Source organism: Catharus ustulatus, chromosome 6 (assembly GCF_009819885.2).
Source record: "Catharus ustulatus isolate bCatUst1 chromosome 6, bCatUst1.pri.v2, whole genome shotgun sequence".
In the NCBI taxonomy this organism is placed as follows: domain Eukaryota; kingdom Metazoa; phylum Chordata; class Aves; order Passeriformes; family Turdidae; genus Catharus; species Catharus ustulatus.
In genome coordinates this window covers 44041745-44102692 of record NC_046226.1, presented here as the reverse complement: position 1 = coordinate 44102692, position 60948 = coordinate 44041745, and the positions used below count along the sequence as shown (strand labels likewise).

The 60948-nt window shown below is 39.1% G+C and overlaps 2 protein-coding genes across 5 annotated transcripts; one reads left to right on the top strand and one right to left on the bottom strand.

Annotated features, from left to right (window-relative positions):
* Positions 1–404: 404 nt before the first annotated feature.
* Positions 405–3666, bottom strand: RAG2 (recombination activating 2). Its single transcript, XM_033062495.1, has 2 exons — positions 3623–3666; positions 405–2707 (listed from the first exon to the last, which is right to left on the bottom strand). The coding sequence occupies exon 2, from the start codon at positions 2698–2700 to the stop codon at positions 1093–1095; it is 1608 nt and encodes a 535-aa protein (XP_032918386.1). The 5' UTR covers positions 2701–2707; positions 3623–3666; the 3' UTR covers positions 405–1092.
* On the top strand, positions 3012–41497 carry LOC116997574 (intraflagellar transport associated protein). Of its 4 annotated transcripts, XM_033062498.2 has the most exons (8): positions 3017–3119; positions 13509–13594; positions 13809–13964; positions 25334–25491; positions 27019–27090; positions 28034–28082; positions 34240–34370; positions 40875–41497. In XM_033062498.2, exons 3-8 carry the CDS (start codon positions 13856–13858, stop codon positions 41034–41036), a joined length of 681 nt encoding a protein of 226 aa, XP_032918389.1. In that variant the 5' UTR covers positions 3017–3119; positions 13509–13594; positions 13809–13855; the 3' UTR covers positions 41037–41497. The 4 variants fall into 4 exon arrangements, with proteins under 4 accessions (XP_032918388.1, XP_032918389.1, XP_032918390.1 ...); XM_033062497.2 differs by lacking the exon at positions 13509–13594 and having other exon boundaries at positions 3012–3119; XM_033062499.2 differs by lacking the exons at positions 3017–3119; positions 13509–13594 and adding an exon at positions 3367–3485.
* Positions 41498–60948: the final 19451 nt, after the last annotated feature.

Below are 60948 nucleotides of genomic sequence, written 5' to 3'. Positions count from 1 at the left end.
TCACAATGCTCCACTGGCTCAATGAATCACTCTGAGCTACAGTTTGCACTTCTAAGCTTTCACACTCTACACAGTCACCCTGGGAAAGCAGACAAAGAAAAGGGTAGTGGAGGACCTGGAGTAAACGATAAAAGTCCTGTTCATCAGAAGGAGTTTCTTCTGAAGTCAACAGGAGCTCACAGCATGGGGTGGCTATGAAGCTAGACCTCTTACCCAACCTCACATGGACCTGCCAAGCATACATGCTGTCTGTAAACTTTAGGATTTACAATATTTTATTTACCCGTGAATACATGAACAAAACACAGTCAATTTGATTATAAATTTTATTGCCTTTACAAATTTTTTAAAAATACAAACACAAAGCAGTTGATGATCACAGCAGTTTTAAAAAAAGTAATTTAATTTTTACTGTGAGATTATATTCCACAACTGTAGCCAAACCTGACACATAATCATTCCATAACTCTCAAAATAATAAAAAAAAAATCCAGAATTAAATGCTCCATATGTAAGCTTTCCATAATTGAAGTCCCTGAAGAAAACTGACCCTCAGTAGCTGAATATTTCATTATTTCTGACACAAGGGACTTAAACCACTACTTTTGTTTAAAACCAGAGTAATTAGTCTCATTTTATTTCATTACACCAACATAAAACTGGAGTAATGCAGCTATAAATTAGGTCAAATATTTCTGGAACTACCAAGATAAAAAACTAAAATGGGCAATATAATGTTCTCAATGCACAGATGGTAACAGCACTGACTACATGGGATAATGTCTTATCCTACCAGCAGTTCCATTAAACTTACTGGGAGTAAGTTATAGCATAAAATTCAGCACACAATTTACCAGTGTCTGGCTGTGTGTTTGCACAGTGCCCTCTAGGGTGGGGCTCCTGTCTGGGTATTACAAGAATACACATAAAGAGACAGAAAAAATTAACGTGCTTTGAAATTTAACAAAAACATTGAGATAACTGACATAAGAAAATCTCTTCAAGCTCCAATAGCCCACTTTGCTTCAACCATTGTTGCCTTTGCCTGTGATTTCATTTCCTCCCAGGTGAATACAAATCAGCAGTGCAAATCTACTCAAACAGTCTCCGAAGAAAGGACTTTTTCGCTGATGTTGGTAACTTCATGGCTTTCTTTTTGCGCAATGGTTTCATGGGTGGTTTTTTCAGGCACAACATCTTTTGGGGAGTTTGTAGCCCTTTATTAAGGTCAACGTGCTTGTTGCAGAAGTACTTGACATTTGCTTCTGAGAGATGTAGAAGCATGGTCTCTGAGAGATCCATGCACTGCGCGTGCACCCAGTGGCCAGCCCCACTGGAACACAGGATCATTGCAGGCTTGTTGAGCTCTGTCGAATAGAAAGGGACCCAGGTGTTAATGTCAATATTGCAACTGGCACAGCAGGTGATCCAGTAGCCTGTTTCTGATTCATCTTCTTCATCATCTTCATTGTAAGTATCAGCATCGTCAGCATCAAAGCTGTTGGCTTCAGCACTAAAGCAAAACTCCTCCGAATCTTCAAATGGAGTGGAGTCTCCAGGGTCTTCACTTGATGTCTGACTGCAAATTTGAGTCATCAATTCTTCTGCCTTATCCTCTTCTGCTCCTTTGCATCTCAAAATGTAGAAGTAGTTTGCATCTGGGCTTATTTGTTTGTTGGTCCCTGGAATGCCTAGCAAAATAGACCCTTTACCCATATCACAGCCAAACCATGTTCTGCAGTGTTTGATATCTGGTGTCCACTCTGGGCCCACACTTTCAACAATCTCTATCTTACTGTCTTCCAGAACTATGGTGTTACACGCCAGCCGTTTCTGGCTGTCTGAGTGGTAGCCACCCACAAGGACAAACTCAGTGTCACTGATCTGGGTCACTATAGCACTTGACACTGATATCCCTCCTGGCAGGACAGTGCAGGTCACAGCCGGGCTGCCCAGGGGCAGATCAATTTTTAGCTTGTACAGGTTGGGGGACCTGGTGTTATTTTGAAGTGAGTGGCCTCCCAGGATGTAGATTGTATCATCTCTGGCAATTGAAACGTGGAAAGAAAGCCCATCTTGAAGCTCTGGAAGTATGTATGATGTACAGCAACCAAACTCAAAATCAATGAGAAACACAGATGGCAAACAGTCAACTACACTGTTCCATTTTTCAGTGGTTCTTTGTGCAAGAGGAGTGTATGACCTCCCTCCAAACAGAACACTCATGCTTTTTCCCCGGCTATGAACTACATTAATTGTATGCCCATATCTAGCTTCAGGGACATCTCCACCCAGGTCTTTCTCAATGCATTGGAATGTTGTTTTCTTGCTAGTTTTGTTTACCAGACTCATAAAGTAAATCTTGTCAGAAAGGTCATTGTTAGGTGTTTTACCACCATGGATGATGTACTGGTACTCATCAGCCCTGGCATCGCTTCCGAGTGTGCAGAGAGCAGGGTAGCGGAGAGGGGGCAGGTAACACGAGTCTTTAGAGAAGAAGACAGGTTTCATTTTGAGCTCATTCTGCTTTATATCGAGGAGGAAAACACCAGTGGGGCAGGATCTCTTTGGCCATCCTTTCTGACCAAAAAAGAAAACATGGTCATCAAAATTCAGGAGAGAGAAACCGGGCTGAAGCAAGGATGAGTTACTGACAGTGGATACCATCTGCAGCGACATTTTGTCTGTCGACTGTGCCATACCGTGGCTGAGAAAATAAAAAACAAAAAGCAACAAAAATGAAACAAACAGATCAAACATGCATTTGATACTATCACAATTATTTAACAGAACTTGAATAAATCCTAGAGAAGTTATGCAGCAGCTCACTCTCTGAAACCCACAAAGACTCGCTTTTCTGCGTCTCAAGATATGGCTACAGCGTGAATCATGCCATGGTTTGCACCATTTCCGCGGTGTTCGGGGCATCTTGAGCAGACACGGCAGGCGGCACAGGGAGCCCGGCGCTGGAGCGGCCTCCCGGGGCGGGCGCGGCCGCTCGCACGGAGCGGGCCCGCGGGCTGCTGGGGCCCGTAGTCCCCGTGGGTGCCCGGCCCGGCCCCGCTTGGCTTGTCCCGGCCGGGGGAATCGGCACCGGCGGGCTCCGAGAGCCGGCGGCGGTGAGTGCGGCCGCGGGCCGGGCCGGTCCGCTGGCGGCGGGGTCGGCGCGGAGGGAGCAGCGCCGGAGATGCCACAAGCCGGGATTTCCTGCCCGCGGATGCCGGCTGGAGCCTGCCGGCTGCCGCAGCCCGGGCCCCGAGTGCGGGAGACCGCAGGCCATGGCTGTCCCAGGGCCCGCGGGCGGGACGGGCGTGCGCGGACCCTTCCCACTGCGCCTTTTGTGTACAGGGAAAACGTCAGGGATTGCCGCGTCTGGGAGCAGGAGGTGCCGCTGCCTGTGCGGCCCTGCAGCGGCCCGGGGGCTCGGGTGAGCCTCACCCTTGTGCTGAGCAGCCCGGTCGGCATCTCGGGCTTGGCAGTGCCAGGTGCTCGAATCCTTTGTCTTTAGTCTCCGCGCTTTGCTCATGCTTTCATGAGTAGGTTTCAAGGGGTCTCTTTCACTCTTATAAACCTGTTTGTTTGGAGACCGAAAGGAGTTTATGTAACGAGCCTGGATACTGACTGTGGAAGGGCTTTGGAGAGCACAGACACCAGGGAGGGAGTAACAGGCTGATACATTGACAGTGTGCTTTGGTGACAGCAGACTTGTGCCCTTTAGTAAATGTCCAAGTTCTCTGCCCCAGCCTTTGCAAATGCAGTTCCTTTTTTAAAAAAATCTTTTAGGATTAATATTTTCCTTGTTGCTGCATTTCATTTCGCTGCAACAACAAAAACAAGACACATAGGGTTTTTTTTTTTAAGGAAGGATTGGTGTCTTCTAGTTATGTGACATCAAAACCCAGGGGGATCTGAACAACATCGTGTAGAGGAAGAGTTGCTGTACAAACATGGGAACTGATGACACTGACTACATCAATTGCCATGTTGTACAATATTGCTGCACTGCCTGCCTGCAAACTGCTGCTAAAATAGGGACCTGCCGTGGAATGCTTTTCAAAGGTGAAATGTTTTCAGGCCAGAGCACACAGACAGGGGAGGCATAGCCATTACTGAGTGTTTGAAAAAACAATCCATGGAATGGCTGTCTTATGTTGTGGAATCATCCAAAGTCGAGTTGAGTTCTGTTCACTGTGTAGCCTAATGCCTCTGCCCTAAAGGTGGTAGTTTTTTCTACATTTAGATTTCTTTTTAGAAGCACTGCACTGTGGGTGAAGTTCGGTTATAAGTTAATTAAATTAGTGAACCCTTTTCTGAGCATGTCGGTGTGCACAGCAGGTTTTGTCCTTATTATGCATGAAGAAAGACTTATGAAGTTATTTACCTTCAGGTGATATGCTAAACAGGAATCTGCTGCTTGTTTCTTACAAGCATTCAAAAATGGTATCATCAGAGAGCTTGCACTAAGGTTTACTTGATTAGATGTCATTTGTCTGTTCTTTCATATTGTCTGGTTACTTAGCTTATTTGGTTCAGAAAATTAAAATGTCTTCCATACTGAAGATGCTGTAAGAAAATTTCAGTTCTATATGAGAAAATTAGAATTTTTTATCTTGTACCACTCCTGTTCTACGTTTGACTGGTTTATATTTGAAGTCTAATGAGAATATTGAAAGTGGCAAATAATTTAATTGACTTATTGATATGCATCTCATATTTTTATATAAGATTTGTATATTTTTACATATACTTAAAGAATCTCCAAACAGGGAAATTATTAGTGTCCACAATGTCACAAACTATTTCCCAAATATTGAGCAGTATTCAGTTCTCTTCAGAACTATCTGAAGAATCTGCAGATACAGAGTGGAGAAAAGATCAGTGAAAATTATTTGATCGATAGACACACAGAACATACTGGTTAAGAACACTGAAATACATTCCTCGTCATCTTGTAATATTTCTTGAAATTTACATAAGCAAACAGTACAGTATGTAATGGAGGGAATATTTCTCTGAGATTTTTGGACAGAATGAGCTCCTTAGGCACTGTCTGGAAGTGCTTTGGCTTTCTGTGTATTTTCATGCTAATTGCAGTGTGTCAATACAGTGTGGTTGCTCTTTGACTATGCTGACCTCCAACTCTAACCTTCCAATACCGCTGGTTCCTTTGGGCCATGGCTCATCTAACCCTGAACAGCTTTGGGGAACCCAAAAGAGCTAACCTTATAAGCAAAGAGTTTAAAGTACTGTTTGTGGTTTTATGCTCAAAACTGGAGGTGGATTGGCATTACAGCTAGTACAGAGGGAAGCAGACAAACGCCTTTGTTGTGGTGCAACACAAGATACTGGGGAAGAGACGCTACAAGGAGTAAAGACAAATAAGAAGAGAAGGGGGGAGTTACATAAACAATTACCAGTTATGATGACTGGAGCCATGCTTCATCATATTTTGTGTTTTTATAAAAGGTTAAGCTGTAAGGATTATACAAATGAGAATCCAAGCCCCCTATCTGGGAAGCAGTAGAGACCTGAGCTAGAAGCTTAGCTAACAGAAAGCAGAAAACTAATATTCTCCCTATGTTTATTTAAAAATCAAACAGCAAGTTTTTCAGGTAAGAGTTGTTTATATGGCAAGAAGAGATTATAAGGAATTCAGATTTAGATAGATGGATTGGGAGATACATTTATAGAAGGATCAAATGAAGAGGGAAGTTCTTTTTAAAAAGTACTAGCTAATGTAATTTGAAATGTGCTTACTATGGAAATAGATGTACATGTTTGGTGTATCATTTCAGAAACCATATTTGGTGTTCACAGGGAAATACAGGATGAACATCTTCTAGAGACAAGGAACACTGAGTGACAAGTAGCACTGAGTGACCTAAACAGCACTGACATTCCATATACCTTTGGAAAGTCTTCCTTGTCTTCTAGCTTCTCCTGTGGAAGCAAGTCTCCCATTGTTTTGTGTCCTAGATCCTAGTAAATCTAGGGTTTATGAAGTATCACTAGATGACAGTGTGTAGGCACTGAGTCACTCCCAAACTGTTTGTAGTACTTATTGTCCTCTTTGACCCTATGCAGAAATGGTTTGTTCACCTATGTGCTTTGCCTGTTACCTAATTAGGCAACAAAAACATTCTAATCAGGAGAACAATGACTAATCAGTGCTGCTGTTTAGTGTGACATCTCATATTTTTCAACATTGAAAGTATATTTGCAATAATTTCACAGTAATTTGAAAGCTGCAAAATAATGAATGACAAATGAGTTGATCTTATGAACTGTAGCAAACACAAAGAACCTTTTTTCATTTATACAAAAATAAGATATTTGAGCTGTGCTGATTGGACACCGAGACAATGGCATGCAGGATAACATGGAGTCTCAGCTGGTAAACACCCATTGCTGACCATTAATTAGTTTGCATTTATTTTGGCATGGACACAGATGTCTATTATAGAATTAAATTGATTTTGCAGTATTGTGGGGTTTTTTTCCTGACAGACCTGTTTTTTCATTTACAAAATGGAAAAGCATACCGCTGAAAAGCAAGTGCTGTTTCCAAATTCTCTACAATCAAAGTCATATCCTGACACACAGAGAAGTTTGAAGTCCTCCCTAAAGAAGTTTAAGGAGGGAATTTTTTATACAGTATTTCTCATAATATTTGCTAAGTGTATCAACCAAGTTTGTTTTGGGCAAAACAGTAATTTAGACGTACCTGGCTGACAGCAGTTTTTTTGCGTCCTCCGTAATCTTTCTGTGTAATTGGGATTCAGATGTGAGCAATGTGAGGAATCTTCTGTGACAGCACAGAGGGCTCGTGGCATGGAGAGACAGCCGGATGGAGGGGATTCTATCTGCTTAATTTGCAGATGTGCTCCTGAGAACTCGATCTACTGTGGCTAACTGTCTGTGACTGGCTTTTTTTTCTCCTTTCCTCTCTTGTCTTCAGATGGCACAACAAGAAACCCACCAGCCTCCAGAAGCTTTAACTCTTTGCTGTGGAACAAGCTCTGAGTGACAGCAGGTGCCTCTTAGGTTGTAAATATCTACAGCAATCTGCAGCATAAGCTTCTTTATGGTTGAATTTTTTTTACACTGTTAAACCTTTCGACCTTGTGATCATCAGAATTTTTTGCTGCGATTTTAAAATGCAATTTAAAATAAATTTTGAGTTAAAAATAATTTTAATAGGTAGTAAAAGAAAACAGCTCTTGCTGATTGGCATACTACTTTCACCAGGAGTGCTTTGCTTCAAGTGGGCAATGACACTGAAACAGCAAAGGAAATGACAAATGCATGCAGTTCACTGAATGAGGGCTGACTAAAAAAGTCCAACTCAAAGTCCACTGAAGTAATTAGAAATGTCTTTTTTTTCTCCTTCAGTGGCCTTCTGATCAGACCTTGAAAGACTAATAAAACTGCACCCTTCTGTGGCATTTTTCATCAGTTTCACAGTGCTTTTCTCCAACAACAAATAATGAGACGCTGGGAAATCCACTGGGAACATATCCTTTCAACAACTAGCAGTGCTGGGGCACAGAGGATAAGCCACTTGCATAGCACAGCACAACAAATAAACAGAAAAACCTGGAAAACAATTTACTCTTCATAGCTCCCTGCTTTTGTTTTCCTGGCCCTACTTCACCCACTCCTGAGTTACAACATCTGCTACACAGTATTTTAGAAATATCACAACTCCCATTTGAAACCGCTGTGAGAATAGAAATAGAAGGAACTTGAAATGGAATTTGATTAGTACAGCAAAGCAAACACACCAAATGTTTGCAAAAATTGTCTTGAGACATTGAATAACTGTAATGCAGATAGGTTGTGGTGATGTTTCTCATCTGAAATACAGCACTGCTAAGGCACTGTGCCCTGTAGCATCCATATGGGCTTTTTCTAGTGAAACAAAGATAAAAGGAAACTGTAGTGCAGAGTTGAATGCTGAAGAACTTCCCCCAAATATAAGGGCATTCAGATCACATTTATTTGTATTTTCAGTAAGGCCTAGATAATACTTGACAGCTTCTTATCTAAGTGTTTGATGTTTTCTGACCCTTGTTTGTGTCTGTGGTCAATGATCTACCAGCAAAAAAAACCAAACCCCACAAATATTAAAGTGAAAAATCCAGTCTCCCAGTTGTGTCACATTACTATTTTACATTCATTTTAGACCCTTTATACCAGTTGACATGCCTTATCTTTAGAAATTCTTTTTCCAATTACTGTGGTTGAGAAGATGGAGAAATTAAAATTTTTTGGCAACAGCATGTCATTTTTGGATGAGGACATGGCCTGTCCAAGCTGGTCTCTAACTGTCAGTGATAAAGTGCTTTGGAGAAGCTGCAGCAGACAGCTTCAGAATAATGTATTGATATGGTAGGGAAAATACGTTCAAAGCTGTCCTGGTCATAGCAAGAAGATCTTGGATTTCCATCCAGAATTTAACTGGCAGAGAACCCATGTGAAAAGGAATAAATAGACTTTTCCTTCACAAGTTCTGTTTCAATAACATTGACAGAGGTAGTATGTTTTCAGCAGATTGCTCACTGTTACAGAAATGCTTTCTTTCACTTGATTTTCTTCTTCTGCAATTAATTTCTTAAAATAATATATCGTTTGCATCTTCTTCATCCCAAATCATTCCAAATTGCATTGAGATCTTTCCAGGCTTTTCAGCATATTTTCTGCCAGTAAAACACAGTCATCTCTGAGCTGAAATGTAGCTGGCTTCCTGTGGGTTGCAGTAATGCACTCCAGCTCAGCAGGGAAAGGGAAGGCTGCCTTACTCATTTGTGTAGGTTTTGCCAGCCAGAATGCAAATATGCTGGATATTTAGCCAGGACCCACGGGCTGAAACCTGTAAAAAAGGGCGCAGGGAGTCCAGCATCCTACAGTCTTCAATTTTCTGTCTCATCTAAAACTGACAGTAAACAGTATTTAACTTGTGAGGGAGAGGGCTTTATTTGGAGGGCTTATCTAAAATATCTGATTGAATCCAGCTGTGCTTTGACTGTCAGATCCTGGACAATTGCATTCCAGGGGGCAGTGGCTGCTGCAGCTTGGACAAAATGTTACCCTTGCCAGGTTGTCTTTAAAGGGAGCAGTACTCTTGAAGCCATTGGAAATTCATTTGAAAAAAATTTCTGCTCAGGTATGGGACTGGCATAATAGCACTGAAATCCAACAGGATCAATATGCTTGCTTGCAATTAAAGCCCTGGGATGTATCCATACGAGCCAGGCATGAGAGGCACATGTTTTTGTCCATCTAAAGGTCAGCTCTCGGGCTCAGTAATGCACTCAGGCAAGCAGATGTAGCTCCCATCCACACGAATTGCTGATGCATTAAGTGTGTGCCCTGAAGGCCTCCTGCTGAAGGCAATGGCAAACATCCAGTTCATTTTAACAGGATTAGCTGTTGTAGATCACATTGAATTGCGACATGTTGGAAGGAACCTCATCTGAAAGTTTTTGTCCTTTGTAACTTCAATTTTTTTTCTCCAGCTGGGTTGACCTGCACCTGCTTGTGGCCAGAGCTCGGTTCCTTTGTGTTCACTCCTGGAGCTCTGCCTCGCTGCAGGTGGTGGTAGCAGGGAGGAGGAGGGAGGAAAGTAGGGCAGGACAGTAGAGCAGGGAGGGCTTTCTTCTGCAGCTGTAGATTTACAGATGTCTAGACCAGAAGGAGGCAGTTCTCTGCCTTCAGGAAAATGGGTAGCTGCTTGACTCAAATATTTTATGTCTTTCTCGAGCAGGAATTCCCAGAATCACCTGGCCTACTTCTAAAGCACCATCCTGGGATGTTTGCTAAGCCAGCAGCCATGGTCCACAGCTAAGAGCAAGCATTTGTTAAGGCCAGGCTCGAGTTCCAGCCTTGCCTGCCTGTTTGCACCATGGGGTGATGATGTGCACTGCAGGCTCAGCTCAGCGCTGTGGGTGCAGGAGTGCCCTGCTGACATCTGCTTCTGCAGCTTGGAGGGGCCACAGCTTTCCAGGCCATTTGTGAGGCTGCTTCTGATGAGACTGTGCTTTCATGGTTGCATAAGCAGCTATGATAGGCTGCCAGAAGGGCAATCCTGCATCCTTCCCTTGCTCACACTGCACGTTTCCACTGTCCCCTTGTACAGCAGTCACGATCGGACAGCTGAAAGGCAGATTGGAAAATATATCTTTAAAACAGGATATATGCATTTGCTCTGTTTACTCTCAGGTTTTGTATTGGTAGTTTATTTTGTCTGCCCAAGAGATGGACTGGAGTGGTAAACCAGGAGGTGAAGAGGGAGTGAAAGTGGTGGTGGCCTTTTTGGGAGCAGCCAGAGAGAGCCTAGAGAGACTTAACTTGATTCTGAGTGCACTTGTCTGGTAAAATATCATTGTTTTGCAAAGCTACTACCTCATTCTTCATTACTGTAACAATTTTGTTAAAGATGTAGTTACTGTTATAGCTGTATAGGGAAAAAAGTTGGGGCATTGTTCAGTGGTAACAGAGTATAAGATTTAAAAATAGCGTATTTATGTTCAATCTGATTTTTGAAGACATAGTTTATAAAATCTCAATAACAGGTGTACCTAGTGGATATTTTCCATGAACCTATGGGTGAACTATAAAAAAAAATAAAAATTATTAATCAGCCTTTTAAAAAAATTTAGAATTACTTGTATGAGAGCAAATCCATATTGTGAAAACCTGAACCTATGCCAGAAATGCTAATGAATTTTTTTTCCCTGAAAAATTAAATTACATAAGATTCTATTGAGTTTGTTTTTTACTTCTCTTTCCTTTAAAAATATAATAATCTTGATTTTTCTTTCATTGCCTCCATTGTAGTTTAAAGAAACATAAAGCGCTTAAAAATGCAGCATAAACCAGGAAGTTTATATTCCACCACATTTTGTGTTTAGAATTAATGACTGTATAATTGAAATCATGCTAATACTTACTTGACCTGCCTCTGTGATTCAGTGCAGAGATTTCTGATTTGTCTTAAACTGCTCCGAAGAAGACTGTGTTTTGAGAAATAAAATTGACTTTGCACGATCTGCTGATGATCAGCAAGGCTTAATGAGTGATCACCTCAAGAAACCTCATTTAAGTCATTTGGATGGATGAGCAGGAGTGAAATGCAAGAAGAAAACATAGTTGCTGCTTGAATGCATCACTTACTGATATTTGACTCTAAAAGTATCCAAAGCCAGCACAAGGAAAGGATCAGATTCCGTTGCTTTACTTTCCTTGACACTTCCAAGTTAGTTTGATTCCTCTGGGGAAAAAAGAAGATAAGTTTTTGATTTTAGTAATATCTATTCTTTAACAGAACAGTGCAGTAATTTCATTCCTAGAAGTGCCATTATACCAATTTTATAAATTGTGGAGTATTCCAATCCATTATTGTGTATTTTTTCATTTTTTCAGGATAGTTTAAAGATTTCATTGCTTGCGGCTGTGAATTGAGTGATTGCTGAAGCCTTTTACTTATGTTTTACTTATGTAGAATCTACTGGTTAGCTCCTTAGCAAAGGTGAGAGTCTCCTGGTCAGCCTGCTTTCAGCAGTTGACCTCATGAAGCTTTTCAGTTACTGACACAGTGCGATGATCATTTAAGAGAGACTCTGGAATAAAGTAGGTGGGAAGCAGCAGAAAACAAAGTGGAATGAAAATGGAAAATACCAAAGCCTTGATGGGTTGAGATAAATTTTTGAACACCATTCTTTTCCCATCCGTCCTAACCATACGTTCAGTTTCAGGGATAGTAGATATTCCCCACATACCATCTTCTGCACTTGCTTTTATTTAGGGCCATGCTACAGCACCAGGCACTTCTTGAAAATGATTGAAAACAGGGAACAGGTAGTTCTGGCTGCCAGTCTCTCCTCTCTGTTGTCTGAGACAGAGGCTGTTTTTCTGACAGAACTTAGGCTTTCATTAGGACCTAGCTGGTTTTTCCTCTCCTTGAGGAGATGATTCTGTAGACCACAATAACAGCTGTGCAAGGGAATATGTGAAGTGAAGTTTCCCAAATTCTGGAGGAGGTAGAAGCTGCACAGCAGAGTAAGAATTGATACATGTGGTTTTGGTACCACCTGGTGTAGGTACTGAATCTCAGGCTGGTGATATGGTTGCTGTAGGGCATGGCTTTCACAGAGAAAGCTGACTGTCATGCAGCTGGTTAAGGGTATGACTATGCTCCCAAATTTCTGGTTTCCTAGAGCATTTTAGAGTGAATTAATCTAAGATTTGCTGTCAGGCCTCCTCTAACCTGTTCTTAAATCATTTAAATCCTTGGTGACTCATTTTTTTAGTCTGTTATTGGGTATAGTACTTGTTTGCTCTTCCTTTTGAGAATGTTTTTAAGTTCATTTCATTAGTGTAACAGAGTTGGAGATCCTAGACACCAGACTTCAAAGAAAAACAAAAAGTTATTAATTTTTTCTTGATTAGGTATATATATGTATGTATTTACAATAGCCTTACAAATCACAGCACTATTTCAAGTAATGATTTTAATAACTTAAGGAATAGAAGGCACTGCTTACCTCTCAAAGCTCTGTAATATGAGTGAGTGCTATTCTGCTTGGTCAGTCCACAGAGAGATTTTTGTAAAACATTAGAAAACTTAAACTTTAGATCGTGTGAGTGTGCATGTATTTTGATATCTTCAGAACATTAGTCTTCCTTGAAAGCAGGCAATGCAACAAAATTAGAGTTTTTTGATGGAAGTCATGATTCTTTTTCTTTCTGGTCTCCAAACAATTCTTTTTCGATCTCATTTAACTTCAGTATCAGGTTGGCAGCCTTTCCTTAGTATCACTGAAGTTTTGCTGAAGAATTAAGCTTTCATTCCCAAAATCCACTTCTTAGTATTGTGGTAAATCAAGAGAGGAAACAGAGGACCACATGCAAATCAAGCACTTAAGTGTATAATGTGTTCTTGCATTTTGATCAGATTCATGTGTGCAAACCGATTCTATAAGTGTGGACCTATGTGTATAAAAAATAAGTAATATGGGTAAGTGTTTAGCTTCATGCAGCTGTTAACATGCATTTACACAGATTTTATGAGTTAGGGGCAAGGTTAACTTCAGCAGGCTTTAGCACGGGCTGTTCAGGATCACTACTACCTGGAGAGTCTGGTTAAGTGATGAAGGTGGGCTGCAGAGCTGTTGCTGTGTGACTGGAAAGTGGAGTTTCCTTCCTTCAGCTCTCAGCATTTGTTCCTTTCTCAAGAGTGGTCCTCACATTCCTGCGTGGCTGTCCAGCTCCAGCATGCTCTCCCTGTCCTGTGTGCTGCCTCACACACACACACACACACACACACACACACACACACACACACATCATTGTGATTTAACGTGTGGTCCAAAATCTGAGTTTGTGGCTTTGATGGTGCAGTGAGAGGTGCACCTGGGGATGATGGATTCAGTCCAAAATTTGAATGTACAGATGTGTCCTGGTTGTTAAATACAACATGCTGATGGGGGCTGTCTCTGTTTCTGCAGGAAGGCAGGGGCTGAAGGACTGAACAACTTAAGGGAATGAGCAACACCAAAAGAAGCTGGCACTTCTGTAGCCCATATTACTCAAGGTCATAAATTTCAAGCATAAATTATCACAATTTCTCCATTTGTACTTAAAATTTCTATGTCCATGTGAATTTTGGGAGAGATGTTGACTAATTAGTCTTCACAAAGAGAGAAGAAAAATTTTATTTTCTAGTGCCCATCTATGTGAACTAGGGATTTTTCTGTTGATTTGTTTTCTGCCTGCAGGTATACATAACTCTTTTCTTTCTATTGCAGAGGCAGCCTACAAAAACAGATGTAGCTGTTCAACTCTCAAGGTGTGGATGATCATGGGAGAACAACTGTTTAAGAACAGCATCCTTGATCAATTTATTAATAGCCATGAGCAGTCATATGAAGAGTTTCTAAATACATTCACATATCTTTCGAAAGGTATGTAATTTCCCAAATCTCCTGTTAGATACCACAGTCAGAAGGAAAGGTAAAAAGAGAAGCAGTGGTATTTAGTGTCCTTGTGCTACTCACCTGCTTTATGACTTTAGGCAAAGCATTGTGGTGCTTTAGTTTTTCCACTTGGCAGTGGGAACCCTAAGGACAGCTTTGCACAGATTGGTTCCCAGGCTGCTGTGTCCCTCCCTACAGGTGGTTAGCCATTTATGCTTGCTTTAGGGAGGCAGGAGGAACATGCACTGTTTGGAAGGTAGATATTTCCTAAGTACATCTTATATTGTTTTGCTTGAGAAGTCTCCATAAAAGAAGAGCCTAAGGAAAGTACTTAATAGTGTGAGATTGCCTGAGATTAGGAGTGTGCAATTTGGGTACTTTTACACATCTGCTAGCATTAGCCCACTGTGCTGTGCCTATGTGTGTGCCTTCTACAAAGTGACTGCCTTCTATGATGAAACAACTACCTGGAGGGATGCAGATATTGTCTAAATTGATTTCAGCAAGGCTTTCAACGCTGTCCTTCACAACATCCTTGTAGGCAAACTCTGGAAGTGTGAGCTGGGTTAATGGACAGTGAGGTGGGATGAGAGCTGGCTGAGTGTCAGATCCCAGAGGGTCACGATCAGTGGCACAGGGTCTGGTTGGAGCCCCCAGGGTTCAATACTGGGCCCAGTCCTGTTTACCAAATTCATCAATGACTTGGAGAAAGGGGCAGAGGCTCCTCAGCAGTTCCCTGCAGACACAAAGCTGGGGGGAGTGGCCCACACCCCAGAGGCTGTGCAGCCCTTCAGAAGGGTCTCAACAGGTTGGAGAGATGGGCAGAGAGGGACCGTGTGAAATTCAACACAAGTGCAGGGTCCTGCTCCTGGGGAGGAACAACCCCTGCACCAGCACAGGCTGGGGGCTGAGCTCCTGGAAAGCAGCTCTGTGGAGAAGGACCTGGGGGTGCTGGTGGCAAACAAGCTGTCCATGACCAGCAGTGGGCAGGAAGGGGATCCTGGGGGGCATTAGGAACAGCATTGCCAGCAGGTCATGGGAGGAGATCCTGCCCCTCTACTCAGCCCTGGTGAGGCACATCTGGAGTTCTGTGTCCAGTTCTGGACTCTTTAGGACAAGAGAGACTTGGAGATCCTGGAGCAGGTCCAGCAGAGGGCTACAGAGATTATTAAGGAACTGGAGCATCTCACTTATGAGGAAAGGCTGAGGCAGCTTGGCCTGTTCAGCCTCGAGAAGAGACAGAGAGGACCTTATCAATGTCTGTAAGTGTGAGACAGGAGGGTGTCAGAGGATGGAGCCAGGCCTTTCTCAGTGGTGCCAAGCAATACGACAAGAGACAATGGGCAGAAACTGATGCACAGAAGTTCCACTTGATGGTGAGAAAGAACTACTTTACTCTACAGGCGACTGAGCACTGGAACAGATTGCCCAGAGAGGGTGTGGGGTCTCCCTCAATGGAGATACTCAAGATCTCCTGTGCCATGTTCTCTAGGGTGATCCTGCTTTAGCAGGGAGATTGGACCTGGTGACCCACAGTGGTTGATTCCAACCTGACCCATCCTGTGCCAAGCTAGCAGTAACTTGTGTGAAGGTACAGCAGATAGATGATTAGGCTGAAAAGATCTCATGCTCTGCAGATGAAATAAAAAGTAGAGCTTAACCTTGAGCTGAGCGTTGCTGAATTACAGAATTCCAATTCTATAGCTCAGGTTCTCATTTTTTAACCATGTTCAGGCAGGTGCCATAAAAATAAGCACAAGCAACATACTACTCACAATTCTGTTGGCAAGTGCTTTGCACTAAAAGTGATGTCCTCATATTATTGCAGAAGAACTGTATTTTTCAATTACAGCATGTGGCATGCCCCATTGATTGGTACTCAGAAGTCTGTGCTGTCCTTATCCTTCAGGCAGAACTAAGTGTCAGTCACAAGCATTGAGCAGAAAACCAGTGGGGGAGTTGAAGCTGCCACAGAAATAATCTTGTGGCAACTCTCTGTCTCTCCTCCCTATAAAATATAGAAGAGAAAGGAGCCACTGGGGGATGAGATAAGAGGATTGAAAATCCGGTTCTGGTGTTCTTATGTATGATTGATACACTGGGGATAGCTCCTATCCTCGAAGCGTGCTGCATATCATGATGCTACTTGCAAAAAGCCTCAGCGTGTATTTCAGTCACTTTCACTGTCACTGAAGGCATTTGCCACTAAAATCGTATAAAAGGTAGAGCTTCACCTGAATCAAATGGTTAGAGATGCAGGTTGTTTTCCTCCCACTTTCATTTTCCTTTAAAAGTACCCAACAAGCTGGTTTCATTATAAACTAATGACCTGGAAAAATTCTACTTAAAGCATAAACATACATTGTCATGTGATAGATTTTTGTCTATCACAACACTGGAAACAGGAAACACACAAAACTGATTGGATCCCATTGATTTCACAGAGTAACGTATTTACAGAAGGTGATTTTCACTTGTGCATGAATTTGTACTAGGTGTGCAGTTGGCAATAAAAGGATATTTTCAGCTGAAGTTTCTACATTTTTCTTGAAAGCATTTCATAAGAATCTGATACCCTAGTGATTTTTAACTTTTTCTTCAAATGTTTAATTTACACACAGTGAAGCTGTAAAGAATGTACCTGGAGTAGAAAGACCCAAGCATTTGGCTGTTCTGACCTAGCTAAAAGGAACCTTTTGAGGCTATAAATAGCCTGGAGTGATTCCCTGTGAACACATTAGGACCTTCTGCTGAGAGTGTAGTTTCTTTCTTATAAATGTGGGAAACAGGATTAATGAATTTTTACATTTTTACATTGCATTGCATTACCTTACATTTACATTACAATTTTACATTTCAATTTACCCTTTTAAGAATTGCTAATATCCTAATCAAGAAAATCACATATTTAGAATGTTTTAGTGTATCTGAATGTGTGATATTGCCTTTGACTACTTCTATTCTTCCTTGTGCTGTTTGAAAAGATACTCTTTGTTCGCATAGAACAAGATCTGGAGTCAAGTCCTTCTAAATTCTGTGTAATTGTTTTCATGATGTATATTTTGTTTAACTAACACAGAGACATGTTGTAACTCAGTTGAACCATAAAATTACATCTTTGGTATGGGATTTTAGTACTCCTAAAAATCCCAGTGATTCTGTTTTTTAAAATGTGCTTAGTGCAGTGAGAAAATGAGAGTTCATAGACTAATTGACAAGTAAATCCTGTAGTAAGACTATTACTTCACATCTGCAGATCTGATGGAAAAGGAATAAACATAGATAAATATATTTTTAAAACTCTAACCTCACCATTTGAAACATACTGCTCCAACAGAACATGGGCTGTAGAGCTTAAATAAATAATATTTTTAAATTATGGGAGTATACTTCCTTCAGAAGAGGAAAATTTTTAAAACCTTTTTCATTGATTCTGTAATGGGTGGGCATTTGAGGGCTAGGTTAAGATTCTTGCTAAGTCTCTTTATTTTTCCTATTTAGACCATACACAGTGAGTTTTTTGTCATAGGGATAATATTAGCAAGATGAATAAATAGGTGGTAGGGCTGGTGAACCCATGGGAATGTAATTAGAGCACAATCCAGGAAGATGAAATCTTTCATACTCAGTGTAAAGCTTTGCAGTTGAAGGAGCCTCAGAAGAGCTGAATTTACAAAGGAGTGGATGATACAGATTTCTGTAGATGTGGTCAATGAGTTGTATGTTGAGAACTACACAATTCCTAGAAAAACTTAGGACAAAATCTCGTGGATATCCATCCAACCCTGCTTTTGAAAAAATTGCCACAGAGGACAAAAACCTCTTTCAGATCTTAGGAAGAGTGCTTGAAATCTAGTGCAGAGCTATGATGCTCAGAATCAGAAGGCAGCATCTGCTCATTTTTTAAAACTCAGAGGAAGAATGGGAAATTCACTGGAGCATAAAATACCTCATTTGACCTTGTACAAAAAATGCAGAAAAAAAGCCCCAAATGGTCCAAAGTTCAAAAATTTTCATCTAGATTTTAAATTACTCATCTCCCACTTCTAAAAATATGGGATTAGGGATCATTCAGCTGCATAGGAAAATGCTGCCATGAATAAAATTCTTACCCAAATCCACGTTAAGATTTGCATTTTTTTTCATGGTTCTGGGTATCTGACTGTCAGGATTAAATGAATTCCATTCCTGCTGTTAATTTTGCTCTATTTCATACACCTCCCACTGCCTGACAGTGTGTCAAAGTCCAGGGACCTTGATTAGGGCCATCTAAGGAAGCCACAGCTTGGATTGAAACTTCATAGCCTCAGTGCTGTTGTTTTGGTGCTTCTGTGCTGAGCAGACTGTCAAGTGGGGGAAGTTTGGAAGTGACTGATCACTCCTGTGCTTACAGGTGGCATGCAAGAGCCCTATTCTGTGTTGTGCTCAGATTAACTTAATTCCCCTGTGAAAGCTGGGCAAGGTATTCAGTTCACAGTCCATTTGACTTTAGCTGTCTGCTTCCTTTTTACAGTAACCACATTTAGGAAAAACAACTTTAAACTTCCTCTATAAGTGTCAGTGAAGGCACTTTGCAAACATCAGTCTTCACAGCAGAAAGCATAGCAGAGAACTATATTAGTGACAGTAAATGCACTTTTATTTTAAAAATGGACCAGTAGGACAATGCTAACCCCAAGAGAAATTTCAGCCTATGAGTAGATTTGCCAATAAAAGCAACTAGACAGTTCAGTAAAACTAATTAAATTAATCTGTCACCCCCAGGGAACTTAAACAGGGCATGAAATAGGGAAACAGCATCAATTCTGAGCTTTTTATTGATGTGTTGTGCTGGATCATTTGATAGAATTGGTTGGGAGACAAAATTCGCAATTTTCTATTGATCATAAATTCAGTAGCTATCTCTGTGTAGCCTTTATTCAATATAGTATAAAATCAAATACCGTACAGAGCCCCTAAATGTTTAAAAAAATCCCAGACACAGAGATGCCAACTTAATAGATTATTTTTGAAATAATAATAACTGATCTGTTCTATGGATATTTGTTGTCCTGGTATTTGCTCTGCAAGATAGTTCATCTCAATTGTATAGACAGAAAAAAACAGGCCCAAAGAAGGGAAATTACTTGTGCATTTGCACAGTAGCTCAGTGGCAGCACCAGATAAGTACAGAGGCACTCAGACTCCTGGAAGCTTGAACAGCCCTTGAACAGTAGTGCTTCCCTAACAGCAATTTTTTGTTCTCTTCTGTGATGCCTTTATTACTGAACAATTTCTGAGGAGTATTTCAGATAAAAAAAATCTCCTGCATAACTGAGATTTTCTAGAACATAGAAAGGGAAATATTTAGTAAATTTGCTGTGGATACTTTGGTAGAGGTTCTATCCTACAGTGGCATATTGGCAGTGATTGAATTCTAGCAATATAAAATGCAGTAACACAGAGTGAGCTCTTCTGTACCTCATCACCTTGTCTAGAAAGGCACTAAATGCAGCTGTTGGCTTAGTTTAATGTATTGCAGTGAGCTGAGGAAGCCCTCTTTTCATATATGGGAATGACACAAAGCAAATAATGTCAGAGATCGGAGCTGTGTCTAGGTGATTCAACAGAACAGAACAATCAGAAACAGAAATGGAGTGACCTCACTTCCAATTCAGTGCTGAACACTTTGTAGACTTGGCTGGTTTTCACTGTTCAGTATAAAATTAAATAGAAATGCCTAATTTCAAGAAAGTAGGTATTTGTCTTAAAAAAAAAAATAAATAAAAAAGGCTTTTAGGGATGCCTTAATGTTGTGATTATAATGTCCAAATTACAGCATTTTCAAAACTCTTGGGCTTTATGACATTTTATTTTGTTCCCACCTGCTGTCATCTTTTTAATATTACTTGTTAAGAAAGGAATACTTTGTATGAAGATGTCAGATGCTTTTAATTATATACAATTTGCTTGTTTCTTACAGCACTTACCTACTCACCTATTAGAGCTGAATTCTTCTAGGATGCAAGCACAAAGAAAGTCTTCAAGATTGATTCTGCCCTGATTTATTAGTACATCACATGTTCTTTTAAAGTGCTCCCAACATATGAATTTAATGTAGTTTCCTTGTGCTGTGGAGAACTTCAAGGAAATTTGTGGTTTCTTTCACTGTGAAAAAAATCCCCAAAATAATAAACCAAGTATTTAAGACCCAAACTCAGAAAGAAGTCTGGAGTTCTTGTACATCTGTTGAAAGAAACAGGATTTTGCTTGTACAAGCTACTGAAGTGATGCAGTGCAAGTTTGCCTTGTTATTTAACTGATAGCATTAGTATTCAAATGGAGAAAGTATCCAGCAACAACACTGCTGAGCTGTGAAAGAATCATATGAATTTTTAAATGATCGGATGGGGTGAATTAGGAGTAAACAGGAAATACTGCCCCTTTTCTAACATTGAGACTATCAAAAGCACAACAGAGACACAGATGCTGATACAGATAAACACTACATAGAATCAGAACACACAGGTTCCATTAAGCATGAAGGGAGAGATACCGATACAATAAAAAAACAGCTAAACTTTTAAAAATTAGGAGCTCAGTTAGTTTGAGAGAAGTATTGCTGTACATTAAGCTAGAGCAGATCTGTAAGAGTGGCTGAAATATACTTGAGAATAGCAGTCGTTCATCTTTCCCCTGAAGGAGCCCATAAAAAAGTCCTTTCCTGACTTATTTTTAAACATACTACAGTAAGTATCCAAAAATGGCAGGCAAAAGTAACCACTGGGACTTCAGAGTTCACCCTTTTAGGTTAGAATTAGTCCCACTGAAATTACTTGTCCCGGTCCATGGAATATGTATTTATCCTAGCTGAGGAGACAATAAGTGGAATTTCCTTAATAATAAAAGTGGAATTTCCTTAAGAAATGGGTAAATGTGAATTAAAAAATCAAGCCCATATTACTGATTATAGTAAAACAAACTTTTTGGTAGGGGAAAAGAAAAAGCTAAACAATACTTTGTGCTGATGATTTGTCTTTTAATCAGGATAAGATCAAAGACATTAGGGGAAAAGACTGCACCAGCTGAATTTTTTGTGTAACAAATATTGTTACACACTAAGGTAAATGTTTTAGGCAAGTTATTTCCTGTAAAGAAGTTCTGCTTGCTCGCTACTACTGTGAGATTGCTGCTATCAAAATTAGTTCAGATTTTGATGGACTAAGATTGGAATGGACCTTAGAGGAATTCAGAAAATTAATGGGGTACAAAGTTCAAATGCTGAGTGTGGGCAGATATGGTACAGTATCTGGGAAACATCCACTGCCTTTTTGGGTGGCTAAGCCTTTAGACTCTTGAAACAGAAGTACATGATGAAGTTTAGGTGCCTGAATTACACCTGAATTGCTCCTAATTTTGGACAGGCGTATAGGACTCTAATACTGCAGGTACATACTGTATGGGATAGTTGGACTTCTTGTGTTGAAAAGTCAGACTAACTGCATTGATTTACAGCAATTTATACATAAAACCACATGGAAACAGAAAAGTATCTGCTTAACATAAATCAGAATGGCTTTTTTAGTGTTTAAAACACTATGCTCTGTTCCCAGCAGGACAACATACAAGCACAGGGAGGCTGCAGATTTTGGTAGGGTTACTGCAGAACATGTGGGAGCTGCTTTGATTGAGTTAACAAAAATTAATAGAATGCTATCTTATCAGCAAACTGGAGTTTCTGCATTGAAATTTCTTGTTTTCCTCTTACAGCTTGTAATTTAGGATAAGTGAATGCAGTGCTGTACAATTGCATAATTGCAAATAGAGAAACACAGGTAGTTCTAGAGTATGTTACCACCTTGTGAACATGTGGAAGTGGTATTTTACGGAAACATTTCAATGACAACCTTTTTTGTTGTTTTAAAATGTTTGCTGATGGTGTGTTTGAGGAGTGGAGAAAGTGAATGAGCATGTCCTTTGTACTTGTGACCTCTCTTCACGACAGTTATAATGGTACTGTGAGTAAAATCAGGGTTTTTGTTTGGTCAGGAGTCCTGCAGAAAGTCACTGTGATATTTTAATTCCAGGTTTTCCATCAAAGCATATCTTGGAAGAGATTTAAGGGATTCATAGGCCTTCTGCTGACCCTCAGTCCAGGATTTGAGGACAAAAAAGTAAATTGGAACTTTAATAGCTTTGCTGTATGGGTTTTGTTGTTGTTGTTGTTTTATGGTTAAAGGGGCCTGTTTCTAAATCTCAATCAGTTTTTGTTTTTGAAATTAATTAATCCAGTTGAAAACAGGTAGGAAGTATCTGGTAGTTTGAATTTTTTGACTAGTGTGTTATCCCAAGCCAGGTATTTTATGGTATGTTATTGATTGCTGTGTCTGGTCTGGATTTGAAATGCTTCAGACCATGAGAATTTTATCATTCTTCTGGGGCTACTATGTCATCTGAGAGATTTCACTGACAGTAAGTTTTTCCTGATAATACAGGTAGCTCTCTTCTCTGGTTTTGTGATAAGTGACTCCATTATTGTTTGAAATATGTGGGTGATCACTAGATATTCTCAACAAATTCCTGTCCAAATTGGAAGACAAAGAGAATTTTAGGCAATATAGAGGATAGATAGCAGGAGAGAAAAAAATTTGTCAAGTTGGTTATCCTTTTTGATTGAAGCATGTTTCTGAAGTCTGCACCATACTCTTAGTGACACACAACTATGATGGATACTGCTCTTGAGAGACTCAGATGTACTTTTCTAGAGACCTAAGTTGGCTTGTTATTTCATTTTTAAGATACTGACAGTGAAATGACTAAAAAGTGAGACCGAATCTGTCTGCAGAATAAATATATGAATCTCTATATCATTTCAACTTTCTTCCTCTGCTACATTCTGTTGTGTTTGTATCTCTTATTTTTGATTTTTATCACATATTGTGAAGGCCAGTGTTCTACAACGGGATCTTGGCAGGTTGAGAGCTGTGACTGTGAATAATGAGTCAATTGTCATTTAGTCAGGGGAAAGGCAGAGTGATCCTCTTGCTGGCTTGGATGTGATCCTTCCTTCTTCCCCTTCTCTTTAAAAAGTAAGGACAGAAATGGTTGAAATTCAGAACTATATCAAAGATATACACCTAGGATGCTTGTCAGATTGCAGTTTCTTTAACTTCAAAACAACTTATGTGTGTTCTTTTAAATGATGTTTTCAAAGTTCATTACAGTTACTGCTTCAATTGAGCCAATTATATGATGCATGCATTAGGAGACTACAGGTGTTAGTAGTTGCTTTGGGAAGCTGAAGTTGGCTCTTACTTGTCCTGAGGAACTGTGCTCAAGGCTGGCAACATAATGTTTAAATAACCTGCCTCCCTTTAATTTATATGGCATGGCCTCATTATGCACATGGTTGCATACTTGCTATTCTATCCACAGAATTGCATTTAACAACTGCTTTGGGTTGCTTAGACATTTTTCTTCTGAGTTTTTCTTCACAAGCAGACATGAATCTAGTATCACATTGCAGTGCTGAATGTTTCATCAAATGTAATGTTTAATACTCTCTAACCCAATAACTTTGCAATGGTCTTAACCAGAAAAAGATTTCTGTCAAAAGTTTATGACTGATCTCTTAGGAAAAGGGATAGTGCTTCTAAGCTGTAGTCTGGGGTTGGTAAATGGCACATAAATACTCTGAATGCACTTGATTTCTTACTAGCTCATTTAATCTATCTAGCTTTTTAGCTGTGACAATAGCTCAGGTGTCCAGAAAATATATAACCTAATAAAGCAAGTTTGTCAGCTCATATGTGCTCATTAATTATAACTGCCCAACTATGTGCCATAGGTCTTTTGATGCTAAAAGTGATATTATTTGCTTTGGATGATCCAGAACCTATATTTTTTAGATGGATGATCTGATTTATAGCCCAGAAGAATGACCACAGTGGTATAAAAGCATGGGCTGGTACAGGAATATCACGTTTGCTCAGAGTCTGTTGGCTCTATGAATTATGCTTCTGATCATTCCAGTGATGATTTCTTTTGTCTCTCTGTTGGTCTGGTGAGAAAAGTGTATGGCTTCCAGAATTTTTTTATCACTTCTCATGCAGAAATGCTCCTGATGTGCACAGGGAGGACACTGGGTCGGTCCTCAGGCCCTGTTGGTATTCTACTGGTCTGCAGATGTTAAGGCTGCATTATTTGCCAATACACATTTGCCCTAAAAAACCATTAATTTTCTCTTGTGGCTTGTCAGTCTTTAAGATAAAACTTGCAAGTTATTAGGACAAAACAGGAAGCCTATCCTGTTTTACTATTAAAGTAAAAAAAGCTAGCCATCTAATTCTTCCTGTAAAGTAGGGTGACAGTAAAATTATCTTCAAATAGTGTGTGACTGTTTTACCAGTCAAGAATTTAAAAGAGTTTCATGTCTAATACTGCTTTACTTCCATGGCTTAAAAAGAGAGTATGTTGGAAAAAATTGGTGGCTCATATGTACTGCTGTATCCAAGTACTGTTTTAGGAAAGTACTTTCAGGAAGCAGGAAGAACCAAGATGTTACAGAGACCTGGGATTTAGGAATTATTCAGAGGATCCATCTGTTATCTGAGCATTAAAACCTGTTTGCTAGATTGCTCTGGTGTGGTGCAGTTTGCTTTCTATGAACCCTGAGTCTTGTAAGTGTGGACTTTAGGTTATGCCCAGCCTGCCAGCGCTTTTTGCATGGCACAATTACTGCAGCACAGAGCTGTCCCAGGGGATTAATAATTCTTTGTGTATGGCTCAACATAGTAACCCAAAGGCATCATTAAAACTCTCCACAAGAATTACTTCAATGCTTATAATGCATAATTATGCTTTACAATTGCAGTGCAGAGTTTCTTATTGTTTTAAACTAATTTTTTCAAACTAAACCCAAAAAGCTTGATTAAATGAGCATTTATTTTTCAATAAGAGCATGTGGTATGAAGTTCATTTTAATTGATTAACCTACAGCTGCACTTCTGTGCACATGGTAGTCAGTTCCTAGATCCAGTAAGGTGTAACCGTATTGTCTTGCTTCTTGATTGATTTTATGATGTTTTCTGTATGTTGCATAAGCTTTTGTGAGAATGAATTTTTCAGTATTGAGGAATAGGTGGACTCTGTGCAACTGAAGTTCAAACTGCATATTCATTTTTATGGTAAAGTCTGATAAAGTTTTATGGTAAAGTTTTATTTTCTGCATAAAATACATGTATATGTTGTACATGGAAGCTTTCATGAGAGGAAAAGCAAATGTGTAAAAAAGTCAATATTAAATGTAACTAAATACATGCTTTTCTTTTCTTGGATAGTGCATTATGTTCTAAGATCTGGTGTGATTCTGCTTGCAGAGAAAGAGGAAAAGACAATTCAGGGAAGTAAAGTGGAATCCTTAAAAAAGAAATGTTCTACTTCTGAATTGCCAAACAGAAATAAACAGAATGGCTCACCTGAAAGAAGCAAAGAAATGTGGGTGGCATTTCCACCACGGATGCCAAATGAGAATGAGGTAATGAGTTAACATTTGTCCATGTGGACAAGCACCACATTTAAACAGATGAAAATATGGGGAGATACACTGTCCAAATGTTAGAGGCTAGTGGTATTTATCCTACTTGAGGCAAATATTTAAAATACTACCTAAGTGTTAAATGCTTAGAGAAGCACCTGCAGAGATCATGTTTGGCAGTGGCATTTGCCCTGCTGAAGAGCTGCCATAATCTGACTAACAAATAAGGCACTCTGCAATGAGTTAACTAGTGCTTTCACTGGAGACTGCAGTTCATGGTAGAGGTTGGCAAAAAGGAAAAAAAAATCTTGAAAGAAATCCTGAAAGTATGCATGCCAGCATGGACAGATTTTTTTTTCTTGTAGATTTTAGGAAGTACAAAGTTCTGTGTTACTGAAGCTGTGTTACTGCCTGAAGTAAACACAAAGCAGGCCAGGGGCATTTTTGATCTTCTGAAACATAAGGGATTAGGGATTTAATGTGTAGGGACAAGAAAACAGCAGACATCATCTGGAAGGGAGTGAGATGGAAATCTGAGTCAACTTGTTAAGATCTTCAGCCTTCCTGCCTGAATAACAAATAATTGAACTATGATCTAGTCTGTACTCAAGATTTCTCTTCATTAAACTTTTATTTAAAAAGAAATAGCAGGTCCTTTTGTGAAATACACAGAGTAACACACTGAAGTGCTTTCAAATGAAGGGCCTGCCAGGCATCAGACCACAAGCTGCCACTTTCCTCCTTACTAGGACATGTCTTTGAGGTAGAATCAAGTAAGGCTTTTAAAGCAATTACATTCTGTAAGGTGATTGAGTAGTAATAATGACAATATTTTTGCCATTTTTTTCGTAAGTATTGTTTCCTCATTGGTATAATTTGTCATTGTGTCTCTTATTTTAGCCTCATTGAATTGTCTTTCTGCTACATAAAGCAATATACAACTTCCATTATCCTTAATGTGATGGAACTTCCATAAAGCTTTATGTGTGTTTTTGTTTCTAAAGAAGAAAAAGCTTCAGACATGCCTGCACATTTTTTGTCACATAGACAGTTTAAGAAACAAATACAATAATAGTAGAATGCAGCAGAAAAATTGTTGTGTAGTAGCAGGAAGAAGCCATAATGCAGTAAGTTGACCACTGTAACCTTTAAGCCTAAGGAAAATGGGACTGCTATTGAAAACAGTGCTACCATTCTAAAAGCTGCTTTTTAGGCATGCCATGATTACTTGCACTGCTGTACCAATTGATTCAGTCTGGTCCTGTGTAGGTTTTCAGAGAATTACCTGTACCTGTTCTATTTTCAGGAGCATTGCATTAACTTCTTAAATTTTTTAATATACAACATCTATAAAGCTGAGTAATGTGTTCTAGGGGACCCTTCTTGGGCAGGGACAAGGTGACCTGCAGTGGTGCCTTCCAACCTTACCCATTCTGTGATTCTATGAACTATGTATCAAATCAGCAGGAGCTTTGATTGTGATTTTGTTTCTGTTTCATGCATGTATTTCTACCCGTCTATCTACAGACAGTGATGAGTGAGAGCTCAACAACTGGTGCCTCTGATGGAAGTAATCTCAGTCTGTCTGAAAGAGTGAAGGTAGTTTTCCTTTGATTTTCTTCAAAGTGGGGATTATGAGCAGAACATGACTTATTTTTCTTGTATTAATTTACAAATTACTTGCAATTTGTTGATGTATTTGTTTCCCATCTTTGGGAAAGAAGAATGAGAGCAATCGAATTTTCTTCTAATGTTAGTGAGTGTGTACTTTTAAAGTGTAAAGGTTATGTAAGTCTTGAAACTGTTTTCAATCCAGTTTGGAAAAAATTATCTGAGAGCATCTTTAATTGCTTCATGGAAACACAGAAGAAAATCCAGGGCATGTAGTCAATCCTCCATGGCAACAATATTTGCGCATAGGCTGGGAAAAACCTTTCATTCTCACCATGTGCATCTATTCAGAGTGATACCTGAAATGAGAAATGTCTTGTCTTTTGGTATGTTTTAAATAGTTTAGATTGTTCAAGGGACATTAGCCTGAGAAAACAGTAGAACAAAGCCCCAGGTGAAATACTAGAAATGTAATAATTCTTGGATTTTTTATTTCCTAATCGGTTCACCATTAGTGTCAAAACAGAAGGATCAAGCTCTAGTTTGCCTACAGCATGTACTCTCTTTGTGTCATATGAAATGAGCTTGCAAAATTGCATAGTGACTTATCATGCATCATTTTTCTATGAAAATATTTTACTTCTCCATCTTCCCACTAAGTTCCTGAAAAAGTTACTGTACAGATTGAGCTTCCTTTCCATCACTTAAGTTGATATGTGGCAATTTTGGCAGTAAATCTTTGACTATACCTAGAAGTATTTCCTTTGGGTTACACATTTCAAAGAAAATTCATATGCTTTCTTGGAAAAATACAGGGAAGATGGAGAAGATGATGCAGACAATTTAATGCATTTTTGCTTTGCTCTAGATTGTGCTATAAGGAATGGAATTGATCCATTTTCATCTATTTTCCAATTTGGGTTCATGGCAGGTGAACTTACACTTGGAAGATGTAGACACAGATGAAGAGACATGCAGTGGTAGGTTCCCCCTTTTGTATCCACCATCATTTTCTGTCTTTGAATGCAAGTGTGTGAACATTGATTAAAGAACTGCTTCTCCCCTAAAAGAGATGACCTTCCTCTGTTCTTCTATTGCTAGGAAATTCCCCACATTGCCCCAGTTCCCCAAAGTGAAGTACTAATTTCCCCATTCTAAGAGGTAATGAAATAGTAGATTAAGAGGAATATTTATTGTACTTTGTCCTGGTGAACAGTTTTTTTTCTTCAAGCTTTTCTAGAAGGGCAGAGCGCTTCTTGTTAGCAACATTTCTCCATATTTATGCATTTCTGTTTTGTACTGAAATTACTTTGATTACAAAAGGTTTTTTTTTTTTTGTAAAGTAATGTGGGTGCTAAGAGACAATGATGTAAAGTGGAAATATTTGATGAAAATGCTGTTGCTACCTATTAAAACAGTTTCATCCTGGGCTTAAAATAGATTTGAGTAATTCTGAATTCACGGTGAACTTCTTTAAAAATTCCAATTAGGAGCATTTTGAGTTGTGCTGTACATCTATAATAGTTTAACTCTCCCACCTCCAAAAAGTAAATGGAATACTAATGTCTGTAGTTATTTGTCTATCATAGGTCCTTGTGTGGTCTTTAGTATAACTAGAACTTGCAATCTTTTGGTATTTCAATTAATTTTCCTCATCTATACCTGTGACTGTACAAGGAAACCAAGCCACAGAGATTAAGGGATTTGCCTGAGGTCACAGCCAGAAGCTGGAAGGCTTTGATGCTTGGTTTCTTAGTTATTGCCACTTGATTGTTCTCTCCACTCTAACAGCAAAGTTTTGATCAGTCTTTCCTTTCTGTATGTCCTGAATTCCTGTGACATCCGAGAGCTTAGACACTTCCAGTATCTAACAAGAAAATAATAAACCAATGTAAGTCAGGTTTATGGCAAATATTATTTCTCTAGCCTTTCAGAAATGAGGTAGTAAAACAGCAGTCACAGATTCAGGTACAGATGTCAAAGATTTCTTTTGATGCAGTGTTCATATGTGCCCATTTTTCCCTTTGTAGGGCATTGTTCTCTGTTTATATCTTAAATTCTGGTAATATTTATTTTAAAACCCCTGGAGTTGACTGGTGGAAGCACAAACCCACATTTCACTTGTATCATAATGAAAGGACAAATGCCTATATCGACTTCATTAAGGTATTGTTAAATATGTCTAGTTCCAAACAGGCCACAAATTAGTTGATGAGAATTAAGCCCAGCTAAAATGGTAAGCAGGACAGTGAGGAAGTAGAGCTCTGCTTAAACTTGGGGATAACTCAGTGCATTCAGTACTGTGACAGACCTTGCCTCTCTCTAGCTTTTGGGTAATTTCTGTGTATTTGTGTGTGTCCAAGAATAAATGTTAATACATATGGAAAGCCCTGGTAAAACATGCTTCATTTGAGGCAGACTGCCTCAGTGAAGAATGAGACTGTATCAACAATGCTCACTAACACCATTAGGCTTTTAGATTGCATAACATTGAAACACTACCTAGCCAGAAATTAATTGTTCCTTCTAGGTGCTGCAAGGAAACTGAACAGCATCCAAATTTATACCTGGGGAACCCACAGCCTGGGTCTTGCTTAGGGCTTTTGTGGTGAAAATAGTTGTTGAGTCAGGCTAAAAAATCTCCTCTTGACTCCTAAGTGCAGGAAATAGCACTTACAGTTTGATAGTTGTCTTACACATCAATATCCACTTGATAGCTTCATGCTAAGAGAGGTAAAATCTTAGTCCTGTAGAAAGCATAGCAACGAAATGCATTTTAAAATATAAAATTGCGTCACTTCTATTGTTTGTAATGTTAAAGTAATCTAGAATAATATCACTAGTGAATACCTTAATGAAAGATTAATTCTGAAGAATTCTAGGTAGTTTATAAATGAGGTAAATTGTTACACAAGTTAGAGACATTCTGTTGTTGACCTTTTTAAATGCTGCCGCCTTATGTCAGAACAAATGATTGATTTAAGACTTCATATTGTCAAAACAAGCTTAAAAATATCATAGCTTATTTTATCCAGTAAAAAATATCATACCTGGCTAGTAATTGCAACAAACCTTTATCTCTCCTTGTTACTGGCAGCAGTTCAATATCTCTGTGCTTCACTTAGCTTTAAAGGGCAGATCAGTTAGCTGAGTTAGCAACTGTACATTTATACAATAAATATTCACACTTAAGAGCAACTGGCTCAAAACTGACAGTATGAGAAGCATGATAGAAAATAGGTGTTAAAACATCCCATCTAACCAGTGCTGTTTGGCACATGTCCTGGAAGAGTCATTCTAGTGAAGTTTTTTTTTGGGTTTTTTTTGGGTTTTTTTCCCAATTTATCTTCATTGTGTTTTAAGGTGTGAATGAATGTGACTGCTTCCTACAAGTAGGAAAAGCAGCCCACACATTTGGCCATTATGCAAATTCATTGTAGCTGTTTTTGTTTGATGGCACTGGGCTGAAAGCTTGAAACAGGGGAAGTGTTTTGCACTGTGGGACTTTGGCAGTAAACCATGATTGGCAAAGTGAAATTGCTGCCCTAAACCATAGCTTTAATGCATCCTGTAGAGACAGCATGGCCACAGTGTACTGTAATCTCTCTTTCTCCCTGGATTTAATCTCTAACTGTAAGGAGCTTAAGGCAACAATAGAGATGATCAGGCTTTCTCCAGGGATGGATGGATGCTGCCTAGTGCCTGTGTTTTGGCAACGGGACTTTCCAGGACTGGTTACAAATTTCTTGCTGCAGGGCGTAAGGGATAGCTTGGTAATAATAGGTAATATTTGAATAAAGTACCAAATATGTTAAAGAATATCTGGAGATCTTGAGTGTGCTATTGTTTAAATAAAAGAGAAAATTAAAACAGGAATAATTAAATGTGTGGGTGAGGCTTCATAGGCAAGGATATAATTGTCTCATCCTAATCCAGCTTGGAGCATTGAAGTACTGCAAACTTATCTTTTCAAGGTCCCAGTTGCTGTAACCTCTGAGAGGCTGAGGAGAACCTGATTGACTTAGTTACTTTGAAGCTGAGGCTAAGCATAACTATTGATTATTTAAATAATTCTTTGGGCAAATTATATCAACATCTGTTATTTTTCATAATCTGTGTCTCTCCATTTATATTTTGAGCCCATGCTTACCTCCAGAAAAATCAGGTTGGGGAAGAGGATTCAGAGTTAAATGAGGTGGATTTTTTAAAGTATGGGGCTCCTCCCAGCTGGTGAATCCCTTTCTTTTTTTTTCTCCAGTCTTTGCAATCCATTTAACACTGCCTTGAGATGATTTCACACTAGGCAGCTCTTAGGGACTAACAGCCTGAAGCATGAGAATTAGAGGAGACTGCAAAATTTAGCTTTTAAGCTTTTTTTGTTACCACTCTCTTCTCAACTCCCCATCAACAGCATTTTTGTGAAATGTAGTGTCTGAAAGTGGTAAAACCTGTGTCAGTGTATATATAGCTGTCAGCGTATATATAGCTGGGCATCGTTCGGCTACAGTAAAGTTATAGACAAAACTTTGAACTTCCTTACTCTTGAAAGTTAAAAGCAGACTTGTGCCAGTAGATTATTTTTTTTCATACTCATAATTGATGTCTGTGGTACAGAATAAGCAAAAAACTCAAGCTCAGCAGTGTTGACAGATTTAGTAGTCATTTTCTGGGATGTGGTAGGGAGGGACTAAAGAGTATTGTTTGCTTTCCAAATATGCTGTCATTAAAGTATGCTGGACTTGAGTAAAATTGTCAGCCCTATCATCCAGGGAGTTGATTCTTCACGGTATGAGAGGTGCATTTCAAAATGTCTTCTCAGTTTTTTTGGTATCACTGCCTGTTCAGTTATCTCTATATATGGTGCTGTTGGCAGTATGCAAGGCTTTCCTGTTGCTAATTAATCACCTCCACAGAGAACATAATTAGCAGCTTAATTAGGATCATCATCCAGTAGTGCTGTAGCAGCAGCCTAAACAAGCTGTGAGGTACTGGCTAGAACTTACAATGGCCTGGAGTTCCTTTGGGTGCTCCCACTGAGAAGGACTACTGTCAAAACTCTCTAATTTTTCTCTCTGAAGGGGTTTCTTTATTAAACATTATCAGGGAAAGCAGCGTTTACCAATTAGACTTTCATATGCTGTCACACAGCCAGGATAGAGAGAGACAAAGCTCATTTCTGGCATGTCTACTGGCAAACAAAGGTTGATTACATTCTTAGGGGGTGATTGAAGGGAATTTGAAGCATTGTTTGCATTACTAACAAGCCTTAAAAAGTGGAATTGACATTCTGAGTATGACAAGCACTTCTTGCTAAAAGCCAAAATAAATTTCCTTCTGTTGTCCTAATTCTTAAGAGTTATCTTTCTGAGCCATTGCCAGGCTGTTGCATAACAGTGTTTCCTCTTCATCTCTCTGCAGATTGGTTTGTTGAGGGGGAGAAGCTCCTAGTGCAGAAATAATCAGTGTTTGTATCAGTAGGTGATAAAAACCTCTTGATGTCCAGACTTCCCTTAATTTAGGGTGTAGATTTAGGTTGCAAGTTTGAAGCAATAGTGGAAGATACCATTGTCTTTAAATGAGCATTTACATCTTCATTCTGTCCTACAAATACTTTTGACCCAAATTATGAAAAAAGCAGATGCAGACCATGGGTAGACATAGCCTAGATACCTGGGAACTGTGCTGTCCATTTCAGAAAGTTTTCTCATATAACTGGTGCAGAATCAGAACAGATGCTATGCTGAGAACAAGGACTGAAAGCACTTAGATGGCTGGAGATAGACATAAGCACTTACATGTGAATCATGAAACAAGGGACAGAAATCCAGAAATTAGATACCCAAGGGAATTAATTCAACTCTTTTTAAAAGAACAATCTACTTTGCAATTCAAAGCCCTGCTGGCTTTTAAATAGTACACTATTCCCAGAAGAAAACTAAATGAAGAATTTCATCATGGATTTTTAAGAAGACCTAGCTAGGAAATATTTATTTTCAAATGCAGGTTCATAGGGGAATGAGAGGTCTGTAACTGCACTGCTGTGGAATAATTGTGCAGGTAGAGATAAATAGACACTTCATCCGTTTCACCCTGGATCTATGTACTCTCTTGTTGCTTCCATTAAGTAGCATTTAATCAATGCTTTGAAAATTTATTCTGAGATTACAAGATAAATGTAAATGTAATATAAAACTGTAAAGAAACTTGTGTACCAGCTGAAAAAAATAGTAGGTAGATTTACATAATTCTTTAACTAAATTGCAAGACATATGGTCCCCTTAAGTTCTTTCATAAAAACATTACTGAGACATGATGGACACATCTGTGCTGTGGCAGAGCTGAGATTGATTCATGTTAGAAGATATTTCTAAACCTAAGGCATATCCTTCTGATCTGTCACAGAATGCAAACCCACTGGTCCTGGTATGAATGTTTTGCTGAAGTTTGTAAAAGAAAAGTGATTCACAAAAGCTGTTCATTTTTGAACTGTGGAACAAATCCTGCCCACGTGGAAAGGTTACATGTCATTCCGTCCCAGATATGGAGAAGTCCTCTCAAGTCCCTCTTTTGGAAAGCTCAGGGAGAAACAAACATCTGTGACGTACCCCTAGGCAAGAGAGTCATCTGGCACTGCAGTGGGGAATATTAGTAGTTCTACCAGCTATTTTTACTTAATGTTCTGTGGGAGTCATACTTAGATGCTTTGCAATGATTTTTTGTGTCCAATGTACAGGTGAAGCTCTAGCTAAAGAGAAATGAATGAGTTTGCTCAACTCATCAGTGGCAAGGTGTTTTATAATTTCTACTGCAGACATCTCTGCTGAGGGCCTTCCATCTTTGTTCTAAAAGAAAGGAATGTAATCCCAAGGGCTTTCTGAGTTTAAGAGCATCTGCATCCAGATTTTAATTTAGCACCTCTATGGAAGAAGGGCTACCAGTCTGTTTTCAGGCAAATTTGATTTTCCCTTAGTACAGTATTACTATCTAAATTTTACCTCAGGACTGCGTGGATCTGTTTATCAACAATAGGTACATCACACTCTGACTAACAAGTTACTGCCCAAATCTGAGCACTAAACAGGATTTTGCTAATTTATGCATCGAGTGGAAAGTTAATGTTGACTCTTTTTTGTTCAGCAGGGTCATTAGTTCTCCCAGGAGAGGTGGAAGAGACAGTGACTTGCTGTACACCCTTCTTTGATAAGCCTGTTCAGCCAAAGTTCAGAGCCCTGTCAGTTCCCCAGCCATCAGACAGCAAAGCCCAAGAGGTATGAGGTCAGATGTATTAATTCAAGCTTTGGGGGTTTGGGGTATTTTTATTTTTCCTGTTAGCTTCTCCTCTTACTTCTACAAGAACAGAGAGATATAGATCTAGTATGTGGAACTGCTGTGAGTTAACAAGTCATATTATTAATTTTTAAATGAATAATGAATTCTTAAATGTGTTAAGAATTGAAATAAACACTCTATTTTATCTTGCACACTGATACCATATAATCTTACATTTTCCAAAAGTGTACTTCAATACTTCAAGTGGTATGTGGGCTTTTAAATATTTAATTTGTGTAACTCACAGAATGTTCAAGCAAGCCCTTTCACTTTTAAGCCATTTAGCAACCCTGACTTACATAGAATGATGGACCATTTAATTTCCCAGTGATCTCATGATCTTATGGCATACTCATTGGCTTAATATAGGAGCCATTTTCTGCAGCAGGGAGGTAGTGAATGATCCCTTTAATGTGATGCTTAAAAGAAAAAGTTTTGGAATATATTGTGGTCAGAATTAAGATCTGGTCCCTTGGAATTGAGTAGTAATAAGATGATGCTGAGAAACTGCGTTGTCAGAGTCTGGTGTGGAGAGGTTTGCTTTATGGCCTCTGAGCTTTTTAATCAGACACAGTCAGTGCAAGCTTTAATTTAGAATTGCTGTCTTCCTTCAGAAATTCAGTTCTTCTCAAACTGCAACAGAAGGTGTGGATTGCTCACAGGCTTATTTTAAGTCATTAAGCTTCCTATCCAAATAGTCAGCGTGAGCATTAAGTTTTGGGGGTGTTTCTATTGCAGAGAATTCTTCACTGCTCTTTTCCCCTGCCTGCTCAGTGCAGTAGAAGCTGAAGTTAGCTTCCAGCAAAAGTGGGCCAGTTTTGATAGTTTCATATGCTTATTGATGCTCCCGTGGGGCTTAAATCAAGTTTATAAATGACGCGTGACCAATGAAGGTTTGGTGTTATAGCACTGCATATGGTGCCTCCTTTCCTGGGCTCAGTTGTGTTCAGTTCCTTGCAATAAACTCTTCACTATAAGGAACAAGTCAGCTTTGGGAAAAAGTAGATGTTCTAAAATGACCTTTCAAGCTTTAATACCTACCATTCTGTGAATAAAAATACTCAGTCTTTTCCCTAAGGATTGACATTATTCAAGGTTTTTGCCTTTAGATAGATCCATTGGACATAAAGTAACACCCAAAAAACTAGAATGAGTTTTTATAGCTTTCTCATTTCATAACTTCTGTAGAGAAGAAGGAGGGTTGTAGCAGCTTGCAGTGTTCATAAAGGACTGCATATGATTCTTTAAACTATAGTTCATGAAAAATAGATAAAGATCCAACTGCATGCAAAATTCATTTCCATTTGAGGGAAATTTGGGTTATGAAAGAAACTGAGTATTATTACATTGGCTATGAGTTGCTGCATTTTTCAAGAAGAAAGACAATTTTCCCAACCATTTGGTTGGTGCCAGGCTACTTAAAATGAAGGCAGTCTTTCCCCTAAATTATAAACATATTTTTGCCTTCATTTAGCTAATATAACTGTGACCTGATTTTTAGAACCGTCAAGACTGAACAGGTCCATTTTAAAGTCCCTCAGTGCTTCAAATTGTCACTGCCTTGAAAATTAAGTCTTGCATTGCTTATGGCAGGACTAGTTTAGAAAGAGAAAAAGATTTTCCCTGGAGACATCTCTGCTTTAAAATGAGACTGTTCTCTGTCCATCAAAACAAATCTGTTAGGGAAGGGAAGGGCAACATAATGTGGCTGCCTAATTGGTTTCGTAGAGAATGGAAGACCATTCTGTATGAAAAATAGCAGGATGAGAAATGTCTGTGCTATGGAAACACTTGTTGAGGCACTTTAGGGTAAATTGTGTATCTCTCAAAATATTGCTAGGGAAAGTTTAAAAAAAGAAGCTCTATTAAGAGCCAGTTTATAACTTGGATAATTGTTAAAGAACAACTTCTCTCCCTGAAAATGTTTTTCTGTCAAAAGGTGTTAGTAAGTGGCTTAGTGAATGACACAGCAAATTATTTGTGTTGTCCACCAGGGTTGCTTCATCTTTCTTTCCTTCCTTTAGACATAAATATATTTCAGGATTTCAATATCGACAGTGGAGCATACATGACCTCCCACAGGCCGCTACAAATTGAACCAGCGTTCATTCTATGTTTGAAGTGCATTATCATGGAACATTTCCCTCCCCTACCCAGAAATTTATTTTCCCCTTTATTTCTAGCTAATATATTCTTTCACAAAAGATATCATAGGATTTTTATGTCTTAATGCCTCACATCTTTATTAATTCTTATTTCCCTCTGTGCATATTTTCCATCCACTTGCTATATATAAGCATGCATTCAAAGTGGGATTCATCTCACCTAACTTCAGCTTTAAATATCATTTTAGTCCTCCAGTCACCAAGAGGCAGAGATAAGAAACTTCAGAAAGTGATTAATCTCATTTGCTGTTTGAATTTGTTGTAAAATGTAATATATCTCCATCCACAACCTTGGGCTGGGCTATTTTTAGCTAATTGACTACCTTAGTCTAGAAACCTAATTTTTGTGTGGCTGAGATTAGGAAAGAAGAATTCTGCCTTTATTTGTCTGTAGTTTGAACATTTAAAAAAGTATTTAGTATGTCTGTCATTTTATCTTAATCTGTGGCAAAGCAGAATTTATCCCCTAAAATACAACTTCCGTTGAGTTCCTTTAGTTAAAGTTTTACTGATATGCCTCTGATGAGGTTTGTTTCTGCTACGTGCTATGCATAAATGCAACAAGAACACAGAAGAACTTAAAGACAGGATTGACTAAGTCAAGGAAGATGGAAGAGATATCTTCTCAGAGACCAGTAAAGACACAGAGATTGAATGACTTGTCCAGAATGATGAAGCAGAAGTGGAAAATTGGCCAAGATTTATTGACTTCTAGTCCAGTGCCCCAAGCTCAAACAAGGTTTTTTTATTCCCAGGCAGCACAGGATATACTAAGCTTATATGGGATCATAGCACATATGCCTTCCCTAACTTCTTTTTTTTTATTTATTGTTACTGAACTAGTAAGTTTTCCCTGGAGCATGCAATGAAATCACTGATGAGTGTACTTGCAAGCTTTACATAATTTGAACAAGTGAATCATAAAGTGCCATAATTACACAGAAAACACAAGTTTTAGAAGGATAGAGACAAGCTGTTCAGCTAAATGTAGCTCCACACAGATCAATAAAAGAACTGAGTTGCCAATTATTAATAGACTTTTGAAAATGTCAATTTAAGGTATTTTATTTACAATATTACTTTGTGAAACAACCTCTAGCAAAATGTTTCAGCTATTAATATGAATATTACATTCTTTCTCTCCTTTAATTTGGACATTCTGGAACTGTAAATGAAAGTGATTTTTTTCTTCAGAGAGTAAATCACAGAAGCAATCTTAAGCAAACTGGCAGTTTTCTAATAGAGCAGGATTCTATTCCCAGAGAGTTCTCAGAGAGATTTCAGTTAGATGTTAAATTAGACACCTGAAATTCACATATTTCTCTCAGCTCCTTAGGCAAAAATAACAAGATAATAACTTGATCAGCTCAGAGGATTCAGTGTTCTATCGTAAAATGTCTTCCTTTTGACATAGAACTAAATTGCAGTTTGCAGTAGATAAGTTTTAGATTGCTTGTCTTCATGGAAGTTTGAAGTCAATAGCTTCTTGGGAGAAGAAGAGAAAAAGGAATCCCTAATGCTTCAAGTATTCATTTGAGAAATGAAGCACACTGATAAATATGCAGTATGAATAAACTTTTCAAATGTGCAATGAGTGGGTAACAGTGAAATTGCTGACAGAGTGAAGTCGGGTATGTTTTATTTTGATATCTTATTTCAGTTAGCATTGTGGGGTTGAATTTGGTAAACAAAAGTTTTTCCAGTATTTTGCTGTGTCTGCATAAAATGTTCCTGGAATGACATGAAGGCCAAGACAAGGTCAGAGTGGATGTGTGTACACTTTCTGTAACTCTGTTGACAGAAGAAAATAGATTTGCTTTTGTAAAATCCCTATAAAGGCTTACTGTAGTTTGAACTCTTCTTAGCTCAGTTACCTTAGCTGTGTGTTGTGGTTTAACCCCAGACAGACCCAAACCCCACACAGCCTCTCGCTTGCTCCCCACCAGCAAGACTGGGAGAGAATCACAAGGGTAAACTGGAAAACTCATGGGTTGAGATAAAGACAGTTTAATAGGGAAAGTAAAAGACACACACACAAGCAAAGCAAACCAAAGAGTTAATCCACTGCCTCCCTTGGGCAGGCAGGTTCTCACAGCCATCCCCAGGACAGCAGGGCCCCACCACATGTGAAAGTCACTTGGGAAGACAAAGAACATCACTGCAAACCCCCTTTTCTCTTTCTTCCTCCCACTCTGTGCACTGATGACACATCATGTGGTGTGGAATATCCCTTTTGTCACTTTGGGTCACCTGTCCCAGCTGTGTCTCCTCCCATGCACCCGCAGCTCTCTCACCACTGTGGCTATACAAGAAGCAGAAAAGGCCTTGGCTCTGCTCAGCAGTAACAAAAACATTTCTGTATGATCAGCCCTGTGTTCAGAACAGATCCAAAACACAGCCCCATACCACTCACTGTGAGGGAAATTAACTCCAGTCCAGCCAAAACCAGTGCAATGTTGTAAAAAATATTGTTACAACCAAAATAACTAAAAAATATTTGTGCCTTGCATTTTATTTTAGAAGAGTGCTTTGGATTTCTGCAAATGAAAGATAGGTAATAGAACCCTGCTTGCTGCTACTATTTGTTATCCAGTTGCTGATAGTCTTACTGACAAGGAATTCTACAAGGCTCTGCCTGTGGAAAATATGAAAATGAACATGAATATGCTGAGGAGGTCAAGGAGTTGGTTTTATCTCTAATGGGAATGAGAGTTTGTGTGCAGGCTTTATCTCCTGTTAACATGTTTCACATGGGCTATTTGTAAAAGTTAATGGTGGTTTACCTGAAGTAGTCTATGGATCTAAGCAAGATAATATTTGTGCAGAATGAATATTGTTTCCTAAATCAACTCTGTCTACAAAGTTTTTCCCGTTTATAAATGCCCATGGTCTGCACATCTGCATCCAGGATTATTTAGCTGCTCCAACTTGTAAGCCAGATCCTTAGAAAAATGAGCATTATAGATGATTAATAAAATTGTTCAACCCCAGAAAAATTATTTCCTGATTATTCACGCAACATTAAAGTTTATTAATAAAGGATGTAGATACTACCCAAATGCTCTCTGCCATGTCTGTCGAGTACTCAGCCACCAGAGAGGAATCCAGCTGCCACTTATCTGACTTACTAGATGGCATTAACTGTGTCAATGCTTCTTACAAAATGTCGCATCAAATTGTGCAGGATACTGTGCCTTCCAAACTGAGCAGTGATCACAGGATGCTGAATGTTCTTCCTGCTTTTCAACAAGTCCATGTATTTGTAATTTCATATACGTCAGTAGGCATGGGCTTCACCGGCTTCATGGGCTTCATGGGCTTGTCAGAAGCTTGAAAAAATAAGCATGTGTTCAAATGTTTTGCTGATGTGGTGCTGAAGCACTTAAATCTTTGAAACACATTTCTAGACAATTTATATTAGCTTCTCATGGGATAGGGAGCATTCCTACGCAGTTTTAATATTGAAGATGTGTCTCCTGTGTTGCCCTGGAATTAATTTTATGTAACTGCTTACCATAAACCTTTCATGTTGTAGCCCCCTGCAGTTGCTTATCAGCATGGAGCCTGCCATGTTTATTTGTTTTCATTGTTTTATTTTATAGGCAGAATGTTTATTCTAAGATATTTCAACCAAAGCAATGCAGAAATGCTATACAATATGTCAACAAAGCACATATTGGCAAATGAAGTAAGATTCTTATGTTCCTCCTGCAAAAAATGCAAACTAGGCAATTCCATGTCTCTGAAATGGTGAAAAAAAATCTTGGAGTCTGAAAATTGATTATGTGTCATTTTGCTCTTTGTAGGCCTTTCCTTCACTGAAGCTGTGTTCTGGAAAGCATGTTAAATTAGTATCAGATGCATGTATGCTGAAGCTTTATGCAACACTAACCCAAATTTTGATGATACGGAATCTGTCTTTGAAATTTAACATAACTGCATATAGCATGTCCATATCCCCACAGCCTTCCTGCTACAAGTGGCAGGAATATAATAGATGTATGCAAGGGAGGTTTTTAGATTCCTTGCCTTGAGCAAAATTAGTTAATGATATTCATTCAGATACAGTACAGTACAAATGGGGCACATTAAATGGCTTAAATTAGGTCAAATTGAATAATTGAATTTATTCTTTTACTTAAAAAGAGCTTAATCAGCTGAGAGTGTTTGAGTCAGAAAAAATAGTTTAATTAAATATTAATTAGAAGTTTATATTTTGAGCTTCCTTATTATCACTTACAGCAATATTATTTATGTATCTGCTTTTCCTCATTACAGCTACTGGGTGATGATGTTCAGCCATTCTCCCTTGATGAAGAATTTGATTATGACAATGTGGCACTGACCCCTAAATTCTCTGAAGCTGAGCTGAAGGCAATTATTGAGTTGTCTGAAGAGAAAACGGGCACAGATGTCAAATCAGCACAAGCTGAAGACTGAGTCAAAGGTGTTCCATGTAGGGCTGTTGGAGTGACCTTTTTATGGGATGAATGTAGCTCCTTGTTGTACCGTTATTTAGTGTTCTTATCTGCATGACCATTAAATGGCATCCCTGAGTTTTGTCATTTATTCTGTCAAGGTGCCTTGGATTCTGTACTGCTCAGGATTAGTGTGCTGGAGTGACTTCTCCACAGGAGCAAAACAAGCTGGTGGATTTCAGAATAGCATTGTGGCTACTCTTGCTTATATCTGGTACTGACTTAGTTCCTGGTTAGTACAAAGCTGGTCCTAAAGCTGTCTGTTACCTCATTCTCTCAGTAATGCAATTAAGAATTTTTAACAGCTGACTGATCTTTGAACTCTTTAAATGTATAGAGATACATGAGTGAATAAATGTTTTTGTTTCTCTGTCTTTTGAGTTGCTTCAGTTCTGCAAAAAATAAATATTCCTGTTTCCAGCAAACTTTTTGTGTTGATCAAATTTGACATGGTACAACTCCTAAAATTAAAACAGTAACTGCTCAAACCACTCTCCCCCTTCCACACAGAGGGAAAATAGCAATCTAATCCATTAAAGGAATTGGCATTGAAAGGCTGTCAGATTTTAATTTTTTTTTCACAGGAGATGATTCCAAATAACAGTTTATAGCTTACAATCTGCACCACTGAAATGCAGCAAGCTGGAGCAGAGTAAAGGTCAGCAATATGGGTGGGAGAGAAGAGTGCATCTCTGAACACAAGGTAGTATGTACTCCTCTGAAGAGTTTAGAATCCTTTGTTTTCAGCTAACTGTAGAAGCTTTGCTGGTGAGGTTTGGTTTAACATCACAATGCTGCATTGCATTTTGTTTGTGGTCTTTTCTAGTAGAACTGCATTCACTAAAGTTTACAGACCAACATTTTGTCCTTGACCTCTCTCTATTATTTCTGGAGTGGGTGATTAGCATGATAAATATGGAAGAGTACCTGAGCAGACTGACAGGGCACCAAACCATAGATTTGTTTAAAGGCTGTGGATGAATTTTCTGTGGCTGGTGTGCTGCTTCATTGTCAGTAATTTATAAAAGCAAAGAAAGGTCTTCTGATGTTCCAAAGGCGATTTTCTGGATCAGTGATTTTGTAAACTGTAATCATGCTCCACTGAAATCTGAATAGGATTGGTTTTGAGGAATGGTGTTTACCTTGATTAGGGGATATAATTTAGGAGTGAGATTCCAAAAAAAACAGAAAAGGAAGAGCTCTCACCGAAGATAGTTAAGGAGACTGATAAAAAATTACAATTATGCTGTATAGAAAAACTGGTTTGTGCAGGACCTTGCTGGGAGAAGGTAATGAGAATTTTTTTTTAACATCCACATTCAAAAAAATACCTGTGCTGTAGTTAAAATGTTTTTTAAAATGCAATTGGCTGTGTAGCAGATTCTGCTGGGTTTTCTGATTTTTTTTAAAATGTGAATTTATTTTAATTCAATAAAGTGTTTTGTTGGACCCAAGGTATTTTAAATTAAATGGTTTAGATCCAACTGGAGTTTTCCAGTGAAATCTTAAAGCTAAAAATTTCTGAACACTTCTAATTATTAATTCATCTTCTTCTGAAGGACACAGATAATGTGTATAAATCAGAAGGATAAGAAGTTCTGAAAGCTCCATAACAAATCTTGGAGAAAAAAATGGAGAAGTGTTGTATAATGATATCAAGGTCAGCCTTTGAAAGCCTCAACAGAAAAATAAGGGAGACAACCTCATTAACGTGTATGTATGGCAAAGATAAAGTAAGGAACCTTCTGTTCAGAGTTTGCTATCCTGTAGACAAAGAATCAGCCATAAAGGTGAACTTGTGGCTTTGTGGAACGGTGAATTAGGTGCTTCTTGTGTGTGGTTTTTTTAGAAAGGCATGAGTCACACAAACTAGAGCTCAGTCTTGTGGGAATCCTATTGCCAGCAGAGTCAATGAGAAAACTCATCTAGGGGTTTGTAATATTCTTCAGGCCACATCAGCTCTGGAATCTCTTAAGTGCATTTTCTATTCATTTCATTATCAATTTTTCACTGTACATTAGGGATATATCCAGCCATTCAGTTCCTTCTTTCATAAGCAGATGATTCTCACCAAATGTTCAGAGTACCTACTGTGCTCCATAAGTGTCATTCAGTATAGTCATTATATGGTTTCCTTTGATATAAAGAAACACTTTGCTGCAGAATACCCAACAAAATTGGAACTCTTTAGTGACATTCATCTTACATAGAGAAATGGGAATAATTCACTTACATTTACACCACTCATGAGTTAGATTTTTACTCCTTGTTAACAGGCATGAATATCACAGTGAAGATTAGGCAATATAGGCTGCATTTTCTGTACATGACATTTTATTGGCCTGCCCCTGTGGTTGTTTTTGGCTCGTACCTTTCATTTGATTACCTTTCACAGAGGAGGCATATTTTCCTCTTAGCCATTACCAGGTTGTCATTTTTAAGAACATACTTTATGTGCATGTTAAATTTTATACTTGCTCATGGAGTTAGTTACCTGGAATTGTTTTAGTGTTTGTGAGGCGGTTTGAAGTCTGAATAATATATGTATTTTCCTCTTGTAGCTTGCATTCTGTTTAATATTTAATATTTTCAGCAGGGGTTGGCAAGGGACATTCGTCTTTTCTATTTATGGCCTTTTCTAAACATTTTTCCTGTTTTCCAAAAGAATTAAAGGCAAAACTCTCACATGGAACAGGAAGCTCGGAGTGCTACTTGGGAGTGACTTAGGGCTACTGCATTAGGGAACAGCTTTCTCTAGGCCACACTGACAGTGTGTGAGTGTCTGTGAGCTTACCTGTGTTGAACTTGGCTACCTTTGGTGTTGCCAGAAGGGTACTGAGGGTTTCTCTCCACAGTCTTGATGGATCCTCACTTATGGGGAGGAATTATCTGTTTTAGGAACTCTTTGAGTTTTATGAGAAGTAAAATAATCCTTCCACTGGGGATGGAAACTGAAGGGTTGTTTCCCGGCAGCCTGGCTGGCTGAGGTGAAAGCTTGGATATTGTTCAGGGTTAATGTTCACTTCTCATGACTGTAAAGGGAACAGTAATTATTTGTTGAGATAATGGTTGTGGAAGAATGAGATAAAGACTGAAGAAATGAAAAGATATGCAGGCAAATCTGACTCAGACATTGTTATGGGTATATTTCTATTAATGCACAGAGGTATCCTGGTATACACTTGTATACATACAATGCCACTGAAGAAAAATAATTTTAGTATGGAGAGTAGCCACCAGATAATTCAGAACCTTATGAAGAGGATAGCTGGAAACAAATCCCTGCTCTTATGGAAAAGACTGATCCTTTGGCCTTGATTTTCTGCTGCTATAAACTGGCAGAACTCCACTGAGGCCATTTGTATTCATACAGAGCAGACAGGAGTCTGGTATTTACAGTCTTAGCTGAAAGAATATGGAGCCAAATCAATTCCTGATTTAACTTCACTGAATATATAGTTATGTATATGACCCATTATCATTATGGGAAAGTATTTAAATGAAAAACCAATGCAAATGAAATGTAAAAAGCATATCTTGTAACTGTTCATATACTACACAGGTTCTCTTGGAGTTTCTGTAGTGGTGTGTGCTTAGAACATTGCTTTCTGCTTTAACAAAAATATCACGTATATTTTCAAATCCTGTGCAAATCATGAAACTTGATTACATAAATAAATATTAAAGATTCTGATCTCCTTTAAAGTGTTTTTTCCCCCCTCTGCATCTTGACAAAGATTGGAAATGGACTTTGCTTTATCTTGGAATTGTTTTTAAAATATCTGACATCCTTTGTAAAAACATACACTTTCTTATAAAGGTAGACTCTCAGTTAGTAATGCTACTCTAAATGCAGATACAAAAATAAGACCAAATTCCTGGTTGCTCAGCAACTTCATTTGCATCATAGTGTGGGTAAACAGACATTTGGTGTAAATGTGTCTGCTTGGATAGCAGGCTGATTTATATCTTGTTGTCCTCTACCTTGAGTTTTACTTGGGAGTCTAAGCAGTAGCTCGGTCCCACCAGGGTGTGAGTGCTCAGAGCCCTGCAAAGAGGCTGTGGGACAATTCAGTTTGCAGCTGAAGCAGCAGGTTTGTGCTGGGGCTCCAGTGGGGGTTACCTGAGCGTGGCTACTCAGCTCTGTTCAGCAGAAATTTGTGTTACACCAGTGGTGGATGTACTGCTCCTGAAGGTGTGGCTGACAAGAGTTGGGGCAGAGATCCCTTGGCCTCTGTTCCCTTTCTGAGCCATGCTGAGCAGGCAGCTCACAACCTTCCTTCCTGGGCTGCAGCTCAGTTCTGTGTTTATAAACATCCGAGTGAGGCGAGGAACTCCTGCCCAGGGTTCTGCTGGCCTTGGGAATGCCCTGCCCAGGGTTCTGCTGGCCTTGGGAATGCCCTGCTCAGGGTTCTGCTGGCCTTGGGAATGCCCTGCTCAGGGTTCTGCTGGCCTTGGGAATGCCCTGCTCAGGGTTCTGCTGGCCTTGGGAATGCCCTGCTCAGGGTTCTGCTGGGCCCTTTCCCACAGAGCCAAGTGCTGGTGCCAGCCCAGGGCATTCCCACCGTGGGTGCTTTCTTGTGGCCAGCTGTCAGTTAGCACAGGTGGCCCCAAGGTGCCACATCTGTCCCGGGCTCTGCTCGCTGGGAGCCGGCTGCCTTTGCCCATCCTGGGCACATGAGCTCTCCCAGGTGCTAAATGTGTGCACATCCCTTGGGAAAACAAGGCAGACAGTTTTCTCTGTAATGGTGTTAAGTTGTCGAACATCTCAGAAGATGATGAGTTTGTGATTGCTGGCTGTTGGAGGTGGCACCTTGTGTTTTGCTGGCAAGATACTGTAAGCTAATGCTGCAGGTGTATGGGGTGTGAAATACCACAAATTACACTGAAAATGGTTTTAGTGCTTGACTGTGACAAGTTTGTAAGAAGAAAAGCAAGTGCTAAAAGGTACTGTCATTTTTATAGACAAGCTGCTTTATTTGCAATTGCAGTGCCCCACAGTTAAAATGGAAATCAATTTTAATGTCTTACGAAAATGCAGAAATATTTGTCTCATTTACAGCACTTTCAAGAAGGACAGATAATAAAATTCCCCTGATTTATGATCTATAATTTTATGCACTCTGTGGTATCTTGTTCAGTACATTTCTCCACATAAACATTCCAAAAGAATGAAGAAAGATAGATCTGAACAAGGTTCCTGAATCTAACTTCACACTGAATTTCACATTGTAGAAACTCTATATATATATTCAAAGCTCTCTTTGAGCTGATATTTCCAGACTTTGGGGAGATAGATGCTTAATTTTAAAATCATTAACCAAACTTTTCTCTAGCAACCACATAGTACTGATCTGGACTGAAAAACCCAAAGCAATAAGGGACCTGCCTATATAAAAAGAACCAAAGAAATGTGAAAATTGGCATAACTGTGCTCTGTATGAAGATAATGGATAAAATAGTAGAATTAAATTAAAAATGTTATTTTCCTGGAGAGTAAACCATGCTAAAATATTCTGTTGACTTCATGCAATTCTTGAAAGCCTTTGAATGCCCAGCTGAAAAATTAGTGTAGTAATTTTGTAATTCATGTGGATATACAATACAGTTATCTCTTGAGCCATTAAAATGAGATTAAAATTTGTGTAAGATTCTTCAGTATATTTTGTGGCAATGCTAACACCACAAATTAAGGCTTTGGGCTCATTCTATCATATGTTACAACAAAGTTTGTTCTTGTGGTTGTTGTGGTTGTTTAGGATTCTTGTGGCAGTTTCTGGAGAGCAGGTGTGTACTTGTAGCAAGTAAGCTCTAAGTTTTCTTGCATCTGTCTGCTTTTATGTCCAGATGTATAAAACCATGTAAGGTGCAATATGATGTGCATATTTCTCAGAAAGAAGCATCATTTATGATGTTGCTTACGCTCCTCAGAATAGCTTAGCAAGAGGAGAAATTCTACTGATTACCTAAAGTCTTGATTCTGCCATTTAGATTTGCTGCAGATTGTACATTTGGTGCTTGAGAGAGAAATACTGGAGTGCATTTCTCATCCTCTTTTCCTTATTTTTGATTTTGTCTTTCCTGTGTCAGTTTTGCAACTAGCTTTCCAGAAGTTGACACCACATTAATCCGATGAGCTACTTTCCCGCTGGATAAAATTTTAAAGTAAAAAAGATGGATGGCTGGTGTGTGGGCCAGGAAGCATCAAAGCACGGTTAGCATTTCATGCTCAAGCTTAGCATTTGCAAAGCTGTCAAAACAAACAATCAGGAAAATACAAATAATGGTCATCCTACTTACTGAATGAAAATTTAATTCCAAATTGCCTTTGTTTAAATCAGCTGCTTACAGTTCGTCTCCTCTGCTCACCAAGGATTCTGTTCACTAACACATTTCAAAATCCAGACTGCCAAAAATACTGACAGCTTTCATTAGCTGAACAACATTTCCCACAACAAAACTGTGATCCGTTTAAGGCTCTTTGTTTCGGGTTGTGACACATTGCCTGAATTCCACGGATCTACTCCTCATTCTTGAGCATTAGTGATGCAAACTGTGCAACCCCCCAGTGGCACTGTGGATACCCTGCTGCTGAGAGCAGGAAGGACAGGCAGTGGGAAGAGAGGCTGGCTGAGCCATCCAATGTTGCTTGTGCTCCAAATGGGATGCTTGATATTTTGCTTTTGATTCTTTTGCAATGTTTGTGTGAGAGGCTTGGTTGTCAAATGCCAGCTGAATAGCACCACTCCCCACTGCACCCCCAAACCGCCGTGTACGAAGATGCTGGCACCCAAGCTGACCAAATTCAGCTGGCTACTGTTTCAAGGGTAATAGTGTTCATTGCAAGGCATTTTTTCACAAGGGGTTGGCAGCTGATGACATTTTCTAACTGACAGGACTGAGCTCTGCTCACAAATGTGCAAATGAGTGTTTATTTGGCACTGCTTGTAATCCTATACTTCCCAAAATTTCATTTTTGAAATGCATATTCTTTTGATACTTTTGACTCACTGCCCCAGAATCACAAGGACATCCGTCGAAGATGATACTAAAAAAAACATGACTTAGAGTGCTCTGAACAGAAGTGATGAAATTAGGAACAAAATAAAATTAACTAATGTTAAATTTAGAAAAAACATCATGCTGAAATTCAGATTCACTAGACTCTGCAAGTACCACAAAGAGAAGTTGATGGAGCTGATTTGCTAAGGTCAGTTAAAAGAAATCTGGAAATAAATATTGAAGAATACACTATAGGGACAGAGTAGTGCATCAGCCAGGAGCTGGATTTCATCAATATTTTTCCTCTAAGATTAAGGTACATGAGAATGAGTGATTGAGGTTTGAAAATTTTGCTTGTTGCGATTGTTTTGTCTTGAGTTCCAATTCCTGGAATGGAAGAATGGATGGTTCAGTTTAGTGAAGCAAGTTCAGTCTAATCATTTTAGTTCCAGAGCATCTCTACCAATTCTTGATTTGTACACAGGCTGGCAGCCCATTTGTGAAGCATCACTGCCAGCATTTGCAAAAATGAACAACGATATATTATTTGAATATTCTGGGTTTTTTTTTTTTGGTTTTTTTTTTTTTAACAGTCTCATTGTATTAGAATTGCACAGTAAGATAGGAGAGATGGCTATTTTTTTTTACTGTTCTTAAAAAGGCAACAGATTAGAATTTGGAAGTGGAATGTTGGATCACACCCGCATCAGGGCTTTGAGAAAACCTGTGTCGGTATGTAGATCTTTGGTTCATGACTGCTTTGCTCAGCCTTGAGCTCTTTGCTGAAGTAAATGACATCACATTTGACCTTACTTTGGAATACATGAAGGTTTGTTTTTTTTTCCCAGAATCCAAAATCTCTGTCAGATCTATATTTGCAGGACATGCTTCTTTTACTGTTTTCTCTCCTTGCCTTTATTGGTCTCAGCTGCAATACAGCAGTCAATATAATATAGGGTACAGAGAACAAGCTATGGCATTGCTACATTTTTCAGCAGGAAAAGGGAATCTTCTCCATATTGAGAGCTGAAGAAGTTGTTGAAGCCCTTTGGCTGACCATCTGTAAATTTGAATAGATGCATATTGGGGTAAGCTGGTATTTTTGTGAAGCATTTGTTCTGCCCAAATCAGGGAGGTGCTGCTGGTTGAAATAATTCAGAGCAAAACTCAGTTCAGTCAACTTCAAAATTGTCTTTTGGTCATTACAAACTCCTATTGATACTCCCATCCCACTCCAGTTCTATCAGAATCAACACAGCAAACACATGGACACTCCCTGTCTTTTTCATTTGGGCTCTTGTATAATGCTGCCAATTCTCTGGGACACTTGCAGGGAGCGCCAGGTTACCAAGAGACTCCCCAGAGCAGCATGGAGTTTTTATTTATTTTCTGTTCCAAAAAAGGCTTCATGTAATCCTGCCTCACCCTGCCCTCCCCAAAGGAATGACTAGGGGAGAATACCAACATCTGCATTGATTACTACTTGTTGGTGTAACTGTGTTCAATTCTGCTTTTCAGTTCACCTTCCTCAACCTTTCCTTTCCAGATGGAATTTTTCCTCTGGTGCCAAGCACTGAGGAAACAAAAATGTGTGTTTCCTCAAACCACTCCTATATTATTGAGATTCATTTGCTGATGTATTCCATAGGAAACTGCTACCTCACAGCAAAGTTTCTCTGTTGTAAATGTTAATTGTTTTAAGCACTCTGGAGTTTTCTGTGACCTCTAGGCATTTTTTTTTAAATGACTGTTGATAACAATCTTTCAGAAGAAGGGGAGAAAATAAGTACTTTGCTGGCCTAGTTTCAGGTAAGCTCTAAAAGTTCAAGTGGACCAATTACACATAAAAGAGCAACAACTTTTGTAAAGCTTCATTTGAATCCCAAAGGGAAAAAATGATAGAAAATCAATTAACTTTCCACATGAAAAAATAACTCATATTGCAAAGCTTCCCTTGCATAGTTTTCTGATTATGTTTGAAAGCAAATTGCCTTGATTATACCTTTGACGGGAAGGAAAGTATTTTAATTAATTTAATACATGCTATAGCAGCGCTAAATTGTATCATGGAACAATTAAATGGGTCTACATTGATATTTTTTGCCCCGTTGAAAATGGATATTGCTCACTTAGTGAGTCATGCTCTTGCTGGGTTGATGCAATTATCCTTTCATCCCAGAGCATGTGACATAAAAGTTATTGGGACCTTTTATATAGGAGAGAGGTTGAATGGAGTAAACAAAAAGCCCATTTCTGTGAAGAGTCATGAAAGTTCAGAGCCTGTGGCCCCACTGGGGGCTGAACCCAAACCCTCAGGCCCTAAGACAGCCCTCCTTTGGGAATATTCAAGCTTCAGATGTATTTTCTATGGGTCTTGGACTGAAATGAGGAGTGGAAATAGTTGTCTGTTAATCAGGTACTGACATGGTCCTCAAACTCATGTGCAGCTAAGAGCAATTGATAACAAATTTCTAGTAGCATCTACAGCAATTGCTGCACTAGCTACTTCTGAAACCAATTTTTGCCTCAAGCTGAAAACAATTACATTTGCTGTGTTTGCTGAGAATAGGATTTTTAAATGGAAATTTAAATTTAAATGTTCTAAATATGACAAGAAACAACACAGTTGATTTTCTTTTTGCAAATCATGCATGTTCTTATAATGATGTTACATTATATTGTTGAAATAAAATAAAATTAGGAATCTTATTGATATGTCTCTTTGATAATGGGCATGTTCTTGTCTTGCTGAACTAGTACAACTGTGCCACACCACTTTCCCTGATGGATCTTGTCTGCTGGAAATATATTTGCCTGCTCTTGCTTTTCGTGCTGAGGTGGGCTAGGTCTTTTCTGGTGAGCTACAGAATCAAATATCCAAGAGCTAAGTAATAAAGGAAAGACTCCATCACCAGAGAATGTCTCATGAATTAAGTCATAACTGCCTGAACTCAGATAAAATATTATCACAGATTTTTCTAATTCTCAAGACCATGAACAATGAAAAATAAAAAGCTTACAAAAGAGGAACTCATTGCATACTTTCTGATCTTTCTGGGTTCTTAGAGAAGGGCCAGCTGATAAGGGATTTGTTTATAAAAGGAAGCTAGTAGCTATGGTTATGGAAAGACTTGAGGTGGGATAGGAAGCTTTCTAGCAGCAGTGTGAAGGAAAATCTGTACTAGAAATGAATTTCAGAGGTGCAAAATTGTGGCTGTGAGCACTGTACCATAGGAATGATAAGTTCTGATTTAGTATACTCTTAACTATTTAGAGATTTAATTTAATTAGAAGTCTTAGATTTCATAATTAAAATTTTCAATTGCGACATAATTGGGCTGGAAAACAGCAGTAAGCAAGGAGTGCTGTCAGATGTGCTTTCTAATCTTGTGTACCAATAGAAATATTTAGTGTTGACCAGAATGGCAAAACCAGGAACCAGAATGGCTGCATGACATGCCTGGCATTAGGTAGAGAGGTGCAATTTGTGCCAGTTAAATCAGTAAAGATTAATTTCCTCAAGGATACATTTCAAATTTGCTTGTGGCACTCTCAGGGTGTCAGTAGGGCAAAGGGGCCAGCTCAGTGTCTGCCCCTTCCTGGTCCAAGCAGGTTTGCTGCCCCTCTTCTGGACCAGCTGAGGACTGTGGCTTCAGTGACCTTGGCTGTGGTGGTCAGGCTTAATTGACTGGGAGTAGTCAGTAAATGTATCCACACTGCTGCTACCATCACGTATTTGCTTTTCCAACTGTGGCATGAATGGTTCAGTGTAGCCCTCCACCTTCCCATCAACTGAGATTGTGAAACAAAAACCTCTTGTTTCTTCTTTGTTATTGAAATTTGCCTTTCCTGCCATCGCAGATGCCATACATTTATGTGCTTCTTCAGCTCTCCCAAGTGAAAAATACCAAAACCATAGCATGCCTTCACTCTACTGTAGCCTGATTGCACTCAGGTTCTATGTTTAGTGTTTAGCTTTTTTCATCAAGAGCAAAAAAAATACATTCTAGCCTTTTTGAAAGGCAAGGTTTGTGAATTCTGTTAGTGCTGAGATCAGCATCACACTTACTCGAGACCCAGCCCTTTGGAAAAAGAACAAGGTTGTGTCAAAGGTGATTGAAAATGTCAGTGATCCTGAAAGGCAATCATGCATGGCTAATCATTCCCAGTGTAACTAGAATGTGATTTTCATTGCATTGCTCTAGGAAGATGCTGCTTGGCAGTTTCAGCAAAAATGTTAAAGAACTATGGTATTTTTAGAAAAAACACTCCCTCCTGATCTATTTCAGTTCTTGAATTTTCCACTTAAGCCTGGGATCATTAATTCCTAATGCAATTCATGTGCCCCACGAGAACAACAGACCAATAGGAGACTCCCAAGTGTGCTGCCTGCTGGCATTGCTGATGGGCAATGCTCCAGACAGTTTCCCGGTGCCTAAATCCACAGTAAACCAAAAATTTTTGTTGGGGAGAAAGTCCTTACTTGTTACCCTTATTTTTTTTCTTTTTCTCTAAAATAAGGCAGAAAGGAGGGTAGCTGTATTGACTCCATAAAACCAGTTCTCAGTGCAGAGCACATGGTGGCAATGTTGCACTATTCCTGAGCAGCTCTCATGTGGCACTTACCCAACCCATATTCATTTACTGTGCAATAAATAGATAGATGCAGTAGAGTGCTGCTTTACCTAGGGAATATTATACTCGTACATGGTAACACTGATTGTGTTTTCTGGTAAAATAAAGAGCAAGGTATAGGAAAAATAATTTTTCTTCCTTTCTTTTTACCACTTCTGTATTATTTGCATGCATCCTAGGCACAGAGATACAGTTTAGGTTTTGCAGAAATAATGTAGCTGGTATTGGAAAAAGATATGACAATTTAGTTTTGTTCCATAAACCAAGTACACCTGCCTTAGAGGAGCACTTAGGATAACAAAACCCTCTACCCATCACACACACAGAGAAATCAGAAACTGAAGGTTTTTTGCTTGAAAAAGAAGGCTTTACTATTAAACAAGCTAGCCATGAACTCTCTCTTTGAAAAACATCTCTAGCCTAAATATAAGCTTTCCTAAATGTCTTCGAAGAAGTGGAAGAAAACTTTTTTTTAGCTGGAGAAATTCCAGGCACATGTAAGTGTGAGTTCCTGAGTTCAGTGGCCGTGGATGGTTCTTAGCACAAACCCCTGAGAGCCTGTGTGGTTTGGCTGAACTCTTCAGTAATCACTGCAGCAGAGCAGCCAAGGATTCATGTACCTCTGGCTTTCTTCTCTGTTCAGCCTGACAGGAGGGCCCTTCAGAGGCAGACCCAGTAGGAGAGTACTTGCATTACAAAGGCAACACTGCTGAGTATTTCAGGTCTCTGGGGCTGTTGTCTTTCATATTTGTCCTGCTTTTGGTGTGCTGTTACAGCTCTAGCAACTCAGTTCCCAAGCCACAGTCTTCCCTGGTGTTCCTCTGCTTTTAATGATCTCTGTGCCCTGGCAGACACATATTTCACTGTGCCTGTCATGGCTAATCTGATTTCCATTCCACCAACACAGGATGAATGAGGGTTTTTTCCTTCTGTTTTTTTTGGCTTTTTAGATCTAGATATGGTATCAGCCACTGTCTGATTATTCTAATTCTCCTTAAAGAGTCTGGATTCAACTCTAGAACTTGATGGCAGGAGCAATGAAGTCAGCCTGTCTCCCCAGACTATTTCCACAAAGCTGCAATATGTCAAGATGCCTTCTTATAGAGCAAGAAGGAAAATGCAGGTTATTTCAACTAACAAGCAATATTGTGCTTTGTTCCCTTCTCCTAATTCAATCAGACACAACTGTAAAGTAGAATTTAAAATAGCAAATGTCAAAGTGTGGGAGCAAGCACTTCAAATAAGCCACACTCTACCAACTGCTTAGAATGAATTCTTGGGAGACAAGTGCATTCAAGCTTGTTGGTATAGGCTGATTTTTGTGAGCAGCACATATTCACAAAGACCAGCAAAAACTAAATATGAGGAATTAAACAAGTATTTGTATCATGTTTCTGTTAGGGTTACTGCAAGCAAAAACCATCTAAAACCACTGAAAAGATGTTGAAGTAATAGATGCAGCAGTAGCAGAGAAGTGAATGATGTGTTTTTTCAGTGTCTAAGATGTTTATTAGGTGTACATTTCCAGATGAAGATCAGGAGTCATACAATTCAGTGTCTTCTTTATTTGTTCACAAGAGGGATAGCTTAAGTGGTAGAGGGAAAAATAGAATAGAAATTGGCCAATGACTGCTAATCAGGATTTTGGTATGTCTAGCCTCTCCCTGCATCCAAAAGCCAAGATGGAGGCTTTCAGAAATTCATTGAGGGAGGAAACTTAAGTGCTATGCAATCATTTTTCATATGTGTAACATAGCCCATATGTTATGATTTCAACTGTCAATATTTTTTAGAAAAAGAAATAAAAAAGAAGAAATGGCCGTGGTAATGAATTTTCTTGAAATGTGTTGTCGTTGAGTGATTCAGCTGGAACTGTAAAGGTCCCAATTCAATCAGTGCACACAAAGCAGACCTACTGCCTGTGCCATGACTCCCTGGGCCAGACAGACACAGTTCCTAAACTTCCAATCCTATTACCCACCCTCTCTGTGCTACTGGTGAAGCTTCTTGCGACTCGCCATGCTCCCTGCCTCAGAAATGCTATGATACCTCCCATACCCAGTGCTTATTTTATTCCATTTCATTTCTCCCTATTCAGCCTCTGCCAAGTACCCACTTGCCCAACACCTGTCAATAGTGTGTCAGGGTTGTACTATTTGTGTGATTTTCTGTGCTCTTTGCTTTACAGCCCACACTGCTGGAGATTAACAATGCAGTGAAATTGGCCCAGCTGCCTGCAGTCACAAGGCACAGAAATGCACCATCCCTCAGAGATTTAGTTTACCTTCATCCTTCTGGTTTGGTTTTAAATCGAGTTTGAAAATGACAGAAACAAATTCAAACACTACTGGTAAGAAAATGAAAAATTCCTTTTGTAAAAATTATTGTCTGTGAAGTACAGAGAAATAGCTAAGCTAAACATTTGTAATTTAGAAAGAAGGATATTAAGATCCTTTAAAAGAACCTTGCTGGCTTTTGCTCCTTTTCTCACACAAAGTAAAATATCTGTTTGCTTATCTCAAACAAGTGCTAAAAGCCCAAGCATTTGCCAGTTGCTCTAAAGAAATGTGCTTTTGCCACCTTGTATTAATGGCACGGTGAACTTCTGCAGCATCTCTGCCCAATCTTTTTTAAAAGCCAGTACAAGTATCATTTTTGCAGTGGAGGCCTAAAGTCCCTGGGAGACTCAGCAAGGTTTCACTGGTGTGTAGATTTATTTCCACTGAGCAGCGAGAAGTATTTCAGCAGGGGAATGATGCTGAAGAGAAATGCAGTAGCTATGGATAGTAAAGGCAGGTGCTGTAGAGTACTGACTGAGGACTAGAAGGTTACAGAGATTGTGATATTTCATGCTCTTCACAGGTTCAGACATGATGCATCTTTATCCTTCTACCCTGATAATATTTTACTTGTACAAGTAAATTGATGGTAACAAGCAACAAACTCCTAGTACATAATATATTTTCCCTTCTGCAGGAGCAGCACATGGAAAAAGTGTGAACATCACATTCAAATTTTGAAATAACAGTCCTGTTTCCATGAGGTGCATCATAGAAGGGATTAACTGTGTGGGTTTCACATGTAATATAAACTCCTTTAGAAGCAAAAACACAGAGTAATTCAGACAGGACAAGGGAATGCAATTGTCCAGCCTAGCCAGGAACTAAATCCAGTTTGTGCTCATAGGAAGTGACGGAGGCTAGAAAATGGTTAGTGCAGACAATGGCTCTGCTATCCTGATTATCTCACTTTATTCTTCTCTACCACCCTGCAATCACTGGGCAATCTGTTTTGTAGCAAACACCATTTGAGATGGCATTGTCTTTGGGGAACTTACTTTTCATGTTTTATTACTTCTCAGTGGAAGCTACTTGTTTTGGGTGGTCTGGGCATCTGCAGCAGTACAGGAGAGCTGCAAGATGCTTGAAGTGCATTCCAACATTTTCCATGCTGTGCTGTGACAGATGTTTTGTCCAGTCATATTAACCTATTATCTTGAAAATAAGTTCCTGCTAAAGAAGATGCAGACCTTATTTCTCCCCCTTTCTTCAAAAATATGTTCTAGTGTGCTATTGAGGTCAGAGTGGTGAACCAGCCATAGAATGTGCTGATTTTTACCCCTTCCATAGAGGTATCTTTCTGTTTGCAGTCATATAGTATTTTCCAAACTGAAAATTTATTAAAAATCTTTACTGCTCAGCTTGTGACTCAATCTGTTTTGTTTCTTGCTGTTCTGGGATTAAGTGTATCTGGTTTGGTTTACTCTGGTCACTGGGGGTTTGTTTCTTCCCCAGAAGCTGTTATTTTGAGATTCTCAGTTCCAGGAGCAGTCATGCTTTTGCCCTCATGTTCAACAGTGTTGTTGGCACTGGAAAAATAAAAATTAGGTTTTATTTTGTGGGCTATAAAACCAGTGTTTTTGATCTCCCTGTCAGATTCCTTGCCTATACATGATGATCCCATTTTTTGTTTAATTAATATTTGTGATACAAGAGAATGTGTCTGATAGTGAAATTTACTGGTGGCAATTCCGTGAAATGCTTTAAATGTAGAAAAGGCCCAGAATGCCAATATTTTCCCTTGAAAATAGCACCATCATGAATTAGATGAAATTCAGAAATATAGAAGAAAAGGAAATTTGCATGAGGAATTTGCCAGTAACCAGCTCTCCTGGGGATTCACCAGACTTCTGTCAAGAATGGGGACTTTGACATTATCAACATAACAGAAATTCAGCCCAGCTTGAAGTCAAGTCTTTTATCCTGTCCCTTTAAAATGTAGGCTTCCTTAGCAAATAACATCTTGGACAATAACAAAGAAATAATGTATTTTTCTCCATGATAATTTTAAACTGCTTATCTGTTAATTTAATTTATTAATGTCTTGTTTGTGTCTTTGCAATAGAAGATTTTTGCCATTCCAAACATTCTGAAAAACAAAAAGTCTATTGTCTAAGTTTTTGTTTTCTTTGAATGTTATCTCTGAAGGCACATGTATTTGCTTTAAAATAATTGCAAATGGCATAACTCTGATTCAAGCCTATGTGTCACCTGAATTTCAGGGATAGGGGCACTTAGGTTGCTGGCAAACTCCAGCCTAAAAATGCTCTGGTCTTTTCAGTTCCTAAAACATATTTCATAAACAGCATTTCCCTTTTAGCCTGCAGCAACAAGATTTGACATTTGTATATTGCCCCACACATACCTCACATAATATTCCTTGTGATTAACTGATGTAACTGACTTTTGAGATAAAAAGAAATGTATGTGGGAGAATCCACAGAATCAAACAGGGTTTCGATTGTATTCCAAAGCTGAACCTGGAAAGGGAGGAAATAGATCTTTGCTGAGGACAGGCATTCCTTCAGGAGAGCAAGTGTGAGAAAAAACACTGCATCAATACTGGTGAGAAGCAAGGGCATGACAAATGCATCCCACACCTTGGCAGCATTTCAGATCAATGTATCACAGAGAATGCAGGAAAATACAGAGCAGACATCAAGGAGGTCACAGCAGGAAAGTAGCATTCTCCAACTTGGCAAGAAGTCTTCTGCCCTCAGGAAGGACTGACTCCTTCTTATTTTTTGGACTAGACTTTTACTGCTCAAGTATTAAACTTAGCAGTATCACTCTATACTACCTCAGTCTTAATACAGCTGCCTTGCAGATGTATTCCAGGTTTTTTAAAAAAAAAATGCAGTGGATGTGAACATCAACAAACTTGCATCTGAAACTGCAGATCTCCCATGACATTCTTTTACTATCTCATGTGTTGGATGGGTTTTTGTTACTGTTACTTCAACTTGATTCCATAATGAAAGCTTTGAGCACTGCTCCTAGCAAACACTTAAAACTTTATGTGAAACCACCTGAGCATCTCTGGGCTCCCAACGGCAGATTTCTACAAGAGCTATATTCATTCTACATTTTTGTGGGAATTCAAAAAAATGGGAAACAAAAACAGCAACCTTCAGACAGTGGTACAAGTGCAGCACACAAGAAATCAGACAGGAGAGCAGCCATTTGAACATTAAGAATATTTCAGATCTTATTGCAGCTATGATGAGAAGAAAAAGCTTTTGTTAGTGTCCAGAAGACTTTATGGCTTTGCTTACAACTCTTGCCTTTTACCACTGTATGTCTGAATAAAAGAGTGTCAGGATGAATGCAATTTTCTTGTTTGCTTGATGATGGAAGGGTTTCTGGAAGATTAGCCAGAAAATAGCTTTTGTTCAGTAATTTAATTTTTCCACTGGAACATGGTGTGATTCTAGAAAATTTATCTTCCTGATGAGGACAAACTGTGAGATCCCACAGCTCCAGTGGGAGGATCAGTGAGGCTGGGGTAATTTGTATCCAGGGAGTTCTGTGCCTCCAGTCTGAAGGGTAGGGAAAGTCTGTCCAACTTTCCTCACTGCAGATATTAAGAGCTCCTCCTTTTGTTTCATATCGCTGCTGCAGTTTGCAAGGACTGACAGACACTGTGTGAGCCCCCAGCTAGTTATTCAGCTACAGAACTGAACTTCAGCAAAGGCAGATAAATAAGAATACTTCAAAACCTAAGGAAACCTGTTGTTCTTGTGTTAATAAAGGAAAACTGAACAAAGGAAGGAATAAGACAGGGAAGATTAAGTGACTCCTTATCTCATAGCACAGTGACATTTTCTTATGCTTCTTAGAATTCGTGGTCAGCTCTAGGAGCTGTGTTAGTAAACTTATATATTAAAATTCCAACTACTTGCTGAACTTTAAAATATTTTCCCTAATGCCCATTAGATTGAAAAGAAATCTTCATTATTTCTCTATTTGTGAATGGCTTTTTTTCTGTCAATGCTATTCTGTGAGGCAGCAGTAGCTGAGGCATTGCTTTACCTTATTTATGGTGTTGGAAATACAGGGTTATACATACCATGAAGTAAGCAGTAATTTATGACAAGGTGCACGGTATGCAAAATGTCATGTAGTTTGCAGAGATTAATGCATGAGCCAAGTGCAAATACATTAACTTAACCAACTATCTGGAAAGCAAGCTTAATGAAAGAGGGAAGTGAATGCAAAATATGAAGAAGAAGGCATTGTAGTGACAGAGAACACCATATAGCATATGCATTTGATATAGGGACCCCTATGAATTGATAGCTGATCTCTGAGTCATATGTACTTGTCTTGGTAGGGACAGTTGTATGAATCAGAACAGGCCAGTTATACCTGACAATCAAAAACAGCATGGGAGGCTGAATTCAGCAAATCTTACTCTGTTCCTGTGTTAGGCATGTCACACATCAAGGTATAGTATTTCAAAGTGAGTTTCTACCATATTTTAAATCATGGCCATGTCTCATACTGCTAGGTCCCATTTCTGCAGTACAGATTAGCAGAAAAGGTGTCTTTGTGCATTCCTAATGAATTGCTACATGTTGGGGTCTTTGGGAAAGGCATCCTTATCCCCTCAGGCACAAACATGAAACCATAACCACAATTTTGTTCAATACTTATCTGTAGTCTACCCCAAAGGCAACTTCAAAAGACTGTAGGTTTCCTGGTTACACTCTAAACCTGGCAGGTTTTCTGTGCCAGCACAACACCAGCATTTACTCTGTAAAGCTGTTGACCTTCAAGTCAGGTGTTTTCTCTGAAGTCTTCTGTGTTGACACTGCTTGCCTTGCTGTTTGCTGTGATTGGCACACACAAATTTCAGCCTGTGAAGACACCAGTAGCCTTAGGCTTAAGGGAGGCCATCACGATCCCAAAAAATTCCACCATCAGAAACATGGACCTGCCATCTTACTTTCTCTTCCTGTAGTGCCTGGCTCACCCCAAGACTCATGCCTGCAAGTGCTACATGTTGTTAGGCTGCAGAAGGAGCTAGTCTGTGTATTCTCAGGGTTGCAGGCCCACAACCTGCAGAGTTTCATGTGAGAGCAGCAAAAATATGAAGGAAAGTGGCTTGAAGACACAGGTTTAGAGGGAAGTCTCTATTCTGGTGGATCCCCTCCTTCTGTCCTAGGAGCTGTGGCAGTCCTGCCCTGTGTGCACTGCAGGCTCTGAAGCTCATTACAAACTGCCAGGGGTGATAAAGATGACTAGCTATGTATTTATTCCTGCAGAGTGGGCTACATGGTGAAATTTAAGAGCCCCTCAATATATAGAAAGTCCAACTAGATGATTGAATGAGCCTTTCTAGCACCATGAATTTCTGTCTATAGATATATTACCATTAGGATCCTGCTTTCTGTAGGCTGCACCATTGAATTTATGGGACTTGGCAGCCTGCAGAGGTAGCTGCCATTCTGTGAGACAGAACATATGCTGTCTGCTACACTGAAAGGCACACTGCATTGTTCTGAAAGTCTTGGTAGTTCATATGAGTCTAAAATAACTCATATGTTGAAAACATACCGTGATTTTAGGGGCAAGGAAAAACATAATGCAGTCTTGTTAACTTCTCTCCAATTGAATTTGGAGCAGAAATCGTCAAATTGTAGCAGGAGGAAGTGATGAGAAGTCAAGAAAGGATTCCTCACAGGATCTTTGCTTATAGTTTTATTTCCACAGTTTCTGTTTGGAGTGAAATCTTATACTTAGCCATTCAAATGCAGGCTCTCTTCTCAGATAATATTCTCAAAAGCCCCTTATGGAAAGGACTACCACAATGGCTGTGATAAAATTAAGATGTTCTTAACTTACATATGAAAAAATAAAAGTATTAAATCTCACTAATCACTTAGACAATGATTG

Excerpts from the sequence above, each read along its gene's own strand:
- LOC116997574 (XM_033062497.2), top strand. The coding sequence starts at position 13,856 with ATGATCATGGGAGAACAACTGTTTAAGAACAGCATCCTTGATCAATTT. Across the intron at positions 25,492-27,018 it reads GGATGCCAAATGAGAATGAG|ACAGTGATGAGTGAGAGCTC; the intron begins GTAATGAGTTAA and ends GTCTATCTACAG. Across the intron at positions 28,083-34,239 it reads AGATGAAGAGACATGCAGTG|CAGGGTCATTAGTTCTCCCA; the intron begins GTAGGTTCCCCC and ends TTTTTTGTTCAG.
- RAG2 (XM_033062495.1), bottom strand. The coding sequence starts at position 2,700 with ATGGCACAGTCGACAGACAAAATGTCGCTGCAGATGGTATCCACTGTC.